This window comes from Gymnoscopelus microlampas, assembly GCF_963454915.1.
Source record: "Gymnoscopelus microlampas genome assembly, chromosome: 15".
In the NCBI taxonomy this organism is placed as follows: domain Eukaryota; kingdom Metazoa; phylum Chordata; class Actinopteri; order Myctophiformes; family Myctophidae; genus Gymnoscopelus; species Gymnoscopelus microlampas.
The window spans coordinates 47,464,244-47,525,191 of NC_139952.1; the positions used below are offsets into that span (position 1 = coordinate 47,464,244).

Here is a 60,948-nt window from a genome sequence, read left to right on the forward strand (position 1 = left end):
AAAAATCATCGCAATTAGATATTTTCTCCCCAATGGTTCATCAGCCCCAAACCCAATGTATTCCTGGGACAAAAGGGCGACAGGGTAATTGTAGGATATCTGCCCCCCTGCCTCCTGTAGAAAAGAACCTCAGAGAAGAAACAGGCTGGGGGGCCGTTTAGTCCCCAGTGTGTGGCTTTTAACCTTTCAAGACCCGGAAACGCATCTGTGTCATTTAAAGAAAAAGCATTACACTCTTGCCATTAAAAAAAATAGCAGATCTACAAGCTCGTAGATCTGCTATTTTCGGGAAGAAAAAAAAAAGTGCAAATCTTTGAATATAATGTATTCTTTTAAAGCGAAAATTTTTAACTCCAATCTTTGCTTCTTGAGATGGGGGGGGGGTCCGCGGCCAAATACATATCATTTTGGGGGTCCTTGACAATTATGAAAACGTTTAAGAACCACTGATATAGTGACATATATATATATTTTTGAAAACTGTTGGGATTTAGAAGACATTATTGTGGAATCAAACCTTTTTATGAAAAACATACAGTATGTATGTTACTATGAATATCAGTGGTTCTCAAACTTTATCATGTCAAGGACCACCCAAAATTATATGTATGTGGCCACGGACCCCCATCTCAAAAAATATGGTGTTCCAGGGACCCCCCCAGAAGCAAAGCTTTGAGTTTAAAATGTTCGCTTTAAAGAAACGTATATAATATGTTCAAAGATTTTCACACATTTTCAAGATAAAAAAAAAAAAGAGATCTACAATCTCATTGAGCTTGTAGATCTGCTCTTTTACACAGATGTTTCCCCGTATTGAATGAGTTAAGGTCTTCATTGAGATGTGTTCTCTCCTGTTGGGTTTCAGATGAACGGCTTCACACTGACAGCGTGACAACATGATTACAGACACACAGCACCGTGTGGGCGGCTGGCTGCTTAGCATTCTGCTTTCTGCACTGTCCCTCGTGACATGCAAAATGTACCCCCACCACCTACCCACCCAACCCCCCCCCTGTCCACATAACACACACACACACACACACACACACACACACACACACACACACACACACACACACACACACACACACACACACACACACACACACACACACACACACACACACACACACACACCCTATCCATACACCGCACGCGCGCGCACACACACACACACACACACACACACACACACACACACACACACACACACACACACACACACACACACACACACACACACACACACACACACACACACACACACACACACACACACACACACACACCCTATCCATACACCGCACGCGCGCGCGCACACACACACACACACACACACACACACACACACACACACACACACACACACACACACACACACACACCCTCAAAAGTGACATGCTGCATCTCATTGTAAAGCTCATGTATACATAATGTTAGGATAGATATGCTATGTGTAAATATGTACCTTATTGTCTCTTTTTATATTCGTTATTTTGACCTTTTTTAGGGGGACGGTTTTAATAACCGTAATGTGTCGGTTTGGTTGTAATATGAGGAATGACTCTGGGTGATGATTGTGTTATATTTTATACAGTAGGTAAAAATAGTAATCTTGATATCAGATCCGGTGCTCCTATAAAGGGATATTTCACTTTCAAACATGTTGGGGGTCATTTTAACGTCTACTCAGGCTTCTGTGTTTCACTCCAGACACTTTTTAAGTTGTTTGATTCAGTATTTAGACATGTGATATTCATTTTATCAGACACGCCCCCTTCCTATATAAACCCATTGTAACTTCACACTCTATCTGGTTCTGGTTGACTCATCTTCTAATATGTGAGGGGGCCGTGTTTTTTCTAGGGATGTCTATTATCGGCCTTCCGATATTATCGGCTGATATTGGCATAAAAAAAAGGATGTCGGAAAATATCGGTATTGGTTTTTGAAAATGTATAGTGTGACAGATATGAAATGTGAGCTTACCATAATCACAGTAATCCTTAATCATATTCCATCATACTCAAGGGCTTTTGGAGAGAAATCAGTTTCAGTTTAGAGCACTGCAGAGGGCAGGTGTGTCTGTGTCCAGCTTCATTGAAAACCTAACAACATCACTGTATTTCATTAGATATTATATTGATATTATAGCTATTTAAATTTATTAGATATGTGATGTTGTTACCTGACAATTAGTTGACTTTTGGTGAAAAAGCCTGCATATATCGGTATCGGAAATTAGTAGTTGGACAATATCGGAATATCGGATATCGGTAAAAAAGTCAATATGGAACATCCTTAGTTTTTCTATTGTATTTTAGTTAATTAATTAATGAATAAAGTAATTGAAAAAAGCACGGCCCCCTCACGTTTCCTACCTAACAACGATGTCATGCTAACATGAACTACGCTGCCTCTTTCATGAGGCAGCGTAGGGGCGGCAGTGGCTCAGGGGTAGAGTGAACCGGAAACCCAGTTCGATCCCGGGTTCCCCCAGAGCAGTGGTGGAAAGTAACTAAGTACATTTACTTAAGTACTGTACTTAAGTACAATTTTGAGGTATTTGTACTTTATTTGAGTATTTCCAATTTCCAATACTTTTACTTCTACTCCACTACATCTCAGAGGCACATATTGTACTTTTACTCCACTACATTTACTTGAAAACTTTAGTTACTAGTTACTTTTCAGATATAAATTATGATATAATGAAACATACACTTTACACTTTACAACATACACTTTTACCACTTTAGCCCTATTTTATGCCTAGGCTATTTGAAAATAGCAGATCTACAAGCTCAAAACGCGTCGCATCGCGACGCGTTGTGAGCTTGTAGATCTGCTATTTTCAAATGTTTAGTACTTTTACTTTTGGCACTTCAAGTACATATTGTGATGCCAATACTTTTGTACTTTTACTCAAGTACATGTTTAATTCCGGACTTTTACTTGTAACAGAGTATTTTTATATTGCAGTATTGGTACTTTTACTTAAGTAAAGAATTTGAGTACTTTTTCCACCACTGCCCCAGTGTTGAAGTGTCCTTGACCAAGACACTGAACCCCTAATTGCTCCCGATGAGCAGGTTGGTGCCTTGCACGGTTTCCTCCGCCATCAATGTGTGTGTGAATGGGTGAATGTAATGCACAATCGTTTGGATAAAAGCTCTGTATAAATGCACCATTTACCATTTTACACACCAGACTCCTTCTGCATCCTGAATGTCAGTTCCGTCATCTGAAAGGTTGAAAGTGGCATGAATGAAGTGAAAAGGACCATCGGTCCCACGCTGTCAATTCTCGGGGCGCATATTGTGTTCCTGAAAAGGCCTCCAATAAAGAGGGAGAACATGGTGTTTCTTTCGGGGGGGGGAGTTTCTTTCTTTGCGAGACACTTTGAGCGTCAGATTGACGTATAGCGTACGGCGCTGTAACCCGCTGTGCCTTCTGCAAATAATTTTTTTTGCAGTGTTAACCGATTAAGACCGGGAACGCATCTGTGTCATTTTTTAGATGTCTTTGGCTATTCAAAAATAGCAGATCTACAAGCTCATAGCGCGGCACCCGGTGCCGCGCTATGAGCTTGTAGATCTGCTATTTTGGAAAAATAGTGAAAATATGTGCAAATATTTGAATACATGTATTTTTAAAGCAAATATTTGTAACTCAAATCTTTGCTTCTGGGGGGGGTCCCTGGAACAAAACATTTTGAGATGGGGGGGGGGGGGGGTCCGCGGGCCAAATACATATCTAAAAATGTTTGCTAAATCCTAACAGTATGTTTCTATATCAGTGGTGCTCCAACTTTTCCACGTCAAGGACCCCCAAAATGATATGTATTAGGCCGCGGACCCCATCTCAAAATATGATGTTCCAGGGACCCCAAGTTTAAAAAAAAATCACTTTAAAACACAATTAATTAATGTTCACAATTTTTGTAATTGCCAAAGAAATGTAAAATGACACAGGCGCTTTCCCGGTCTGAATGGGTTAACCTCTGTTGTGTTTTTTTTTTACAGGCAAAGTGAATGCATTGAAGACCCAAAGTCAGTCATTTCTAGTTTCTGTGCAAAGAATGCTAAACCACTTGTGAGGCCTGAGGTTCAGATTCTGCAAAATGTCTTCTAAATCCTAACGGTTTTCTGAAAAACGTATGTTTCTATATCAATTGTTCTCAAACTTTTTAATGTCAAGGACCCCCATAATGATATGTATTTGGCCGCCGACCCCCATCTCAAAATAATTTGTTCCAGAGACCCCCCAGCAGCAAAGATTTGAGTTACAAATGTTCGCTTTAAAACAATATATATTCAAAGATTTGCACACATTTTCACAATTTTTCAAAAATAGCAGATATACAAGCTCATAGCGCGGCACTCGGTGCCGCGCTATGAGCTTGTAGATCTGCTATTTTTGAATAGCCCAAAGTGTAAAATAATGCTTTTTAGCTCAAATGAAAAAGTGACACAGATGCATTCCAGGTCTTAATGGGTTAAAGTGCTTATCTCGTCTGCTATCGGCCGGGAACAGGTTAACCGCTTAAAGAAGCCCATTTATTTTCAACCTTTATCATCATCATGTAATTGGTGCTCAGCATAATGCTCATAATAACATTCCACTCTGACTCACTTTGTGTCTCACTGCAGAACTATGGACTGTTCAGTAAACCCGCCTACCAATGACATCATCGGTGCAATTGTCCTCCATTTTCCCATCCTAATGGTGGAGGTGTTGATTTAACCCTAACGGGTATATGTTTTACAGCACACTCTCAGAGTTAACCAGTTAAAACCTTTAGACTTTGTTGACCCCGGATTCCCCCAGGGGTCTATACTAGGCCCCCTCCTTTTTTTTTTACACTAAATCTCTTTGCTGAAGATCTACAATCTTGATACTTATTGTGAGCTTTGTGTAGAGTATAGTGACGCTAAGGGTCCACGTGTTATCTCCATGAATTCAATGCTTCATGGGTACAAACCCTGTACTGGCCAGTTCTACATCCACTGAGTAGTAGGCTACTACCTAACGCGTGTGTGTGTGTGTGTGTGTGTGTGTGTGTGTCAGACAGTTACGCAATGAGTAGTCGACCCCATAGATTTATAAATTCTCCTCTGCTGTGTGTGTGTGCGTGCGCACGCCTCGACTTACTTAATGTCAAGGAATACCAAAACGCTCGCCCCAAAACACAGTCACCCATGATATATGCCCATAAAACAGACAAGGAATGACAGATAGAGATCTCCATATATGGCCGTATCAGTTGGATCACTGGTGCAACATAGCTGTGTGGTGGATGTGAGGTGGATGTGAGGTGGATGTGAGGTGGATGTGAGGTGGATGCGGCCCGAACGTCTAGTCTTTACTACCAGAGAGCCTAATAATACACGTTCCTGTGCCAATACACGGGGAAAAAAGGCAAAGATTAGAAAATGATTTTCTTTTTTTTTGCCTGTAAGGATTTCCGATGCCTTGTGGGCCAGAGGGTCAGCTCTGACCTTTAGACAGAAGCATCTCATCAGGCCTTCAAATGCTAATGCATTGAGTTAGAAGAACCTGTGGGAGATGAATAATTATCATAGTGACGGTGGGTGAGGGTCTCTGTTCCCTTTGAAACAATATACTTTAAGACTTAATATTAACCCTTTAAGACAATGGTTCTCAAACCTTTTCATGTCAAAGACCCCCAAAATGATATGTATTTGGCTGAGGATCCCCCCCATCTCAACACAAATATATATATATATAAATATATATAAAATCACGAGTTCTCACACAAGATTTTTCAAAAATGTTCAAAAATAGCAGATCTATAAGCTCACAGAGATGCACTCGGTGCCTATATGTGGTATATGCCTTAACCACAAGGCCTTTAGCGCCCCCGAAAATCACTATTTCTGAAATGATGCGTCTGTCTGAGAACATGGACCCCCACACAGCAGATGGAAAGACAGACAGACAGACAGACTGTCTGTTTGGGGGAAGCAGTGGCTCAGGAGGTCCCTGGTTCCAATCCACCCCCATGGGCCATGGAGGGGGCGGGGCTCTGAGGTGTTGAACCACATCTGCCACTTTAGATAGAATTGATACATTATGTATATAAATTGATACATTCTGCAGAGCGTCACTTTCTGTTGGGGGGGGGGGGGGTAGGGGGGGCGGCAGGAAGTGCTGAATAAGATAACTGCCGTGACATTTGTCAAACTACACAGGGATCAGAACCATGTCTGGTTGCCGGGTAGATAATTAGTCTCAGTGGGATTTGGGGCTGGGGGTGGGGCTGGTCCAGATCAGACCAGGATGTCTCTTTGATGTCTTCCATGTCCCACAGAGAGCTGACCTTTTATTAGTCTGCACAATGTCTCACTGCATGCTGGTCAGTGTAAAGTAACTAAGTACATTTACTCAAGTACTGTACTTATGTACAATTTTGAGGTATCTTTTTTTTACTTTACCGGAGTATTTCAAATTTTCAGTACTTTTACTTCTACTCCACTACATCTCAGAGGCAAAGATTGTATTTTTACTCCCACTACATTTATTTGAAAGCTTGAGTTACTAGTTACTTTGTAGATTTAGATTATTATTACAAAACATAGGCTACATTAACCACTTCAGCCCTACAGTATATACATTTCGGCCCACAGCTCACACAGCGTCTGTTCGCACCACGTAGTGAGCTTGTAGATCTGCCGTTTTCGGCAACGATAGACTGAGAAGACGGCGCACATTGAATATGTCACGCTAGGCGACACTAGTCGCCTAGCGTTTTGAGGGGCAGGTGCTCAAGTAAATTATACTTTTTTTTGTTTACTTGGTCTGCTCTTTTTTCCCTCTACACCTATACCTCTTTGCCAAAAATAGCCGATCTACAAGCCCACAACGCCTCGCAGCGCGAGGCGTTGTGAGCTTGTAGATCTGCTATTTTTGGCTAAAGTTCTCCTCAGAAAAGGGATGCTAGGTTTCGAGTGGTTATGGTAAAAAGAAAAATCATATCACATAAAGAATTGGCGGACCCCCTGTAGTAACTCTGAGGACCCCCTAGGGGTCCCGGACCCCCTGTTGAAGACCCCTGCTGTAAACTGGAAAAAAAAGTACTCTTGTACTTTTGGACAAAAAAAACTGCCCTTGTTTTCAGGCCAAGGACCCCCTAGCCGAGAGAGAGATGAAGCAGGGACCCCCTCTATATTGTATAAAATTGTGTTTCAGACTTTTGCTGCTCTTTTTTCCCTCTACACCTCTATAACTCTTTGCCAAAAATAGCAGATCTACAAGCTCACAACGCCTCGCAGCGCGAGGCGTTGTGAGCTTGTAGATCTGCTATTTCCGGCTAAAGTGTTCCTCAGAAAAGGAATGCTAGGGTTCAAGTGGTTAATGTAAAAAAATATATATATCACACAAAGATTTGGCGGACCCCCTGTAGTAACTCTGAGGACCCCCTGTCTGTCTGTCTCTGTCGGTCCCGGACCCCCTGTTGAAGACCCCTGCTGTAAACTGGGAAAAAAAAGTACTCTTGTACTTTTGGACCAAAAAAAAACTTCTGGTCAAGAGGGCAAAGGGCAGGTGCTCTAGCACCACCTAGAGTCTATCTGTGCACGTCCCTGGAGCCAATAAAATTCCTCGTCCTTGTTTCCCTGGGCAGCGCTGGTTAGCAGGGATCAATACACTTTTAGACTGACATGTTTGTGCCAGCGTGGGTGATTAGATGTATTTCTTGTCTTGATTGTTTAGACATGACTTGGCCATTGTTCTCACAGAACAAGTTTGGCCACTATTACACCTCCGCAGTCAGAGGCAAGGGGGGGGGGGGGGTTGGGGGGGTTAACTGCCTGCCGGCGCCGCCGTTTTTTTTGGCCGCCGTCGTTTTTCTCCATTAGAGCTAGTATGAAAAGGTGTTTTTTCTAATCACTTCGCGGGGCCGCCATGGACCTTTCCAAGGGCCGCCAAACGCCCGCGGGCCGCCACTTTGACACCCGTGTTATAGATGCTTAAAGTGTTTTTAAAATAACAATAAAAATGTAAGGTTTTAAGACCTACAGTACAGGTTTTCCAGGCGACTGTGATGACATACAGTGGTATAAAGCTCCCGTCTTTAGAGTGATCCTAAGCTAAGGTCAACCTTTTGTTGAGATGTCAGAGCTGGAGGATTCCTTTCATTGGAAACAACATAATGCTATAAAATCAACAACCTTGGCTTTAACCCATTGAGATCTGGAACTGTGTCATTTTTAGATTTGAGCTAAAAAGCATTATTTTACACTTTTGGGCTATTCAAAAATAGCAGATCTACAAGCTCATAGCGCGGCACCGAGTGCCGCGCTATGAGCTTGCTATTTTTTTAAATAGCCGTGCTATTTTTGAAAATTCGTGAAAATGTGTGCAAATCTTTGAATATATATATTTTTAAAGCGAACATTTTTAACTCAATTTTTTTTTTCTGGGGGGTCCCTGGAACAACATATTTTGATGGGGGTCCGCGGCCAAATACATATAATTTTGGGGGTCCTTGACATGAAAAAGATTGAGCACCACTGATATAGAAACATACGTTTTTCAGAAAACTGTTGGGATTTAGGAGACATGTAGAATCGGCTTCAGGTCTCAATGGGCTAACACTGTGGTGGGTTGTTGTTTAGCAGAGAACCCTGGATGTTTTCCTGGTAGAAAAGAAAGTTCCGACACACACACGAACACGGCTTATATTCTTCACTTTCACCCAAACCTGACCTCAACGCTATGTGGTGGGTTTGTTTAGCTGTAGACCCTGGATGTTTCCTGTCAGAAAATAAAGTTCCAAACATTTTGTTTGCTTTCACCAAACCTGAGGTCAACAGGAACTTGGACAGACAAAGGCTGTACATAGAAACGCTCATCATTACAAAGTGTAAGAAGTAGAATAAACTTTGTGTCAGCTTGGGTTGCTGAGGTTTGTGGGTGAAAACTAGAAGAAAACATACATTTAGCCCATTCAATACGCATCTCTGTCATTTTATAGATTTCTTAGGCTATTAAAAGATAGCAGATATACAAGCTCATGGCGCGGCACTCGGTGCTGCGCTATGAGCTTGTAGATCTGCTATTTTAAAAAAAAGATTGTGCAAAATTAGATTTTTTTTTAAAGCAAGCATTTGTAAAATGTTTTGTTCCAGAGACCCTCAGAGGAAAAGATTTGAGTTACAAAATGTTCGCTTTAAAAATATATATATTCAAACAGATTTGCTCAAATGTTCACGATTTTTCAAAAATAGCAGATCTACAAGCTCATTTTTGAATATATATATATTTTCAAAGCGAATATTTAGAACTCAAATCTTTGCTTCTGGGGGTCCCTGGAACAAAACATTTTACAAATGTTAGCTTTAGAATAATAATGATATTCAAAGATGTGCACACATTTTCAAAAATAGCAGATCTACAAGCTCATAGCGCGGCACTCGGTGCCGCGCTATGAGCTTGTAGATCTGCTATTTTTGAATAGCCTAAGACATCTAAAATTGGGTTTGAATGGTTTAAGCCCTGATAAACTGAAACCAGCTCTGTGTTAGTGCTGGGTGTATGTGGGGGCAGACAGACCATATCGACCCACTGAATGGATTGAATACTAAACAGATGTAAATGTAGGGCATGGCTATACAGCTATCTATCATCTTCCTAATGATTATTACGATCGATTACTTTTCCACTTAATTGAATTATGTAGAAGTGTGTTTTTTGGGATATTTTTTAATTTTGTATAGCATTGGCAGAATCCGCCCTCATAGGAACTTCGGTGTGACCGCGCCCTGTCCACACACAAACATGATTTTGGTGTGGTTCAGTGGGTCTTTAACCACTATATAAACATTAATCTTCTGCAGGGGCGGATTTAAGGATCTGGAGGCCCTAGGCGAACCATAGAATGAGGCCCCCCGGGGGGGGAACTTCTGCGAAATGTTTGGTTTCTTTTTCCTTCGTTTTCCTCTAAATATTAAGACGGGAGATGGCTGTGACTTTGCCAGCATGGATACAAAGTACATTTTCCATTCACTTGTCCGGGCACACTTTTTAATTTATTTTTCATGAGGCCCCCTAACTCTTGAGGCCCCCGGTGGTCGCCTATAACCTTGCCTACAGTTAAGCCACTGATCTTCTGTCCCCATGGATGCAATGTTTAAAGGGATAGTTCACCCCCAAATTTTTTTTTTTTTCTCTATATATATATTTATATATTTTTTGTCCTCAATCTACTTCACTATCAAATGCTCTGTCTGTCTGTCTGTCTGTCTGTCTGTCTGTCTGTCTGTCTGTCTGTCTGAGCCATTGTCAGATGTCATTGTTATTAGAACAGCTGTGTGAAAAACCCAATCAAGTAGGAATGATGTGTAAAGTGTGTGTCAGGTCCCTGGGGACGGGGGACAGTGTTGATTGATTGTATGTGTGCTGTCTGTCACTGGTGGAAAGTACACTGGGGACCCCCCCCCCCCCCCCCTCCAAGGACCCCTGGGGGTCCCCGGTCCCCGGGGTTCCTTGACACGAAAACGTTGGAGAACCACTGATATAGAAAAGTGATCCTACAAAAGAAGACATTTGTAGGTCTTAACCCACTGATTTCTTTGGCTATTCAAAAATAGCAGATCTACAAGCTCATAGCGCGGCACTCGGTGCCGCGCTATGAGCTTGTAGATCTGCTATTTTTGCAAATCTTTGAATATATGTTTTTGGAAGCGAACAATTGTAAAATATTTTGTTCCAGGGACCCCCAGAAGCAAAGATTTAAGTAAAAAATGTTCGCTTTTAAAGATGTATACTCAAAGATTTGCCAAACTATTCACGATTTTTCAAAAATAGCAGATCTACAAGCTCGCTATGAGCTTGTAGATCTGCTATTTTAGAATAGCTAAAGAAATCTAAAATGACAGAGATGTGTTCCTGGACTGAATGGGTTAATGGGTCACTAAAGGTTGTCCTATACTGCAGTAAAAAGCTGACATGCTGCTGTCAGACAGAGGAACAATGTGTATAATTGTTCCAAAGACAGACAGTGTCACACAGTGTTTGACATCCTATAATAATAAGTGTGTGTGTGTGTGTGTGTGTGTGTGTGTGTGTGTGTGTGTGTGTGTGTGTGTGTGTGTGCGTGTGCGTGTGCGTGTGTGCACCCCGGACACTTTTTAACCTATTGAGACCGGGAAAGCATCTTTTAGATTTCTTTGGCTATTCAAAAATAGCAGATCTACAAGCTCATAGCGCGGCACCGAGTGCCGCGCTATGAGCTTGTAGATCTGCTATTTATTTTTTTTAAACTGTGAACATTTGTGTTTTGAGGCGAATATTTTTGACTCCGATCTGTGCTTCTGGGGGGTCCCTGGAACAACATATTTTGAGGTGGGGGTCCGCAACCAAATACATATGATTTTGGGGGTCCTTGACATGAAAAAGTTGGCGCACCACTGATATAGCAACATACTGTTAGGATTTAGAAAACCTTTATAGATATGTATTTGGCCCGCGGACCCCCATCTCAAAATGTTTTGTTCCAGGGACCCCCCCCCTCATGAAGCAAAGATTTGAGTTACAAATGTTTGCTTTAAAAAAAAATATATATATATATTCAAAGATTTGCACACATTTTCACGATTTTTCAAAAACAGCAGATCTACAAGCTCAAGCTCATGCACTCGGTGCAGCGCTATGAGCTTGTAGATCTGCTGTTTTTTGAATAGCCCAAAAAAATGTAAAAATGACACACAGATGCGTTCCCGGTCTTAATCTGTTAAGTGGCTCCAATAGCAGAGACACATCAGTCACTCAGAAGCAGAGACGTCTGTTACAAAGGGATGATCACAATGAATAGCAAAACGTCTAATTATTGAAATCAAGCGACTTTAACCCATTAAGACCAGGAACGCATCTGTGTCAAAAATAGCAGATCTACAAGCTCATAGCGCGGCACTGAGTGCCACGCTATGAGCTTGTAGATCTGCTTTTTTTTTTTGTTGAAAAATAGTGAAGATTTGTGCACATCTTTGAATATATATATTTTTAAAGCGAACATTTTTAACTCTGTTACAACTTCTGGGGGTCCCTGGAACAACATATTTTGAGATGGGGGGTCCACGGCCAAATACAAAAAAAAAAAAACTGTTAGGATTTTGAAGACATTTGTAGAATCCCCCAGAAGCAAAGATTTGAGTTAAAAATGTTATAAATATATATTCAAAGATTTGCACACATTTTCGCTATTTTTGAATAGCCAAAGACTATCTAAAATGGCACAGATACTTTCCTGGTCTAAATGGCTTAAAAACCGTCTGGTGGTGCTCACACAAAAAGCCAGATTAGAAAGTCAAGATGACCCCAGAAAGTGTTTGAAAGTGAAATATAGCACTTTAACCGTCCTCATTATTCAACTGACATCCTATAATAATACGTGTCTCATTCTGTCTAAATACAAACGTGTCCTCATTCTTGGTATATCTTCATTTAACCACTCTAACCCAACATGAACCCTGCACATGCCTATTCTGGTAGGAACAAATTGACCCAAAAAATTGTCTAGAAGCTTGAATTCATGGATATTTGATGACCAGCAGCGGTTCCGGTATAGGAGACACAAAGAGTCTCCTTTGTGTCTCCTACTGTATACCAGAATCGCTACCTACCTTGTCATCAAATTATTGGCTTAGGAATCAGGGGCGTAGCCACGGGTGGGCATAGGTAGGCCTGGGCCCACCCATTTGTTTTTTCTGCCCACCCAAAACAAAACAAAAAAAAGATAACTTTAAAAAAAAAAAAAGTTAATGTCATATTCAGCCATTTTGATAACAGTGTATATATAGGTACGTGAAATCCGTCACAAACCCGCAAAAAAAAGCATAAAAAAACGCTAATAACCGCAAATGTGCCACGGTCCGGGTACGAATGCACGCGCGCTGCGCGCATGTGTACCCACCCACGACTCCCTAGGCCCAGCCTCGGCTAGCGTTCTGGCTATGCCACTGTTAGGAATGTCACAAAAACTATAAAATATCCATGAATTCAAGTCCTATTTTTTTGGGTGAACTATCCCGGTCATTATTCAACTGTCTACTGGTGGCAATGAGGCAGATCTGAGAGACTTTATGTCTAGTCAGATGAGACAAGGTTAAAAAACATGAACAGATGTTGTGTCTCTGATGGAGTGTGTCTCTGTTCTCTGAACATCTAACAGGAGATGGAGAGCTTCTCCTCACAAACACCACCCTGCATCTGACTATACTGACAGAGATTAAGACATGAGGTACTGAGGAGTGAACTATACTTACATGTAATGACAGTTTATGTGACAAACCATACGTCACAGTGAACAGCATAAACACCTCACATAAATGATGATCACATCGTGTAGAAGACATGTTGAATAATTGATGCTCCTCCTCTAGCTATATTCATTTTCCTGAAAGCTAAAGGTGCATTCTCTCTAGTGTGTGTGTGTGTGTGTGTGTGTGTGTGTGTGTGTGTGTGTGTGTGTGTGTGTGTGTGTGTGTGTGTGTGTGTGTGTGTGTGTGTGTGTGTGTGTGTGTGTGTGTGTGTGTGTGTGTGTGTGTGTGTGTGCGCGCGCGCGCCACTGCAAATAATGCTCTTTTTGATTATTATTTAGATTAATAATTAGATTAGTTATATTTTGGCGAGGTTAGGAAGCACTCTGTCTAGAAGAGAACTCTATATGTGTTCTGTGTCTCCTTTAAATGTAATATTATGCATTCGGCTGGCAACACACACACACACACACACACACACACACCTGTGTGAGCACGCACGCACACACACACAAGTGCGCGCGCACACACACACACACACACACACACACACACACACACACACACACACACACACACACACACACACACACACACACACACACACACACACACACACACACACACAGTAGAATGATGTGTGTGTGTAGATGAAGGGAGGTACAGTAGACAGGCCATTCTCTATAAGATAGATGTATTTTTATTAGTTAGATGATATAAAGCTCTGAATACACAAACACACAGAATGTGTGTGTTCTGCTTCAGGGACACATTATATTACATATAGGGCTGGGACTCGATTAAAAAAATTAATCTAATTAATTAGAGGCTTTGTAATTAATTAATCAAAATTAATCGCATGTTTAATCGCATATCAATATTTGACCTGAGAAGCAATTTCTTTTCAGTTAATACAGATTTTGGTATATGAGTGAATCAATGAGTGAATACATAAGTTTAAGCAACAAAAAATAGTTCTGCACACAAGCGTGTTTTTATCCACGCTTCCATCAGAGAGTTTTTTAAATCTAAATGTCCCATCCACTGGGCCAAGCAAAGCAGTCTGATCGGCTTCTTGTCCCATTGCGTGCACTGGGGTGTGTTGGCTGTTGGTTGGTGCACTGGTATGATCAGTACGCCTGAAACTCGTCCAGTGAGAAGTTCTGTGGTGCATAAACTAAGTGCGATTAAAATGCGATTAATTTTTTTAATCGCGTTAATTTTCTGTAATTAATTAATCTAAATTAATCAGTTAAAGTCCCAGCCCTAATTACATAATATATATTATATGATACATTCCTCGTAAACTCAATATATTAAATATTAAAAGGATAGTTCACCCCCATAGGATAGTTCCTTTGTGTCTCCTACCGGAACCGCTGCCTACCGTTCCGCTGGTCATCAAATTGTTGTCTTAGGAATGAGAGAAACACTAAAAAACTATAAAAAGTGCTCCTCGGAGCACAGGTCTCCGCCAGGTCAGGTAGGTTATATTGGCCTCCTGGTGGCTCTATAATAGACCAAAGTGAAAAGGGTGCCAATTATTCATAGGCCGCGCACGGCAATCAGACGCTGCGTTCATGATTTGCAGTGGTGGAAAGTAACCAAGTACATTTACTTAAGTACATTTTTGAGGTATTTGTACTTTACTTGAGTATTTCCAATTTCCAATACTTTTACTTCTACTCCACTACATTTCAGAGGCAAATATTGTACTTTTACTCCACTACAATTATTTGAAAACTTTAGTTACTAGTTACTTTTCAGATATAATTGATTACATTATAAAACATACATTAACCCCTTTAGCCCTATTCTATACCTAGGCTATTTGAAAATAGCCTATCTACAAGCTCACAACGCGTCGCATTGCGACGCGTTGTGAGCTGCTATTTTCAAATATTTTAGTACTTTTAATTTTTGTACTTTAAGTATATTTTGATGCCAATACTTTTGTACTTTTACTCAAGTCCATTTTGAATTCTGGTATTTTACTTGTAACTGAATATTTTTATATTGCAGTATTGGTACTTTTACTTAAGTAAAACGTTTGAGTACTTTTTCCACCACTGATGATTTGCGGCATTTTGTTCAAAACGGGCTACTCTTGCAAACTTTAGATGTCAATGTTAGCCAATCAGGATGGAATATGGAAAATCAGACAGATCCGTGTTGATCACAAGACTATAGAGATACTGTGTACCGATTTGTGTGATATTTGGATAAAATCTGTAGGAGTACTGTCAAAAAATATGTTTTTGCACAAATCGGCCTCCTGGTGGCGCTATAACAGGCCCATGGGAAAACATTGGGGCAGAGGTTCTGAATTGGCATCCAGGGAGTGTGTGTGCACAGTTTCGGAGCGAGCGGGCCAACGGTGTCGGAGATTAGCTGTTCACAGACGGACGGACACACACGGACACACACACGGACGGACGGAGGGTAAAACATACTCTCTCGCCATGCCTTCGGCCTGGCGGAGACAAATATCCATGAATTCTAGTCTCTATGGGGTGACTAATCCATAGAAAAAAAAGTCATTTTGGGGGGTGAACTATCCTTTTAACAAGAGCTTGTGGCTAAATAATAACTACATTGTACAGTAATAACCACATAATGACTACATTGGATCCATTATGGAACACAAGGTTATTTTTTTCTCCATTCACTGAACAGTCAGGACATATAAAGCATTCTGCTGTACAGTGACCCGTACCGTTAATATTACATTCCTCATAACTCCCAGAGAAGAAAAGCAAACCCTTTGTTCTATTGTATTCTGTGACCTCATCATGTTTGTGTTCAGAAGGGAAGATTTCTCTCCTCTCTTTAAAGGACATGATGAGTCAAGGTGTAAACACGCTGCTGTGTGGGTTTATAACAGCTTTAAACCATTCAGTACGGGGACGTATTTGTGTCATTTTTTTAGATTACTTTGGGCTATTCAAAAATAGCAGATCTACAAGCTCATAGCGCGGCACCGAGTGCCGCGCTATGAGCTTGTAGATCTGCTATTTTTAGAAAGAAAACCTTGAAAATGTGTGAACATCTTTGAATCTATCTATCTATCTATCTATCTATCTATCTATCTATCTATCTATCTATCTATCTATCTATCTATCTATCTATCTATCTAATCTTTGCTTCTGGGTCCCTGGAATAAAATATTTTGAGATGGGGGTCCGCGGACAAATACATATCATTTTGGGAGGTCCTTGACATGAAAAACGTTTGAGAACCACTGATTATATAGTATTAAAAAAAAACTAAACTGTTAGGATTTAGAAGACATTTGTAGAATCCCCCAGAAGCAAAGATTTGAGTTACACATTTTCGCTTTAAAAATATAAACTCTATATATTATCCAGCGATTTGCACAAATGTTCATGATTTTTCAAAACAATAGCAGATCTACAAGCTCATGGCGCTATGAGCTTGTAGATCTGCTATTTTTGAAAAGCCCAAAGTATAAAATAATGGTTATATCTGAATAAATGTAAAATGACACAGAGTGGTTCCCGTGTTGAATGGATTAATAAGGATGACAAAGCTGGTGAATAGTGTGGTGTGTAACAGGTCTTCACCCCCAGGGCAAGTGGTTCTCAAACTTTTTAGAGTCAAGGACCCCCACATTTATATGTATTTGGCCACGTACCCTACCCCCCCCCCCCCCCCCCCCCCCATCTCTTTGGGGCAGGGACCCCTGGAAGAGAACATTTGCGTTAAAACATTCTTAAACCCATTAAGACCTGAGGCGATTCTTAAAAATGTTTTCTAAATCCTAACAGTTTTTTGAAAAAAAATAAAATATATATACATCAAGATTCTTTGCTATGAGCTTGTAGATCTGCTATTTTTGAATAGCCAAAGAAATCTAAAGTGACACAGATGCGTTCCAGGTCTTAATGGGTTAATACTTTCAAGATTAAAACTAAATAAAAGTTGTGGGTCTGCTATTTTTGATTAGCCAACATATAAATGGATACAGTGGTTAAAATGATTGTGATGCTATATTAACCATCTGGAAAATCTTCATTAAACTTTATAGTCCATATATACATCGCTATTTTGACCCATTAAGATCTGAGGCTGATCCTACGAATGCCTTCTAAATCAGTAGTTCGAAACACTTTTGAGACGTTTCTAAAAATGTTCAAAAATAGCAGATGTACCAGCACGCTGCGAGCTTGTACATCTGCTATTTCTGAACAGCCAACGCTAAAATCCGATGCTCTCCCGGTTTTAAAAGGTGACTTGGATGCTTGTCATCCTCATCTCACACATAATGCTTTGCGGAGGTATTTCTGTATTTTCTTTTAAAATATTGATGCGTTCATTTAGTCTCTAACAGTGGTAAACACTTCCATGTTTTCATTGCTCTGTATTCCACTGTGAGCTTCAGGAAATTACTGTTTGCCTTGGGGAGTGAAAAGCAGCCTTCTGTCTGTCTGTCTGTCTGTCTGCCTGTCTGTCTGTCTGTCTGTCTGTCTGTCTGTCTGTCTGCTGCCATATTTTGTCGATGTCTACTCTGGGCTTTTGTGTGTAGTGCACCTCCAGACCCCCAACCCTACCCTAACCCCCAGACAGGTTTTAACAAACATGACGATCTACTCTCTTCACGCATTAGAAGGACAATATCAGTCACTAGAAGCAGAGACGTGCGTTTTAATGAGTCTAACATTCATTAGAAGGACAATATCAGTCACCAGAAGCAGAGACGTGTGTTTTAATGAGTCTAACATTCATTAGAAGGACAATATCAGTCACTAGAAGCAGAGACGTGTGTTTTAATGAGTCTAACATTCAATAGAAGGACAATATCAGTCACTAGAAGCAGAGACGTGTGTTTTAATGAGTCTAACATTCATTAGAAGGACAATATCAGTCACCAGAAGCAGAGACGTGTGTTTTAATGAGTCTAACATTCAATAGAAGGACAATATCAGTCACTAGAAGCAGAGACGTGTGTTTTAATGAGTCTAACATTCATTAGAAGGACAATATCAGTCACTAGAAGCAGAGACGTGTGTTTTAATGAGTCTAACATTCATTAGAAGGACAATATCAGTCACCAGAAGCAGAGACGTGTGTTTTAATGAGTCTAACATTCATTAGAAGGACAATATCAGTCACTAGAAGCAGAGACGTGTGTTTTAATGAGTCTAACATTCATTAGAAGGACAATATCAGTCACTAGAAGCAGAGACGTGTGTTTTAATGAGTCTAACGTTCATTAGAAGGACAATATCAGTCACTAGAAGCAGAGACGTGTGTTTTAATGAGTCTAACGTTCATTAGAAGGACAATATCAGTCACTAGAAGCAGAGACGTGTGTTTTAATGAGTCTAACGTTCATTAGAAGGACAATATCAGTCACTAGAAGCAGAGACGTGTGTTTTAATGAGTCTAACGTTCATTAGAAGGACAATATCAGTCACTAGAAGCAGAGACGTGTGTTTTAATGAGTCTAACGTTCATTAGAAGGACAATATCAGTCACTAGAAGCAGAGACGTGTTTTAATGAGTCTAACATTCAATAGAAGGACAATATCAGTCACTAGAAGCAGAGACGTGTGTTTTCAATGAGCCACAGTTAACATAAAGTAGAAGTTGAATGGGTAATGAACATCAAATATCTAAATGTTGAATCAAGCAATTTAAAAACTGTCTTAAAAAGACCAAAGGAAGTGTTTTAAAGTGGAATGACCCTTTAACCCTACAATATAGTCATTACTGAATTGTACGACAGCAGAGAGCCACTGGCCATGAGACAGGACGGTCTGGAGAGAACAGCAGATCTACAAGCTCACAACGGGCGTTGTGAGCTTGTAGATCTGCTGTTGAGAATAAATTAGGCATACATTAGGTGTTATCACATTACATTGTGTATAGACTATAGATGTACAAAGGAAAAACGGCAGCAGTGAATGACACCTCCTTTCGATGTGAATTTAATTTCTCCTCCCGTTGTGGTCTCCTGATTTTTTTCAGGCCAGTTATGAAAGAAACCAATGATACACATTAGAGCAGTGGTTCTCAAACCTTTTTGGCTCAGGTCACCCCTGTAAATAACTTTTTCATCCACGGCACCCCTGAATTACATTGTTACTTACTTACTTATAGGACCCTCCATTTATGTCATATTACGGTACTTAAAAATGTAAATATTTCCGCCTAAGACACAGTTTGTCATGAGGAAAACTTGAGAGAATATCAATTTCCATTAGGACAGGTTGAAAATAATTCTATACTTGACTTTTAACCACTCTGGGTGGAACATTCGTCGAGAATAGCAGATCTACAAGCTCACAACGCATCGCGTTGCGATGCGTTGTGAGCTTGTAGATCGGCTATTTTTGACAAAGAGACTTGGTGAAGGTCCAAAAGTGATATGGATCAATTCCAAATATCATCAAAACATTCTGAGGCACCCCTGGACTGGTGTCACGGCACCCACTTTAAGAAACCCTGCATTAGAGCATAATGATCTGTTGCGATAACCACCTGACCCATATCTAGGCACACTGTAAAGAATGGCAGAATTTAAACCATTTTTTTAAAGATGTTTGACCTCGATTTTCAACTAAATTATATTGACATGGCCAAAAAGATGGAGGCCGGGTGGAAGCGGTAAATATTTTGTTGTGTAAAAAAGCACTTAGAATTGCTTTATTGTTGACATAATGTGTTGTACAAAGAAACGTGCCCCTGTCCTGTCTAGACTCCCCGTGGCTTATATGTCTTTAATTTCCCTCCACACTTTAAGGTGGCAAATTCATTCATTCATTCAAACTCTGTGGTTCCCGCTGTGTTATTTTAACACATTCAATCCGGGAACGCATCTGTGCCATTTTAAGATTTCTTTGTGCTATTCAAAAATAGCAGATCTACAAGCTCATAGCGCGGCACCGAGTGCCGCGCTACGAGCTTGTAGATCTGCTATTTTTTTGAAAAATCCTGAACATTTGGTGCAAATCTTTGAATATATACTGCTCAAAGAAATGTAGGGAACAAATTTGATCCCTTAATTATTTAGAGTTTTCATGAACTGTGTACATACATACTGCTAACAAAAACTGCTCAAAAAAATGAAGGGATCAAAGTGTTCCCGTAATTATTGTGAGCAGTGTATATTCTGTTAAAGCAAACATTTTTAACTCAAATCTTTGCTTCTGGGGGGTCCCTGGAACTAAATATTTTGAGATATTTTTTGGTCTGCGGCCAAATACATATAATTGTTGTTGTTGTTTGGTCGCTATATCAGTGGTGCTCCAACTTTTTCCATGTGAAGGATCCCCAAAATTATATGTATTTGGCTGCGGACCCCCATCTCAAAATATGTTGTTCCAGGGACCCCCATGAAGCAAATATTGGAGTTAAAAATGTTCACTTTAGATATTGCACAAATTGTCAAGATTTCTTTTTAAATAGCAGATCTACAAGCTCATAGCGCGGCACTCGGTGCCGCGCTATGAGCTTGTAGATCTGCTATTTTTTAATAGCCAATTAAAGAAATCTGAAATGACACAGATCCCGGTCTTAAAGGGTTAAAGAATGTGGGTTGAGCTGTAGTGTTACGTGTAGAGAGGGGGAGGGCACACACACACACACACACACACACACACACACACACACACACACACACACACACACACACACACACACACTCTCTGAACAGTGTTGCAGAATGACTCATAAAGCGACCACGTTGTCGTCTGATCCTCTATAAAGTCAACAATCTCTTGAACGTTCCCGTCCGTTACGTTGTGTCCTGAACTATAAACAATGGTCTATGTCCGTGATGATGACACACAATCCTTCACCAATTAACTGGAGATGTTCTTTATACAATTCACTGAGTGTCTCTTTACACAACATGTGAACAACCTGCACTCAACCAGGCTGTGAGAGCAGGTGGCCCTCATCATCAAACTGGACCGTATTGCAGTGGTTCTCAAACGTTTCCATGGTGAAGGACCCCCCTTCTCAAAATATGTTGTTCCAGGGACCCCCCAGAAGCAAAGATTTGAGTTACAAATGTTTGCTTTAAAAATATATATATATTCAAAGATTAAAATGATTAAAAAAAAATAGCAGTTCTACAAGCTCATAGTGCGGCACTCAGTGCCGCACTATGAGCTTGTAGATCTACACATGTCAGGACAGCAGAGTCACTGCCCATCTTTCGCCACAGACTGAAAACCCACCTCTTCAGGAAACACTACCCTTCCTCTCCGCCTGGCTTACTTGTTGTTAACTAGTTGTACGAACTCTTGTTTTATTGTTGTATTGTTTTATTGGATCTTGTTTAGTCGATACACTTATTTGTTGTAGCTCGTGCTCATTTGATTTTGCCATTTGTCTCATCTGTTTAATAAAGTAGGTAGCTGATATATAGCACTTTTACCTTAGCGCTAGGTATACTCTTGGTTGCTTGTTTTAGCAGAAAATGCACTTCTGGTGATTAGTAGTTTCGTTCCCTACCTATGTTGAATGCACTTATTGTAAGTCGCTTTGGATAAAAGCGTCTGCTAAATGACTGTAATGTAATGACTGCAGCCCCTCCATGCGGAGGCCAACCACAGAGCTGGCCTTCTTTATGATTTTGTTAAGCTTGTTCAGCTCCCCGGCCTTGATGCCCCCACCCCACCCAGCATACCACTGCATAGAACAGAATGCTGGCTACAACAGACTGGTAGAACATTGATAATAGCCGTACTGAACACATTGAAGGACTTGAGCCTCCTCATGGAGGTACAGTCTATTCTGTCCTTTTTTTGTAGACAGCCTCTGTGTTCCTCCAGTTCAGATCTACAGTATAAGCTCACAAAGCGCACAAAGTTGCCCAAAGACGAAGGTAAATCGATGCAGATATGAACGTAGCCAGTGAGCAAAAATAGCAGATCTACAAGCTCATAAACGCGCTGCTTCGCACCGCGTTTCGAGCTTAACCCATTAAGACCTGAGGCGATTCTTAAAAAAAAGTTTTTTGGAAAAAAAATCTAAACATTCTTTTTTCAAGATTTTTCAAAAATAGCAGATCTATTGAGCTATGAGCTTGTAGATCTGCTATTTTTAAATAGCCAAAGAAATCTAAAGTGACACAGATGCGTTCCAGGTCTTAATGGGATTGAGATATACATAGATATACAGTCAATTGTATTAATTTGCACATGATCGTGGGACTCCCATGCAGCTTTCATGCACTGAGCGTGAGGCCCTGGGTTACACATACTCACTATCCCTGGAATAATGAACCACTTGAACCCTAGCAGTGTGAGCTTATATAGGTCGGCTATTTATGGTGAAGAGATTTGGTGTAGTGTCCAAGAGCCACCTCTGTCCTGTTGTCACCATCTCCATATTCAAACGTTTTGTGTTTTTTACACAAAGTACAACAAGTGTAGATCTGCTGCTTTTGCTGCTTTTGAATTTGTATCCTGAAAAGTAGCAGTGTTATAACATGTATAATATGATATAACATTCTAACCACTAACACAGTGGTTCTCAAGCAGTGGTCCTTGAGAGGGTTCCAGGTGGTCCCCAGCTAAATGATGGAGAGTTGGTAACCAACCTTATAGATCTGTAACTCTTGAGAGCGTAAAATGAATGGCCCTTACGTCCATTTGGTTTCATTTTACACTCTCAAGAGTTAAATTATTGTTAAACATCTGCAGTACTTGATTAAAGAATTGTTATTTTGATCAACGTTTGCCTGTTATCTCTCCTATTGGAACCAACATCAACACAGCATGAAATTGTGGACAGAATCTTATACAACGACAACAAAACATTCTTAACTTTTGGGGTCTGAGACTGAGGCTAAATCTCATTAAACGGTGGCTCCGTCCGTGGCTCAAATTCCAAATAAATAATGGACCTTGATATGAAACAGATTGATATAGTAGCTCTCTGTTTGTTGTCATCTCTTTGGTCCTGCTTTTCAGTATTTAATTCATCTGTAGCTCCCGCCATAGTGTTTTCTCTCTCTGCTGGCTGTTAGTTCACTAAGACTCCAATTTCATAAATAACACACCGTGGCCACACATAATAATTGATTCATCAACAATAAGTTCACGGCTGTGTATCTGCTTCTTTTTAGATAATATGAGCCTCATTGTTCTTTATAACACTCTGCTTTCAACTGGTGGATGATTCTCTTTGAAATGAAAGCCCTATTATGTAACTAACTTGTGTTTGTGTGAATGAAATGTTTGTTTTGTCCAATCTGTATGGTTAGAGTATGTTAACACAACATAACTTATACAACTGGAGTGGTTGTTGTACTTGATCTCAGGGGCGGCAGTGGCTCAGGGGTAGAGTGGCCGGGTAGAGTGAACTGGAAACCGCAAGGTTCCCAGTTCGATCCCGGGCTGGGGGTTCTCCCCCAGAGTTAGTGTTGAAGTGTCCTTGAGCAAGACACTGAACCCCTAATTGCCTTGCATGGTTTCCTCCGCCATCGGTGGTGTATGAATGTGTGTGTGAATGGGTGAATGTAATGCACAATCTATGTAAAGCACTTTGGATAAAAGCGCTATAAAAATGCACCATTTAATTCAACATAACTTATACAATTGGAGTGGTTTTATTTGATCTCCTTGCTCTTCTATTGAGACATTTAGATTCTGTGTCTAGTTTGGACACACTTCTGTTTCTGGTTTGTCACGAATTTTGACCTGAAGGTCAAAATTCTATTTCTCCCCAGAGCAAGCAGGCAGGCTCTATTACGTCAGTGGCAAAAAACAAACAAATTATCTCCAGCTCTTTAGCAAACAGAAAATGCATTTTCAGGTCAGGATACCAATTATATCCACTACCTAATAGTGTCCTTAACTCCCACAGTGGTGGAATGAACTTCCTACTGAAGTCAGGACAGCAGAGTCACTGCCCATCTTTCGCCGCAGGCTGAAAACCCACCTCTTCAGGAAACACTACCCTTCCTCTTTGTCTGGCTTACTTGTTGTTAACTAGTTGTACGAACTCTTGTTTTATTGTTGTACTGTTTTATTGGATCTTGTTTAGTTGATACACTTTTTATATTAGCTCCTGCTCATTTGATTTTGCTATTTTGTCTCATCTGTTTAAGAAAGTAGGTAGCTGATATATTGCACTTTTACCTTGGCGCTAGGTATACTCTTGGTTGCTTGTTTTTGCAGGAAATGCACTTAAGACTTCTAGTGATTAGTAGTTCCGTTCCCTACCTATGTTGAATACACTTATTGTAAGTCGCTTTGGATAAAAGCGTCTGCTAAATGACTGTAATGTAATGTAATAATGTAACTCATCATGAGATATTCAACAAAATACAAAGCCTAAAGAACCCGCAGTTCTATATTTCCCTTCCCCAGAGCTCTGTATGTTATGCTGACATTTAGAACATGATTCACTTTTGCTGTTACTCCTCTGACAATATGGAGTGCAGATGTAAAGCACTTTATACTGTCCACAGATTACTATTGATCAGTGAGTGGTTTGTGGGCATAGTCTTTAAAGTTCACTTCAAAGATACCTCACACTTCAGCTCAAAGCTGTTACGGAACCATTGATTTCTTCCTGGGTTCGACCTCCCTGTGGCTCTGGTACAGCTCAAGGGACTAGCATTCGGCTCTGTATTGATGGTGTCTCCAATCTGCATGGAAACCCATTTGGTTAGATCGGTGTCTTCCAAACCTCATCATAACCCGGCCACTTGTTTCTGGCCACTTGTTTCTCTCACAACACCTGGCAACCCCTGACACGCACTTATGGAACATACTGTAGGACAGTGGTTCTCAAACTTGTTCAGGTCAAGTACTGTACCCCTAAATGAGTGTGTATTTGGCCAGACGGACCCCCATCTGAAAAGATTTTGTGCCAAGGACCCCCATCCAAGATTAAAGTTAAAAATGTAAAAAATATTCAAACATTTTCGAAGAACGTCAAGATTTTTTTTTTAAATAGCTGATGTATGTAGGGCCCTGGTGGTCCCCGGACCCCACTTTGAGAACCCCTGCATTAGACCACGGACCACGATAACTCTGAGAGCGCACAAATGGAACCAAATGGACCCGTAAGGGTCCATTTGGTTCCATTTGTGCGCTCTCAGAGTTACAGTCAGCAACATAAGGTTCCATTTGGTTCCTAACTATCCAGCATTTATCTGGGTACCCCCTGGAAACCGCTCAAGGACCCCTGGGGGTCCCCGTACCCCCCACTTTGAGAACCATGGCTGTAGGACATGCAGATAGGGGCAGCTATCCGTTCTAATACTTCTTATGCATCCCTCTGTGGCAGTCAGAGGAATTAGTAAGGAGTGACCGTCTAAAAAGGTCATAATTAGTAGCATGTCATAGAATAGCATCTAAAAAGGTCATATTATAGCATGGTTGGAAAAGCACCTGAAAAGGTCATCCTACTAAATGAACAGGTATCAATATAGATCATATAGATTGTAGTCAGCTGTGTGGATATTCTATCCCCTGTGGTATAGATAATTATGTGCAGTCCATCCACAGTGGATGATTAAAAACTACACTAGAATGGAAAAACATCCCAATTCTGTCCATCATCATTGATCAGAGAGAGAGAGAGCTACCTCTGTGACACAGAGACGTTTATCCGGGACCCAAGCTGTTGAAAATAGCAGATCTAGAAGCTCACAACGGGTTGCAAGCTTGCAGATCTGCTATTTTCACTGCTTCTTAAAATTTTGTTTTCTAATTTAGAATTTCTTTGATTTTTTTTTTTTTTTTCATTCATGAAATTCTTTTAGAAAAATGTTTTTGTGGAAATCTTTGGAAAATCCCACAAACGGGTCCCGACCCACTGTTTGGGAAACAGTGCTTTAAAAGGTTGTTACACCCTGTGTTTATTTTTGCGAGTAATTAATGTAAACTGCTGTTTGTGTCATGATTAAAAATGAGGTTGATTTGTTTTTATCCACTGCAAATAAAAGCAACCTGCATGAACGAGGCAGACATCACCACATGAATAGTCTGAGGTGAAATATTTCCCTGACAGAAATGACAGAGAGAGATGCGTTCCCGGTCTTCATGCGTTAAGAACCCGCTTTACCCGACTTAAAGAGGAAAACCACAGCTATGAATGATCAATAGCCCACCTTTTGAAGAATATATCATTACAAATGAGACATTGACTGAAAGACTTGCACTTAGTGCGTGCCTCCTCTTCAGATTTATTTTTAACAGTGGCCATAATAACATTTCAGTAAGTCCAGTTTTGATGTCAATATGTTCAAAAATAAAACCGCATAACAGTAAATAAGGATTGCTTTCTATTCAACGATAGTTGTGCCGGTCAAGTTTTTTTTATTTAACTTCTTTACAGAACAGCCGGTTCACACAAGCTATGTCAATGTTTTATCATTACACACAACGGTAAAATAAATATTTCCATTTCCCACTACCGTCACGTACCCCCTGTCATGTACCCCCTGTTGTACAAAGACATGACACCCCCATATCTCCACAGCCTGATCCAACCCTACAACAAACCCCCTCCCACTCACTCAGATCAGCTAACACAGGGAAGCTGGCAGAACCTTCGCTAAAACATCCGGGACAACGCTCCACACGTCCCAGACTCTTCTCCCTTCTGGCTCTCAAACTGTGGAACGAACTCCCCCATTGCAGTTTGAACTGCAGACTCACTCCCAATCTTCTGCCGTAATCTGAAGACTCACCTCTTCAGACTCCATCTCAGCCCGTAGCACTTTCCCCTAGCCTGGACTACCTTGCAGGATTATGCAACGGCTAAACTGTAACTTAGATAGCATGTTATGTAGATAGCTGATAGCATGTTTATGTGTATTTTCACTTCAGAGAGTTAACTTTTTAAACCCTCAATAGTTAGTCAACTTGACCGTTGGCTCTGTATTTGGTCAGCTCTTTTTACCCTCTACACCGACTTGACAAAAATAGCAGATCTACAAGCTCACAACGCCTCGCAGCGAGAGGCGTTGTGAGCTTGTAGATCTTCTATTTTCGACTTATGTTCCCCACCACACAAAGATTTGCCGGACCCCTGTTGAAGACCCCTGCTATAGTGTATATATAGTTTCAATGTACAGATCATTGATTGTTTTTTGGGATATTCTACTGTTAGACTGATGATAGGTTAGGTTTACCTATAATCCTTGTGTTGTCCTTGCTTACTGTAAATCGCTCTGGATTAAGAGCATCTGCTAAATAAATTGTACATCTGCAAACCCCTAGGGGTACACTTTTACCCCCCTTTGAGAAACACTGTCCTGTCTCCTCTGACACAGAGGACACCTATAGCCTAGCACTGGGTCGTCCTGATCATGTGAGTCCTCAAAACGTCGTCCCCACGAGATCTCTGATTCACGGTGGGAGAACGTTTGTGAACCCACGTTGATCAGGACGGCCAATGGCAGGCTCGGGGGGGAATCCTCTTAAATCGTCACTAAAAACCCAGCGGGCAAAGAGAGACAAAGAAAAGGAACACTGAGGTATTATTAGGCACCGCTTTTAATCTAATGATCAAATATCCTTGAAAGCCGCCTCTTTTCTGGCATGAGGTATTATTAGGTATAAGTGTTTTATATCACCGCTGTCGGTTGGAAACCTTGTGAGAACTGTTCCTTTTGATGAATGTTATTGTCACTACTTTTGTGCAACACCCTTGCATGATGAAGTATAGGGCATTAATCTACGGAAATAACATGAAAAGCTGCAAATATGGAGATACAAGGTTTCTGCCCGACAACAGCGATGATGCAGGCACCCATTTCGGATGATGCTGTCGATGCTCTGAATGGACATTATCACGTTTAATCAGACTATTCATTGGTCTAAGTACTGTAGGTGAGATACTGACCTACCAACGGAGGGGTTTTATATAAAGTATAGTTTTGGACCGCGTCTGAGGCCGCGCCGTCTCAAGCGAACTGGAGCCACTAGAGGTACCACTGAGCGAGATAAAGCAAGCGAGTCACCGTGCCGAACGTTGCGACGTTCCCTTTGAGCCGACTCAGCGCCGTCCGAGTTATGTACCGATCGCAGTGGTGTAAAGTACTGTACTTAGGTACAATTTTGAGTTCTTTTTACTTTACTAAAGTGTTTCCAATTGTCAATACTTTTCCTTCTACTCCACTACATCTCAGAGACAAATATTGTACTTTTTACTCCACTGAAATTATTTGAAACCTTTAGTTACTAGTTACTTTGCAGATATAAATTATTACATTTTAAAACATACATTAACCACTTTAGCCCTATTTTATACCTAGGCTATTTTCAAACATTTTTAGTACTTTGACTTTTGGTATTTTAAGTACAGTTTGATACCAATACTTTTGTACTTTCACTCAAGTGAATTTTGAATTCCGGACTTTTACTCGTAACGGAGTATTTCTACATTGCATTATTGATGCTTTTTTACTTAAGTAAAACATTTGAGTACTTTTTCCCACCACTGCAGAATGAATAAATCATGTTTTGGGGTGAGCTCTGCCCCCGGGTACTGTAGGTCAGTATCTCACCAATCAAATAGTCTGATTAAACGTGATAATAATGTCCCATTCAGAGCATTGATGGCATCCTGAGCCTCTCTCTCTCTCTCTCTCTCTCTCTCCTTCACTTGTCCTGGATGTCAAACTGTCTGTTAGGTTTGGTGGACTCCAGCATGAGCTCGTACAGCTGACCCATCTGTTCCTCCTGGAACTCTTTCAGCTTGTGCTCCGGCAGGTCGGCCCCGAAGCCTTCCCTCTGGCCCCTCTGGGCCCCCGCCGACTCCAACACCTGGGTCTGCAGAGTGTCCTTGTAGTTCTGGAGAAAAAAATAAACCAGACCAAACACAACAATACATTTAAACCAACTTAAAAGTCATACGGTGTAACGTCCATGTTATGTTAGTAAGTCTTTTTTGCCGACACCGCTCCGGTAGCTCCGTTTGTCTGTTAGAACTGTGGTTCTCAACCAGTGGGTTGGGACCCCCACATGATTTTTTTGGGGGGTCCCCAGATGATAGTGAAGTGACAGTTTAAGGACTTTTAGGAGCGTGTGAGCTTGTAGATCGGCTATTTTCAAATGGCTGAAATGTATATACTGTAGACAGTACAGGACTAGGGCTGAAGTGGTTAATGTATGTTTTGTAATAATAATCAAAATCTGCAAAGTAACTTGTAACTAAAGTTTTCAAATAATCGTAGTGGAGTAAGAAGTAAAAGTATTGGAAATGGGAAATATTCCAGTAAAGTAAAAATTCCTCAAAAGTTTATTTGGCCGCCGACCCCCATCTCAAAATATATTGCTCCAGGGACCCCCCAGAAGCAAAGATTTTTTGTTAGAAATGTTCGCTTTAAAACAATATATATTCAAAGATTTGCACACATTTTCATAGTTTTTCAAAAATAGCAGATCTACAAGCTCATAGCGCGGCACTCGGTGCCGCGCTATGAGCTTGTAGATCTGCTATTTTTGAATAGCCAAAGTATAAAACAATGCTTTTTTAGCTCAAATCAAAAAGTGACACAGATGCGTTCCAGGTCCTAATGGGTTTAAGTACAGTACTTGAGTAAATGTACTTAGTTACTTTTACACCACTGTTCATAACAATATGAGTAAGCAAATCTGTAGCTGCAGAATGTCCCAGAGAGAGTGTAAATGTATGGTGATGGCAGCAGCAGGTGGTAAATGACAACAATCAATATGAGAAGAAGTGTAAATCACCAGCTGGAAGGATCAATACATTTAAGACGCCACTTAGCCAGCAATTATGCACCAAACGCTTTCATTAAAAGTACGATCAATAAACCAAAGGCCTGCAGGGGGCCGTGCCATTAGTTGTTCAGACATCACGCCTTATAACTAACTATAAGCCCCATAACCTCACACTGAGTGTTGGGACGTCTGGATAATGGGTGGTGGGACTAATAGCCAGCCCCGCCACATGCCCGGTCAGAGGGTTGTCTTCAACCCAGTGACTATTTTGCCCGCCCCCCCCCCTCTTCTTCTTCCCCTTCTTCTCTTTTTTTTATGGAAATAACAGTACGATGGGAACCATGCACAAAAATGAATTTCACACACTGTTTTACTTAACCTGTAAACCTGTAATCTCTCAAGAACAGATTCTGCTCTGCGTTTGAGTCTGTCGGTAGCCGTGTTGACAACCCGTGCACATTGGCTTGGCATGGGCGTGCCTTCAGATCAGGAAGCAGCCCGCGCTTTACCCAATCAAATGCAGTGGGCGGGATTTACGTTTGTGCCGTTCGTTCCCCACTGGAAACAAACCCAAACTCATTTAACACATTGGCTGCCATTGACGCAGATCTGCGTTCATTTGCGCAAAAGCCCGTTGGCTGCCATTGACGCAGATCTGCGTTCTTTCAAAAAAAAATTTTTTTCAAAATAAAAGTTTTTTTTTTTTTTTTTTTTTTTTTTTTTTAATTTTTCAAAAAAAACCAATGACCAAGGAGATATGATTTTCCGAAGAGTTTTGCTCCCAGACACTTCCTTATAACTGAAAACTTAAAAATTATGTATCTCGGCTCCTAAGTGCTTTTTTTTTCTCATTGAAAAAGTCTGGCAGCCAGCTGTAGGTAAAAATTCAAAAAGCTGGCAGCCAATGAGTTAACAATAGCGTCCTCGAAGCCGACGAAACCACGGAAACTTAGTAACATTTTAACTTGCTCTTTCATCATAGAAACAAGTGGGCTTATAACCAAAACCATCCATGTTCTTTGGGAGAAGTGGTGTTAGTGTTCCGTGGAGAAATATTGTTAGTGGGAATGAAAACATAGTCGCACCACCGGAAGTGAAAGGCTGAAGGCACTCAAGGCAGACCTAAACCCTGGTTTCCCTGAGCACGGGTCGTCCGTTCAGCTCCACCCAGAGCCAAATGAATAAACAAAAAACAGCAGAGGGCGCTGTTTTTCCTTTTTATTTGGCGATGGGTTCCCAGATTGGTAAACCTGTGATGTAACAATAAAGCTGATTCTGATTCTAGTGATCCCCGGGGGCAGACGGGACTCCCTCTTTCCCAGGTGTTTCGCCCAGGTGGGCGTGGTTTTGAGGTTAGGTTAAGGCAGTGATTCCCAAGCAGTGGGTCGGGACCCATTTGTGGGTTTTTTTAATAAAAGAAGTGATGCATGGTGGTAACATCTGTACCTTTAATACAAGAAGTGATGCATGATGGGTAACGTCTGTACCTTTTAACCTCTGAGTGCTAGAGCATAACTCTGCTTCCTCGGGGGAAATAGAATAATGACATTATGCACGTCGGCAGAGCCAGCAGCCTCTCAGACAAATGGCAGTTTGTCATTTATACTGAGTCTGAAACGCTTCCAAAAGCACAACAAGAGGCTTATTTTCTGAATGGACAGAGACACAACAAAGCCATTAAGAGATTCTGTTCTCTGTTCGACCCACTGGTTGTTTTTAATGAATGAATATGAATATGAATATGTCACGATATACGATCTTATGCCATATTATATAGATCATTCTATAAGTGACCGTGACAGGCTCCACCTTCAGCCTGTAGCTCTTGACCTAGTTCTGACCACCATACAGTCTCATGCAAAGGTTAAGATGTAATTTAGATAAAACATGTTATTTAGATCCTAGATCCTATAGGTTAATTGTTTACCTGTGATCCTAAAGTTTACTGAGACACTACACGGTTCTGTACTACATTCTATGTGTGTCTCTCTGGATAAAGAGTGTCTGCATCTTATCATGTATGAGTTGGGTGTGTGTGTGTTGAATTATTCAGTGTGTTTAATTGGATGAAATGGTCCGCTGGTGTAATTACCCCTGAACAACGGCCCATTTAGGCCCATGTTTACTCTCAGAGAGCTGCGATAAATGTTGCTCTACTGGTTTCACTATCTATCCTCCTGTTACAACTCCTCTTAGATGCTTAAATGTCTGATGTCCTGTACATCTATATGCCAGATGTTTAAATGTCTGATGTCCTGTACATCTATGCCAGATGTTCTCAAAATCCAGGTGTCTTTGAGGGGGTTCCAGGGGCTCCCCAGCTAAATGACTGATAGTTAGGAACCAAATGGACCAGTCTGTAAGTCCATTACAGGGTCCATGTGGTTCCATTTGTACACTCTCAGGAGTTATGGGGATCCATGGCCTAATCAATGCATACCAAACTGGGGTTCCTTGGAATTAAAAAGTTTGAGCAGCACCCGTTATTCAGACATCCTGAGCGGACATACAGTAGGTTTAACTGGATTGAAGTGGCAGCGTTTCCCGCATAGCAGTTTCATCACCAAGTCATTTCCTTTGACGCAATACAGAGAAAAGTAGACCACTCCCTTGATCTAATACAGGGGTCTTCAACAGCTAGGGGGTCCTCAGAGCTACTATAGGGGGTCCGCCACATCTTTGTGTAATAGGATTTCGTTTTTTTACATTAACCACTTGAACCCTAGAATTCTTTTTCTGAGGGGAACATTAGCCGAAAATAGCAGATCTACAAGCTCTCAACGCCTCGCGCTGCGAGGCATTGAGAGCTTGTAGATCTGCTATTTTTGGCAAAGAGGCTTATAGGTGTAGAGGGAAAAAAGAGCAGACTAAGTAAAAAAAAAAACTTTAATCTGAAACACAATTTTATACAATAGAGTAGGGGGTCCCTGCTTCATCTCTCTCTCAGCTAGGGGGTCCTTGGCCTGAAAACGTTGAAGACCCCTGCGCTAATAAGATCAGAGAGATAAGATAAGGTAGACCACTCCCTTGATCTGATAAGATGATGCTAGGAGTCAGGGGTCAAGACCACCCAAGGATTCCGTTGGTCTACTTTGCTCTCAACACCAGCAGTGTGACGGCGCTCTGTCCATCATCAGACTAATGCACTGAGGTTTCCCACCTTTATTTCCTGGAAATCTGAAAGACCTGTTTAGTTTAATGACTATAGAGATACTGTGTACCGATTTGTGTGATGTTTGGATACAATCTGTAAAAAAAAGCGGCCTCCTGGTGGCGCTATAAAAAGCCCATGTGAAAGATCTGGGGCAGAGGTTCTGAATTGGCATCCAGGTAGTGTGTGTGCACAGTTTCGCTGCGATCAAGCCAACAGTGCGAAAGATTAGCTGTCCACAGACAGAATGACACACGGACAGACGGACGGACAGACAGGGTGCAAAACATACTCTTGCCAGGCCGAAACAAGGGATAAAAACCCATAAAACTGCTTGGGAATTACTGCCTTAACCTAACCTCAAAACCACGCCCACCTGGGCGAAACACCTGGGGAAAAAGGGAGTGCCGATTGCTCACCCTGGCCTATTATAAAAAGGCCAGAGCCTTCGTTCTGTCTCTCCACCTCGTTCGGTTTGGTTGCTTTGTGTTGATTTCTGGTTTGTTTTCTCACACATTCATACACTTACATATACGCTTTATTAAGTTCATGTGAACGACGTTACCTACTTTTTCTCAATCTAAATACATCTACTTCTTATGTCTACAAGTCATGTGTGATTGACTTTGTCCGCCTTTGGGCCAACAAGTCGTACTCGAACTTCAACAGTTTTACAGTCAGACCTCCGTCCGTCCGTCCGTCCATGATGTCTCTCTGTCCTTCATGCAGGAACATCTCATAATGGGCAAATCCTCAACCCCATTGCTCTCTCTCTCTCTCTCTCTCTCTCTCTCTCTCTCTCTCTCTCTCTCTCCTAACCCATTAAGACCTGGAACGCATCTGTGTCTCTTTCGATTTCTTTGGCTATTCAAAAATAGCAGATATACAAGCTCATAGCGCGGCACCGAGTGCCGCGCTATGAGCTTGTAGATCTGCTATTTTTGAAAAATCTTGAAACTTTTTTTTCCAGATTTTTTTTCAAAAAACTGTTAACTCCCTGAGTGCCAGGATTGCCAGAATTATTTCAGAATTGATTCTGAAAAGTGCCAGACTTTTTTTTTCACAGAAAACAAAAAGTGCTTAGGAAGCGAGATACAGCCTTTTTCAGTTCTAAGTTAAACAAGGAGTGGATGGAGCTGCACATCTTCAGATGATGATATCTTGGGTTCTGAACATGTTTTTTTGTTTGTTTTACAATTTTTTCAAAAACACGTGAAACACGTTAATGGCACTCAGTGAGTTAAGATTTAGAAAACATTTTTAAGAATCGTCTCAGGTCTTAATGGGTTCTAAACTCTACCCTGAAACTTCTCCCCTGAAATACTTTGTCGCACGACGACGGATGGGCGATGTGGCTCACTGCAGAGATTCATTAAGGGTCAGAGACCCTCGTCCCCGTGGGACCCCCCTCCCCCTCCCCCCCTCCACCGCTAACTGGATTAGACTGAAACGCTCGCTCACTGCTGCTGCCTTAATCACATTTGGGGGTCTCTCTCTCTCTCGCGCTCTTCGTCTGTTCCTCCAGAGCCCCTCCCTCCTGACCCCCCCTCCCTAGTCGCCCACCCACTGCCCAGCACCCAAGAGACAGAGCAATGATTCACCACCACCCCTTAGAGAGAGAGAGAGAGAGAGGGAGAGAGGGAGAGGGAGATATGGGGAAAGAGTTACAGAGAGAGAGAGTATGGAGAAAGATGAAGAGAGTGAGCGAGTGAGAGAGTCAGAGAGCTGATGGGGACGGGTTCATTTATAGTAAAAGTCACAGTAAAAACACTGTTAATTGAATTGTTTTAATGAATAAAATGTTACTTTAAACTATCCGTGTGGTAGAGTATGTTAATACGATATAACTTCTACAATCTGTATGGTAGAGTACGCCGGACGCCACCCTTGCCCGGCCCACGGGGGTTGGAGCCGACTCTGCGCCGTGCGGCTGCCTGTGGCCCCCGTGTCTCTAGCTGCGTGTCGCGGCCGGCGGACTCCGGGCCGACCACGGGGGGCCTCGCCACGTCCGTGAGCCTCCTGCCCTTCCTGGTGGGAGCTTTACGACCACCAGCAACCCGCTGCTTTACGACCTCAGATCAGACGAGACGACCCGCTGAATTTAAGCATAATTATTACTAAGTGGAGGAAAAGAAACTTAACAAGGTTTCCTCAGTAGCGGCGAGCGAAGAGGGAAGAGCCCAGCGCCGAATCCCCGCCCGCTGGTGGGCGCGGGAAATGTGGCGTACATCGGGCTGTCGCCCGGGTGTCGATCGGGGGCCCCAATTCTACGAGACTCGGATACGTCTTTTAACCCATTAAGACCTGAAGCCGATTCGACAACCCTCTAAATCCCAAAAGTATATCAGTGGTGCTCAACTTTTTCATGTCAAGGACCCCCAAAATGTATTTGGCAAATAGCCAAAGTGTAAAATAATGCTTTTTTAGCTCAAATCAAAAAATGACTGGTGTCAAAAAATTATGCGTTCCAGGTCTTAAAGGGTCAAAGCGCTTGGCGGGTGGATCGTTGTGAAGAATAATATTCTATGATTTTTCAAAGATTAGTGAAAACGCTCGCTGGCAAGGTCGGCTATAGACGATGTTTTACTCTGGCATTTAGTTAATTAATACAATATAACTAGTACATGTGCAGTGGTTAGAGGCGTAGGTGTCCCTACTCTTTTCTTTGAGACATTTGAACGTATAAAGTTATTTTACCTAACTAACTCATTTTGCCTGAACTTAGAAGATCCACTGAGTCACTGTCAGTGAGGAGCTGCTGTTTGGATGTGGGAGGGGCACGCTGCTTCCTTTCTATTGGATTCTGGATGCCACTGAGGGAGGGGACATAAAAGACCCCCTCCCCACACACACACACACACACAAAAAGGGTTCCAAGCTGTAATCACCATCCACTTCATTAGAGAAATGACCTGCAGCTGGGTGATTTACTGCCCCTTCCCTCTGTGATTTATAATTGCATGCAGAGTAAACATTGGCCGTGACTACGATCCCCTATTGTCACATAAAATGGCTCTGGCTGTGGCTACTATCCCCTATTGTCACATAAAATGGGTCTGGCTGGCAGGCGGTTCTGGTGGCGTTTTATTTTTGGGACACAATTAATTAGTGGTTCTATGGAACGTGTGGTGTCACATTGTGTCCAAGCATGGCCTGTCTGTCGGCTGCTAACCTCGCATCGCCAGCTCTTTCCACCTCGGAGAAAAGCTTTATCCCCTATTGTCACATAAAATGGGTCTGGCTGGCAGGCGGTTCTGGTGGCGTTTTATTTTTGGGACACAATTAATTAGTGGTTCTATGGAACGTGTGGTGTCACATTGTGTCCAAGCATGGCCTGTCTGTCGGCTGCTAACCTCGCATCGCCAGCTCTTTCCACCTCGGAGAAAAGCTTAGTATTCGTTATTAAATTGCCTGTGTGATCCGGTCTCGACTCAAAAAGAAATTGAAAAAAACACTTTCTGGTTTCCGGGTGTTGCGTCCGGTTTTGCGTCCGGTTTTGCGGAGCCACTTTGTTTTGGTTCCCCCCTGTTTGTTTCCCCCAATCCCTATTTAAATGGAATAGAACAGCGGTCTTCAACAGGGGGTCCGGGACCCCTAGGGGGTCCTCAGAGTTAATACAGGGGGTCCGCCAAATTTTCGTGTGATGTTTTTTTTTTTTTTACCTTAATCACTTGAACCCTAGCATCCCTTTTCTGAGGAGAACTTTTCCCCCAAAAAAAGCAGATCTACAAGCTCACAACGCCTCGCGCTGCGAGGCGTTGTGAGCTTGTAGATCGGCTATTTTTGGCAAAGAGTTATAGGTGTAGAGGGAAAAAAATGAGCAGCAAATGTTTATCTGAAACACAATTTTATACAATATAGAGGGGGGTCCCTGCTTCATCTCTCTCTCAGCTAGGGGGTCCTTGGGCTGAAAACGTTGAAGACCCCTGGAATAGCATTTCAAAAGTAGACAGACGCTAAATAGTCACCGGAAAGTACACTCACATTTATACTTATTTTGTATTTTAAAAATCACACCTGTGTGAAGGTAGCGGCGCCTTTGATACATTTTGTCATAGATATGTGTTTCAATATTAATATCTAATATATAATATCAATATTAGTTTATACCCCAGTTAATATGGGAAGTTTTAACTGAACCTTGACGGGCCTGACCAATCAGAACCTTGACGGGCCTGACCAATCAGAACCTTGACGGGCCTGACCAATCAGAACGTTGACGGACCTGACTAATCAGAACCTCGACAGGCCTGACCAATCAGAACGTTGACAGACCTGACCAATCAGAACCTCGACGGGCCTGACCAATCAGAACGTTGACGGACCTGACCAATCAGAACCTTGGCGGGCCTGACCAATCAGAACGATGACAGACCTGACCAATCAGAACGTTGACGGAAAAGCCAGGTATAGAGCAGGACCGCTCTATACTATGTATAGAGCGGCGCCAGCGCCGCTAAAAATAAGCTAAACCACACGGCATCAAGGATTTTATCAGGTAGGCCCTATTACAATGCCCTTGATCGCGGCCGGAGTGACCGGAGAGTGAGGCTTGTGGGTTCCGGCCGCCTGACGCGCCTGGTGACGTAGGGGTTTCTTCCGCTCCCGACCGGATCATAAACCCGAAAAAATTGACCCCCAGGCTAGTCAGCTGCAAAGTGGGGGAGGGACACAGCTGGCGTCATGATCAGGAGCCTCGACCGATGCCCGATTTATGGGTCTGATGGCGAGTCCTTGACTAGTAAGCCAATCTCTGAATGCCATGTAAATATATGGTACAATTGTAAATGGTGCATTTATAAAGCGCTTTTATCCAAAGCGCTTTACATAGATTGTGCATTACATTCACCCATTCACACACACATTCATACACACATTCACACACACATTCACACACACACAGGGACGTGCACAGATAGACTCTAGGACTAGGTGGTGCTAGAGCACCTGCCCTTTGCCCTCTTGACCAGAAGTGCCCTTTTGAAAAAAAGGGAAAAAAAAGTTGTTGTTTTTTCAGTTTTCAGCAGGGGTCTTCAACAGGGGGTCCGGGACCCCTAGGGGGTCCTCAGAGTTACTACAGGGGGTCCGCCAAATCTTTATGTGATTACCATAACCACTCGAAACCTAGCATCCCTTTTCTGAGGAAGGGCTTGTAGATCGGCTATTTTTGGCAAAGAGGTATAGGTGTAGAGGGAAAAAAGATCAGACCAAGTAAACAAAAAAAAGTATAATTTACTTGAGCACCTGCCCCTCAAAATGTCTGTGCACGCCACTGCACACACACATTCACACACACATTCACACACCGATGGAGGAGGAAACCATGCAAGGCACCAACCTGCTCATCGGGAGCAATTAGGGGTTCAGTGTCTTGCTCAAGGACACTTCCACACTAACTCTGGGGCAGCCCGGGATCGAACTCCGGCCACTCTACCGCTCTACCCCTGAGCCACTGCCGCCACAATTAAATTGTTAATCGCAATTATTTCACTGACAATTAATTGTCAACTTAAATTTGTAATCGTGACAACCTGGAACATCTGGGACTACACCTCTCCAAAGTATAATATTCAGCAGCAAGCTATATCCACCTGTTTCCTAGGCTTTTCACTGTGTTCCACTTCCTGTCTTTTGATCCAATGAAACCGGTCAGATGACTAATGATATCCAATGAAATCCGACAGGAAGTGGAAAACACACAGCCAAGAAACAGGCGAATAGGGCATCGCAGTTGCAGCCACTTCCGGGTTCCACGGCAAAATAGTCAATGCATTTTTCCCATTGACATTTCCAAAAATATTTATATCAATTAATTTAAGCCTAGAATCAAGCCATCCAGGGTCCTGGTGAATCATGACCATTAAACATTTTTTCCTGTGATTTATTTTATTTCATATTTAATTATATGATTATATGATATACTATATTTAATAAATACCCTTTGTTTTGCCGTTTTCAAAAAAGTTTTTTCACAGAATCAAACGTTTTATGGTCATGATTCACCAGGACCCTGGATAGCTTGATTCTAGGCTTAAAATAATTGATTTATTAATAATTGAAAATAAATATTTTTGGAAATGTCAATGGGAAAAATGCATTGAGTATTTTGCAGTGGAACCAGGAAGTGGGCGGGAACTGCGATGCCCTATAGGCTTCGATTAGTTAGATTTATATTGGGGACAAATTTGCGCGACTGTCAAGACAAAACGGAATCTGGGAGAAGTCACGTCCGCTTTATCAATGGATGGTTTTCAGAGCTTCCGTTGCTCCAGACTGGATGATGGAAGCATTTGAACATTGTGGGAGGAAACTATCTGGCTGCACCTGATTACCCATGTCTTCACCAGTGGTGGAAAAAGTACTAATTATTTTTACTTAAGTAAAAGTATCAATACTGCAATGTAGACGTACTCTTTTGCAAGTAAAAGTCCAGAATTCAAAATGTACTTGAGTAATAGTACAAAAGTATTGACATCAAAATGTACTTTAAGTACCAGAAGTAAAACTACTCATTATGCAGAATGTCCCATTTCAAGTTTTCAAATATCTTTTGAAAATAGCAGATGTACAGTACATGCACTTGTAGATCGGCTATTTTCAAATGGCCCAAATGGTAGATGTATGTTTTGTAAAAATAATCAAAATCTACAAAATAACTTGTTCGTTTTTCAAATAATTGTAGTGGAGTAAAAGCACAATATTTGGATCCGAGATGTAGTGGAGTAGAAGTAAAAGTATTGGAAATTGGAAATACTCAAGTAAAGTACAAACACCTCAAAATGGTAAGTACTGTACAGGGAGTAGTTCCCCCAAAAGGTTACTTATTTTCTATCAATTACACAATCCATAAATCCTTGAATTCATGGATTTGTATTTTTTTTTGTTACACTCCTACGCCAATAATTTGATTACTGGCGGAAAGATGCTAATGTATGCGGTAGGAGACACAAAGTAGACTCTTTGTGTCTCCTACCGGAAATACACCCGGCCATCAAATTATTGGCTTAGGAATGCGACAAAAATGTAAAGAAATCCATGAATGCAAGGCTTCATGCAGTGTGTAATTGAGCTGGGTGAACTACTCCTTTAAGTAAATGTCACTTTGAAAAGGTTAGAATTGATAGAAGTTACCATTAGAGAACATTTAACTTTAACATTTAACTTTAAGCTAAAATAATGAATAAAAACAAACACAAATAACTTTTTTTGGGTGGATACAAACTTCAATATGAAAAATAACATTTAACTTTAATCATACAATGAACAAGCAAACAAGTTAATATGAAATAAAGTAGCCTCACGTCCATCATCTGCAGAGAAATTCAGATCGTTCCACCACTAATGCATTTTTAAGTGGATTTAATTAGCTTGTTGTTTTTGTCATTAGGAATTTAACCCATTGAGACCTGAAGACGATTCTACATGTCTCCTAAATCTCAACAGTTTTCTGAAAAACGTATGTTTCCATATCAGTGGTGCTCAATCTTTTTCATGTCAAGGACTCCCAAAATGTATATGTATTTGGCCGCGGACCCCCATCAAAACATTTTGTTCCAGGGACCCCCCAGAAGCAAAGATTTGAGTTTAAAATGTTCGCTTTAAAACAATATATATTCAAAGATTTGCACACATTTTCACGATTTTTCAAAAATAGCAGATCTACAAGCTTGTAGCGCGGCACTCGGTGCCGCGCTATGAGCTTGTATATCTGCTATTTTTGAATAGCCCAAAGTGTAAAATAATGCCTTTTAGCTCAAATCTAAAAATGGCACAGTTCCAGGTCTTAATTGGTTAAAAGCACAACAAAAAAAGATTGTGTCATGGTGACGTTCCTTCACAGGGGAAAGCACTTAAAATCATTACCGAAAATACTTCTTTCCAAAGTGGGTCCTCGGCAGATAGAAAAAAATAATACATGGAAATAAACTAATCTTTGTAAACAAAACTACCGGTAATTACATGTTAACCCATTCAGTCCAGGAACGCATACTGTGTCATTTTAGATGTTTAGCTATAACTATCATTTCATACTTTGGGCTATTCCAAAAAATTGCAGATCTACAGATGTGCCACTTCAAAACTTCACACGTTACTGTTCTTTCCCTGAAACTGCCCTGAAAATGCATTTTTTTCCTCCCTTTTCTGCCCTTGAAATGCACTGTTTTGCCCCTGAAAAGAAGTTGTCACTACACACCCCCGTTTTTCCCTTCAACAGACATCCATATACATGAGAACAAAAGAATGTTTGTTGAAGTAGGTGTCAGACTCATTATTAGGCGAAAGGTGATTTGACCAGTTGCTCAAATTAATTAGCATCATAAAAGCAGTGATCATCAAAATAATTCAGCATTTTAAATGCCCTTCTTTGTCCCTCTTATTGCCCTGGGAATCCCCTGAAAATTTACTGTCTTGGCGATGGCAGGACATGTGAAGTTTTGAAGTGGCACATCTGTACAAGCTCATAGCGCTATGAGCTTGTAGATCTGCTATTTTTGAAAAATCTTGCACATTTTTGCAAATCTTTGAATATATATATATATATATTTTTTCAAGTGAATATCTTTAACTCAAATCTTTGCTTTTGGTGGGGGGTCCCTGGAACAATATATTTTCAGGTCAGGGGGTTCCGCGGCCATATACATATAATGTTGGGGGTCCTTGACATGGAAAAAGGTTTTGAGCACCACTTTTTTTTTTCAGAAAACAGTTAGGATTTAGAAGACATTTGTAGAATCCCCCAGAAGCAAAGAGTTAAAAAAAAAATCGCTTTAAAAATATATATATATTCAAAGATTTGCAAAAAAAAAATTCTTCAAAAATAGCAGATCTACAAGCTCATAGCGCGGCACTCAATGAGATTTACGGAGGGAGGGTTTACCAGGCTATTTAACCCCCACTTAAACCCTATAATATGAGTGACCGGACAGTCCCTGTTGTCTGTTATTGTGGGGAAAGCTTTCGCTGAAAGCCAAAGAAATCTAAATAATAAACTAGAAAATGTGCTCCTCGGAGCACAGGTCTCCGCCAGTACTGTTCCTGATTAATCCTGTCTTAAGTGTTACTTGATTAATCCTGTCTTAAAGGCATTGTAGGGAGTTCAGACATAATCAAAGAAAAAAACTGTTGTCAAACACCGCCCCTCCAGCAGTTCTTTTCCCCGACCACCAGGGGGTGACGCAGGGGGGACTTTTTAAATGAGTCATGCCCAAAATAGGTTGCCTTATGCGGATACAATTCGCGGAAATGCCCGACCCTACGGTTCTCTGAATTTATATTTTTAAATAGGCTCTTTCATGATAAATTGACCACATATATGAAGCTAAACAACTAAATTCTATCCAAACGATTTTATAAAAGTAAATTATGTGCCTCAAAAAAGAAGTTTGAGAGCGTTTTAAAACCGAAAGTAAAAAGTTGATACGGGCACGGACGCGCGCGGACACGCACATGCGTGCGTTAATTTACGACCCGGACATAAACAACATGAACATAAACATTAGGGAAAATACGGATTTCAGACAGAGGACTGTTTCAATGAAGGAAAACACCCCAGCATCATTATATAGTGGCTGATAGAGGGGAGAAAATGCAAAAAATATATATATACATATTTTTTAAATTTAGGCTTAATGTTCCCTACAATCCCTTTAAGTGTTACTCCGCCATTTCTCAGCCATTTCGTGATTACTCCTGTCTTACCTCACTTTGAAAGAGACACAGACTCTTTCAAAGTGACACATCTACAGTATTTATCGGCCGCTAATACATCATGCGTCTCACTAGCCAATCAGAGCACACTCTTTCAACGTATTGTCACGTGTCACGTGAGGCTTGACCAATGTTAGCTTGGCCGAGGGGGGGGGGGGCGGAAAGTGAAAACATAAAGAACACAGCTGCTTTCCCGGTTCTAATGGATTGAGTGGTTAAAGTGTTTCATCTGGCCGGCCTAATAGGCAGGAGCATCATCATTGGGGGGTCTATGGGGGACGCCAATCGCCACCCCCTAGTGTTCACATTTTACCTCAAATTCAGTATTTTTTTTAACCCATGAAGACCTGAGGCCGATTCTACAAAATGTCTTCTAAATCCCAACAGTATTATGAAAAACATCTATATCAGTGGTGCTCTAGTCTGGGAGGCATTGCGTCGGAGCTTGGACAGCAGGGGCGCGGCCACTGCGTTGTGATTCAAATCAACAGCCAATGAAGAAAAAGGGGGCGGGATCCACATGCAGTGGGTGTTGCATGTAAATAGGAGCGACAGGAAGCAATTTCCCCTTGAGAAATTGCGGCCGCCATTGTTGTGTACTGCTGTTTGCCTCTCGGCGGACTGTTTAGACGAGTTGCACAGCTCTCAGACCGGTAAGAGGCGTGTCCGCTCAGATTCTGAGCGTTAGTTACATCCCGCCCACAAATACCAGGGTTCTGGCCCAGAAGTTCCTCGCCAGAGCTGGCGAAAACTTCTGGGAACTCAGATTAGTGGTGCTCAAACGTTTTCATATCAAGGACCCCCAAAACGATATGTATTTGGCCCGCGGACCTCCATCTGAAAATAAGTTGTTCCAGGGACCCCCCAGAAGCAAAGATTTGAGTTAAAAAAATGTTCGCTTTAAAACAATATATAATCAAAGATTTGCACACATTTTCACGATTTTTCAAAAAATAGCAGATCTACAAGCTCATAGCGCGGCACTCGGTGCCGCGTTATGAGCTTGTAGATCTGCTATTTTTGAATAGCCAAAGTGTAAAATAATGCTTTTTTAGCTCAAATGAAAATGTGACACAGATGCTTCTTCAGTTTTAAGCAGAACCATTGTAATTGGGGGGGTATATGTAGGGCGTATAGCGGCATAGCTGCATGGTTAGAGAGCCGGCCTGGGGGAGCAGGAGTCCCCCAGTTGCAAAGTGTCGGATATGAGCGGTCACAGTGTCCATTTTTTACGGGGTAAATTCAATGGTCAATGGCAGTTACAGCTTCCCTTTTCTGATTTTTTTGTTGATTTTTCACTTGCTTTTGCCATCGTTTATATCTTATCTGCATCTTCTAACCCCAGGGATCTTCAACAGGGGGTCCTCAGAGCTACTATAGGGGGTCTGCCAAATCTTTTTTTGATAGGATTTCGTTTTTACATGTTTTACATTAACCACTTGAACCCTAGAATTGCTTTTCTGAGGGGAACATTAGCCGAAAATAGCAGATCTACAAGCTCTCAACGCCTCGCGCTGCGAGGCGTTGAGAGCTTGTAGATCTGCTATTTTTGGCAAAGAGGCTATAGGTGTAGAGGGGGAAAAAGAGCTGACTAAGTAAAAAAAAAAACTTTTTTTGAAAAAAACTTGATTGATAATCTGAAACACAATTTTATACAATATAGAGTAGGGGGTCCCTGCTTCATCTCTCTCTCAGCTAGGGGGTCCTTCGCCTGAAAACGTTGAAGACCCCTGTTCTAACCTGTCAGAATAGTGACACGCCCAGTTTAGGGCAAAAAAAAAAAAAAAAGTATTTTTTTGTTCCAGTTCCGAACCGACTTTTAGGGTTCTGAACCATTTCATTTTCAGAAACGCTCTGAACCAGTCTGAACTGGTTCAAAATGTAATTATGTAGCCTTACGGGTCCATTTGGTTTGATTTGTACACTCTCAGAATTAAGTTAACACACAAGATGTACAAAGTAGATCGGGGTCTCAGAGATAATAAAAATCACACCCAGTGTGAAGTGAGCGGTGATATTTATGAGTTATTAATTTCATCATGCATCTCGGTAGCCAATCACAACACGTCCTGCGAAGTTTGAAGTTAATTTCATCATGTGTCTCGCTAGCCAATCACAGCACATCACACTGGGTGTGATTTTATTTTTTGCCTATGGGCGTGTTTTTCACAGCATGGCATCACAGCGAAAGACAAATTTTCACAACGGAAAGAAAAACTTTCACCACGGATGGGTCCTAAACCCTCTTATAGGAGCGGTTGCACCGCTCAAAAATAAGAAAATGGCATCAAATCAAATGGGGGGGGGGGGGGTGGGCTCCTTCACTGAGAGGCCTAAAGCAGCAGCTCGCACAGTGGGGTCCAGGGAACCCTATTGGTTCCTTGAGGGGGTTCCAAATGGCCCCGTACATACAGGTCTGTAACTCATGGAATCAAATGGACCCGTAAGGTAAGGTTCCATGAGTACAATGTCAGAGTTATGGGGGTCCTTTAAAACATTGGTTGTCAAAGTGGGGTCTGGGGACCCCCAGGGGTCCTTGAGGGAGTTCCAGGGGGTCCCCAGCTAAATGATAGTTAGAAACCAAATGGACCCTTATGGGTCTGTAACTCTGAGAGTGTACAAATGGAACCAAATGGACCCTAATGGGTCCATTTGGTTCCATTTGTACACTCTCAGAGTTAAATTAACATTGATTTTACAATATAAATTGGGGTCCCAGAGATATAAATGCCATTAAATGGGGGTCCGTTGCCCTAATGCATGTCAAACTGGGGGTCCTTGAAATTAAAATGGTTTAAAATCACTGCTAGAGCCGTAAAATCTTCTCGTATGGGGGTCCTTGGCATATCTTTTCAAATGGGGGTCCGCAGGCTAATAAGTGTCAATTTGGGGGTCCTTGACGTGAAAAGTATTTGAGAACCACTGGCCTGTAAAGTACATCAAAACTTGAAATTAAAAAAGAAAATGTGCGGTTAAGTAAACCCACACTGCCACCGTGTGGCGAGAAAGGACATGTGCAGCTTTCAAATTATGGCAACAACTCACTCACTCTTGGCTTGATGGCAGCTGAACTGTGCACACACACTCCCTGGATGCCAGAGCAGCCCCAAATGTTTCACGTGGGCCCGTTATAGCGCCACCAGGAGGCTGATTTGTGCAAAACACATTTTTGGACAACTCCTACAGATTTTGTCCAAACATCACCCAAATCGGTACTCAGTATCTCTATAGTCATTAAACCAAACGGGTCTTTCAGATTTTTCATATTCCATCCTGATTGGCTATGATTGGCTTCCAAAGTTTGCAGGAGTGCTCCGTTTTGAACAAAATGCCTCAAATCATGAACACGGCGTGTGATTTCCATGACATTTTGCACACACATTCCCACTAGGCAGAGGAACAAATGCCACTTCAAATTTTTCAAATCAGCTGATTCGTGGTTTTACCAACAACTGCACCGATCTGTGTAAAACGTTGTATGCACACTCCCTAGAGGCCAAGGAAAAACCTTTGCCCTGCATGTTTCACATCTGCCTTTTATACCTCCCACCTCTTCATAAATCCATCCATCCATTCACTCATTCATTCATTCATTCACTCATACATATATTTATCCATTCATCCATTTATAAATTCATCCATTCATATATAACATGGTCATCACCTCCCATTCCTTCACAAAGCCCACATCACCATACATTCACACACACACACACACACACACACACACACACACACACACACACACACACACACACACACACGAATATATATATGAATAGATCATGTTCCTCACCTCCCATTCCTTCATAAAGCCCACCACCTCAGTATAGATAGATAGATAGATAGATAGGCAGACAGACATATAGATATATAGATAGATAGATAGATAGATAGATAGATAGATAGATAGATAGATAGATAGGCAGACAGACATATAGATAGATAGATAGATAGATAGATAGATAGATAGATAGATAGATAGATAGATGGTCATTACCTCCCACTCCTTCATAAAGCTCACCACCTCAGTAGCAGCAGCTGTCTTGTTTCTCCTGAACTCATCCTTCACATACTGATCACCTAGAGCTTGTAGATCTAGTGGCATGAACCTGTGGAGCAGCAGGATCCTCTTATTAATATATAATATATATAATACAAATAATATATATATAATATAGATCTAACCTGTGGAGCAGTAGGATCCTCTTATACATATATAATAATATATAATAGATCTATAGTAACCTGTGCAGCAGTAGGATCCTCTTATACATATATAATAGAATAGATCTATAGTAACCTGTGAAGCAGTAGGATCCTCTTATAAAGGGCTCGAACCCTGGACACATGAGCTGCAGCAGGAGCCGCCATACCGTCCGTCCATGCACTGTAAGGGGAATGCCAAAACACTCGCCCCAAAACACAGTCACCCCCTCAAGTTCATACTAGTCACTTTCCACTTTAACCCTAACCTTCATTCCCTAACGTAACCTCATACATACAATGGGGGGCGTGCGTGTTTTGGGGCGAGACTTCCGGTTCACCCTTTTAAAGGACGTTTAGATAAACATTCATAATAAATCACTACAGATGTTAATAATAACTAGATGTTTGACAGGCCTAATGCATGTGTTTACACAGCTGTGTGTGTTAGAAGTGTTTTAAACGAAACAACACAGGAATACAGTTAAGTAATAATACATAATATTGTGTGTAATAATAATGTCCTTGTTTATCCAGGAAGTGATACTTTGCCCCGCTGGGCTTACATATGAGTCCGTTTGTTTGCCTATGCTGACCTCTAGTGGCGAGATGGACTATCTGTCTATAGTATTAGACCAGTGGTTCTCAAACTTTTTCATGTCAAGGACCCCCAAATTGACACTTATTACCCACCACGGACCCCCATTTGAAAAGATATGCCAGGGACCCCCATAAGAGAAGGTTTTTTACAGCTCTCTAGCAGTGATTCTCAACCATTTTAATTTCAAGAACCCCCAGTTTAACATGCATTTAGGCTACGGACCCCCATTTAATGGCATTTATACCTCTGGGACCCCAATTTGTATTGTATAATCAATGTTAATTTAACTCTGAGAGTGTACAAATGGAACCAAATTCCATTTGTACACTCTCAGAGTTACAGACCCATAAGGTTCCATTTGGTGCCTAATCTATGGGACCCCCTGGAACTCTTTCAAGTACCCCTGGGGGTTCCCGGACCCCACTTTGAGAACCAATGGTATAGACAGATACTAATATTCCTAGATTAGTATGATAGCTTGACTGCAAGTGGTGGAAAGTAACATTAACATGTTACAACAAGTACATTTACTCAAGTGCTGTACAATTTCTATGTCTTTTTTTTTACTTTTAGTGGAGTATTTCCAATTTTCTATACTTTTACTTCTACTCTGTTACATCTCTGAGGCAAATATTGTACTGCAATTATTTGAAAACTTAAGTTACCTGTAATTACTTTGTAGATGTTGATTATTATTATACAATACATATACATTAACCACTTCAGCCCTACCTATACTTTGGCTACTTGTGAGCTTGTAGATCTGCTATTTTCAAAAGTTGTACACAAAATGTGGAGGGGAAAAAAATCACAGAAAAAAAGAATATCACATAATGTGAGAAATATTCACATTAATTATTATTTGTATTATTATTTTCCAGAAAATGTGGCGTTAACAACATTATCCACAGACACACAGTTAGAGATTAAAAAAAAATAAGGCAGGGTCTGATTAGGGCGTGGCTTCATGGTGATTTTCAACTTTTTTTTAATATTCCAAGGACCCTCAGTTTGACATGCATTAGGCCACGCCCACGGACCCCCATTCGATACACATGTTTATCTCTGGGACCCCAAATCTACACTGTAAAAATTCCCAGTGTTCATTTAACTCTGAGAGTGTACAAATGGAACCAAATGGACCCGTAAGGGTCCATTTGGTTCTATTTGTACACACTCAGAGTTACAGACCTGTAAGGGTCCATTTGGTTCCATTTGTACACTCTCAGAGTTACAGACCTGTAAGGGTCCATTTGGTTCCATTTGTACACTCTCAGAGTTAGAGACCCATAAGGGTCCATTTGGTTCCATTTGTACACTCTCAGAGTTACAGACCTGTATAAAAACTAAGCTATGATGACTAAAACTAAGACAATTTAGTCAACAAATACAAACTAGACTTATAACTAAATGTTAGTGAGGGACTAGTGGAGAAGAGATCCAGTGGAACTAAAAGACAAGTCATTTTATGTTTGGTTGTGCTCGGGGGTGTTGCACTCTGAAAATAGCAGATCTACAAGCTCACAACGTGAGCTTGTAGATCGGCTATTTTCAGCATGCAACCAAGTGTAAAATCAGCCAATACGACGCCATCAAGGCACCGCCAAAATACATTTTAGTCGACTAAATCAACTGTAGATTTAGTCGACTAAAATCTTATGATATTTAGTATGAATAAAGAAATATGACTAAAATTAAATGGAATTTTATTCAAAAGACTATGACTAAAACTAAATCAAAATGTGCTGTCAAAATCAACGCTGGAACAGTGTGAGGTTATAGGGCTTTTTAGGCATAGTTCGTGTGAGGTTAAGGTTAGGGTGAGGGCGAGGCTTATAGGCGTGGCTATAATGCGTGCCGTGCGACGACCAATGGGAACAATGGAGCGTTGGACTGATGCCACTGACTGATGGCACCTTGTATCAGTAGAGAGATAGTCATGGGGACTAGATCCAGACGGTGATTGTTCTTCCTCCTGCTGTCTAATAAATGGACTTAATGCAACGAACGGCACACCATGCAACAAGTGTCGTCCTGTCCTGGACTGGCCATCCTGTTCAACGACTTCTGAAGCCCTATCCCTCCCCGGCGGACAGAGTGAGTGTTTTAGAGATACTGTACTGTAACTGTAACAGCCTTCACAGTATGTAAACTATATGTCCTGTTATCAACAGTTATTTTAACAGTATGTGAACTACCTGTTATTAACGCTGTGTCAACGATGTCCTGTTTTTAACGCTGTGTAAACGATGTCCTGTTTTTAACGCTGTGTAAACGATGTCCTGTTGTTAACGCTGTGCCATTGGGGGATAATGGTTGCAAGTAAACTGCCCACAAAAAAAGTTTGGAAACTTAACTTTGGTCGATTATTTCGGCCCTTTAATAATACCAATTGGTTCAGTATTTTGTATCATTTTTATCGTTGATTACGATTACTCACCTTTACAACGAGGTACAGCTTGTAAGGATTGTCACAATCCTTACAAGGTGTCACTATTGCAATGTTTGCACGACAAACGTGGCATCTTTCCATGGGGGCGGTGTTGCTGCTCGGAGTGTACACAAACAAAGTGTCAGGAGGACGCGTGCTCAGGTGCCAGTCACACACCTGTGACTGGCACCTGAGTCACTGCAGGTCACTCAAAACAAGAGCGATTATCAACAGAAGCATATTGGGGGATTTTTGCCACATTTATTGGGGGGCGTAGGGCGCTACCGACACGTTTAGCTGTGTCTAATTAGATAGATAGATACTGTAGATAGATAGATAGATAGATAGATAGATAGATAGATAGATAGATATCGATTACATCTGTATTGATCTGACAAGATGGGATCTGCAAAAGTATTTGAAATATTTGGGGTGGAGGTTCTTCCTTGGCCTATACTGGGAGTGTGCGTGTAAAAAAGGGGATATTTACTTTTGACCCATAAAAATTGGTTGGACGTGCTCAGTCCCGGACTCAGCCCCGGACATAAAAGGTTTTTATGTCCTATAATCAAACAACAAGGTTCAAAGTTCAATGCCAATGATGCCAAGACAAACTTTCTAGCAACCAAAAGAAGCAGACTTAAATATTCCCCCTTGGGATCAGCTCTGAAGATTGCTGAATAACTTCATAATAATTTGCTGAATAACCGCTCTGATTCACACATGTTTCTTTCTTGTTAAGTTCCAGGTCCGAGTGTGAACCACATCTCAGGGAGATGCAGAGGCCAGCATCGTATGTGTTCTTCTCTGTTGGAGTGGTGGTAGGGTTCCTCTGGATGCAGTTGTTTCTGTTGGCGACGGGACGCGTGTTCTTTAACACGGCTCCACGTCAACAACAGGTTATCAAATATGTTCACCACCACAGTCTGCTCCACTCAGGTAAACGTAACATGTACTTACTTTATTTACGTGGCTCTCTCCATAAAGCTGTCACCAGTGGTGTAAAGTAACTAAGTACATGTACTCAAGTACTGTTCTTAAGTGGACTTTTGAGGTATTTTTTGTTTTGTTTACTGGAGTATTTCCAATATGCAGTTAAATGGTAAAGTTAAATGGTAAATGGTAAACAAAACATTTTTTGTTTTGTTTACTGGAGTATTTACAATATGCAGTTCTACTCCACTACATCTCAGAGGCAAATATTATACTTTTACTCCACTATAATTATTTGAAAACTTTAGTTTACTTTGTAGGTTTTGATTATTTATACAAAACATACATTAATCACTTCAGCCATACATTTGAAAACTTGTGAAATGGGACATTCTGCATAATGAGTACTTACTCATTACACTACACTACACTAACACTACACTTACTTTTGGTACTTTAAGTATATTTTGATGCCGATACTTTTCATTACATTTTCATTACCAGACTTTTACTTGTAACAGAGTGTTTCTACATTGCAGTATTGATACTTTTACTTAAGTAAAAAATGGGAGTACTTTTTCCACCACTGGCTGTCACTCAACTTGTACGTTGTACCATGATTACCTGCTGTCATAGGCAACACTTCTAAAAGACACACACACACACACACACACACACACACACACACACACACACACACACACACACACACACACACACACACACACACACACACACACACACACACACACACACACACTTTGACCACAGTTTTTTTTAAATGGCCAAAGTATAAAATGGGGCTTAAAGGAGTAGTTCACACAAAAAAAATGACTTTATCTTTTATCAATTATACACCCAAGCCTTGAATTCATGGAGATGTTTTTGTTTTTGTTGCATTCCTGAGACAATAATTGTCATCAAAGGTATTGGCTTAGGAATGCCACAAAAACTAAAAAGAAATGCTGCTCTTATAGCCTAATTATACCTGGAAAGCATACAGTATGTGTCATTTTAGATTGTAGCTATACATACAGTAGTAACATAGGTTTTTTTCAGAAAACTGTATTTAGAAGGTATTTCATTTCTATCGGGCAGAAACCTCTTCTCTCCATTTCCTAACTTTTTGTGTTTTTTTGGAAATTAGTTTCCTACTTGATCATACTACATACTACATACTAAAAGCATCAAAAGTCGTTTTGAGCTTGTACTAGATCTGCTACTCTTGATGCTATTGAATTAGAATCCTGAATCCTTGGACATATGAGGTTTTCCACCCGACAGAGATGACGTGTAGACTCTACCTCTGGGTCTAAATGGGTTAAATAAAGCCTAATAATTAAAGAGAGGTTTATAATATTTCATGTCTAGATGTGGACAGCAGTGTGGCAGCCAGTCTGTCCCAGACCACACGCATCTTATGTTGGATCATGACTGGACCCAAGAACCTGGAGACCAGAACCAGACACCTGAAAGCCACGTGGGCCGCACGCTGCAACAAGGTAGAGCTGCACTTATCCTTTATCTTCTTTAGACATTATTCTATACAATACCTTTTTAAACGATTAATTTAACCCATTAAGACTGGGAAAGCATCTGTCATTAACCATTATCTTGTACTTTGGCTATTCAAAAATAGCAGATATACAAGCTCATAGCGCAGCACCGAGTGCCACACTATGAGCTTGTAGATCTGCTATTTTTAGAAAAATCATGAAAATGTGTGCAAATCTTTGAATATATATTTGTTTTAAGATTTCTTTTTAACTCAACTCTTTGCTCTGGTGATTCTACAAATGTCTTCTAAATCCTAACAGTTTTTTGAAAACTATTATCAGTGGTTCTCAAACTTGTTCATGTCGAGGTTCCCCAAAATGATATGTATTTGGCCACGGACCCCCCATCTCAAAATATGTTGTTCCATGGACCCCCAGGACCTCCGCGGACAAATACATGACTTGTAAAGTATTGGGATGACATGCTAACAATATGTTGCAGGAGATGTGTGGTATTGTACATGAGTGCATCAGGTGAGGACAAGACAGCTAGAAGTAAGGTTTGATAATAGCCTTAATTCCCTGAAAATAGCAAAATATGTGTTTAATCCATTGTTGGAGAAACCTTTTATTTTTTAAGACAATGGATTCATATGTGGTGCATGTGGTCAGACAGTTAGACTGAAGGAAAAGATTAAAAACAGATCTGTTCAGAAGGATCCATTTGCTACAAAAGCAAAGGAGAGCAGAACTGGACAAAAAAAAGATTTTCACCGTTGACAGAAAGTGTTTGAAAGTGTCCAAAAAAACCCCAATATGTAACTATAATAACGCACACTCCACAATCATAATCAGTGGAAACCCTTGATCCACAGCCTGGGGTCCACAATCACCATCAGACCTCCAGCTTATACATTTGCTCACCTCTGATCAAAGTTAGGAGCCCATGAAAGTAGTTGTGACACTGCATTCCTTTAAATCCTGTCATAGGGTTATTATTTATCAATATCTAATCACTCATCATGTGCGTACAGGTACATGATGGTTTTGACTCTGACCTTTCCTTTTCCATTGTTACACATTATCTTACATCACAACTATGCAAGTTCTAAGACTTCCTCATCATGATAGAAGATTTCTCATCAAGATATCTAGACTATCTAATTATCAAAGCTACCATACCAAAATAGTTTTGGTTTGGTAAGGTAGAACTGGTAGAACTTGATCTTCTCCTGACCTCAAGTAACACTGTCCTCTAAAAAGCCAGCAATCTCTATAACAGGGGTCTTCAACGTTTTCAGGCCAAGGACCCCCTAGCTGAGAGAGAGATGAAGCAGGGACCCCCTACTCTATATTGTATAAATTGTTTCAGATTAAAGTTTTTTTTTAACTTAGTCTGCTCTTTTTCCCCCTCTACACCTATAGCCTCTTTGCCAAAAATAGCAGATCTACAAGCTCTCAACGCCTCGCAGCGCGAGGCGTTGAGAGCTTGTAGATCTGCTATTTTCGGCTAATGTTCCCCTCAGAAAAGGAATTTTAGGGTTCAAGTGGTTAATGTAAAAAAAACGAAATCCTATCACACAAAGATTTGGCGGACCCCCTATAGTAGCTCTGAGGACCCCCTAGGGGTCCCGGACCCCCTGTTGAAGACCCCTGCTCTATAATAACCATATGACACGCACACACCCTCCTCTGCTCCTAAATGGCCCTTTGCTCATGTAATGTGCGATGGAAGCAAGTACTGATTCGACCCAATTATTGAAATCCCAAATACAGAATAGACTTCCATCATGCCACATGTAATGCCTGTCTTAGCCTCCTGGCAGTCTTAAGGTTTTCTCCAGAATCGGTATACTATTTAACACCTGTAGGACAAGTAAATAATTAGAAACATTTCTGAAATGTTTCGAAATCTATAATCTCTCAACATGTCATGATATAATGTGTTGTGAGCTTATAGATTGGCTTTTAAAACAATGTCTTACTGTATATTTATTTGTGGCTCAGTGGTTAATGCAGATATTCATTGTAAAATGTGTAGCGCATTGGCATAGACAATATGGCACATTAGGAGTTCATCATGTATTTCTGTAAATTGATCACTTATTTTGTATGTCTGTGGCAAAAAATATCGATGAAAATGTCCATCACAAGCTGGCATGGTGATGACCCCTGTGCATCTCTGACTTGATAACTGCAACTGCAAATTTTGCTTTGATAAGGGACAATGACAAATACACACAAATACACAATGACAGATTTGAACAGAAACGGATGGATGAGTGAATGGGTCAATGGACTGTTTTACTTTGAAGTACATAGAGCTGACAGACAATGCAAGTGCTAAACTTAACAAACACAGGGAGAAGGAACTACCTAAATAAAGTAAAGAGCTAACCTGATCAAAGACAAACAGAAACCTCCCTACTCTAACAACAAACAGAAATGACAATGGGTGGCACGCCTCTATTCTGTTGTGTTGTGAATGAACAGAAACGTACCTACGTACATGCAGTAATGAACAGGGTAGGTTCCCCGGAACTAAAGCTACCCTTCCCTGTACCAACAGAAGGCTTAAATGACACAATTTAAAAGGATTAACTTGAACCAAGGTCTGTCTCAGCAGGTCATGTTTAGATGACAACGGTCTCTAGAAAAAACAGCAGAGTGCTGTTGCGTTCTCACTTTTTATTCCACGTTTAGACGGAGACACAACAGTGATTGAAAACGCTGCGGTGTGCATGCCAGGTGGTTAGGTGGCCATACTTCCTATCACAGCTGTTTGTTTGGTTGCCACGTTTGCTTATTATTAAGCAACTTTGGGCGTGTTTCTAAAGTGTAGTTGCTTGGGCTTGTTTCCTAATGTCGTTTAAACCAGTCGTGCTTAAACATCTTCACCTGAAATTAATGTATATTTGTCCACAGAAAATATTTTGTACCCAGGGACCCCCATACAAGATTTGTGTTGTTAAAATGTTTCAAAAATGTTCAAAAATTACCTCTTTTAATTTTCTCAAGATTATTTTTTGTCTTTTTTTTAAAAATAGCAGATCTAGAAGCACGCAACGCGTCACATCTTTTTCTGATGTGTCCTATTGGACATTTCAGCCCCTGCCCCTCTAATTGTCTTCGCACGTCCCTGGTCCTTGACATGAAAAAGAACCACTGATATTATTGCAACATAGGTTTCAAAAATATATATATACTGTTAGGATTTAGAAGACATTTGTAGAATCCCCCAGAAGCAAAGATTTGAGTTACAAATGTTACCTTTAAAAAATATATATTCAAACATTTGCACAAATTTTCAAGATTTTTCAAAAATAGCAGATCTACAAGCTCATAGCGTGGCACTCGGTGCCACGCTATGAGCTTGTAGATCTGCTATTTTTGAATAGCCAAAAGAAATCTAAAAATAAATGACACAGATGCGTTCCCGGTCTTAATGGATTTTTAACTCTTTGACTGTTCGTCACCCAGACTATAGATTGTAGAAGTTGACCTCTCCGTTCGTTTGTTATACCGTGTGAAAAACCGTGTGTTTCCCTATTCTGGCCGAAAATGACCGGGGAAAAACAATGAGAAACGGAATCTGCGTCATAAAACCGGATGCAGGTGTGGATGAAGTAAGTGGAACTCGAAACCAAGATTGAATAATAAGCAGCATAGCGTGATCAGAGATTAAAGAATGAACGCGCGTCCAACGCGTCCAACGCGTCTAACGCGTCGGCGGCCAACTGGACAAACTAGCAATTGACGCGTTATCGAGTCAACGGCATTCAACTTAACATGAAATACTTTTGTGTCACATCATCAGGTTCTGTACATGAGCTCCGAGGAGACGGACTTCCCCACCGTGGGATTGAACGTGAGCGAGGGCCGAGAGCAGCTCTACTGGAAGACCATCCGAGCCTTCCAGCACGTCCACCGTCACCACGGGGACCAGGCCGACTGGTTCCTGAAGGCCGACGACGACACCTTCGTGGTCCCGGAGAACCTGCGTCTCACCCTGGCCCGCCTGGACCCCCGGAGGCCCCTGTACCTGGGCAGGAGGTTCACTCCCATGGTCCAGCAGGGCTACATGAGCGGGGGCGCGGGCTACGTCCTCAGCAAGGAGGCGCTGAGGAGGTTCGTAGGTAGGGGGCGCTGTGGTCACGTACCGTCATGATGACTTTGTTTTTGTTGACGATTTAGATGTTGATTTGATTGATTGAATACTTAACGGTACACCAGTGGTGTAAAGTAACTAAGTACATGTACTCAAGTACTGTACTTGAGTACAATTTTTAGGTATTTTTACTTCACTGGAGTATATTTCCAAATTACAGTAGGCCTACTTTTACTTCTACTCCACTACATCTCAGAGGCAAATATTGTACTTTTACTCCACTACCATTATTTGAAAACTTTAGTTACTTTGCAGATATGAATCATTATATTATAAAACAGACATTAACCACTACAGGCCTATTTTATACATAAGCTATTTGAAAATAGCCGATCTACAAGCTCACAACACGTGTGAGCTTGTAGATCTGCTATTTTCAAACATTTTAGTACTTTTAAGTATATTTTGATGCCAATACTTTTGTACTTTTACTCAAGTAACATTTTGAACACCAAGCCATTTACTTGCAACAGAGTATTTTTATACTGTGGTATTGCTACTTTTACTTAAGTCAGGGGTCTTCAACAGGGGGTCCGGGACCCCTAGGGGGTCCTCAGAGTTACTACAGGGGGTCCGCCAAATCTTTGTGTGATATGATTTTCTTTTTACATTAACCACTTGAACCCTAGCATCCCTTTTCTGAGGAGAACTTAAGCCAAAAAATAGCAGATCTACAAGCTCACAACGCCTCGTGCTGCGAGGCGTTGTGAGCTTGTAGATCGGCTATTTTTGGCAGAGAGACATAGTTGTAGAGGGGAAAAAGAGCAGAAGTAGCCTAAGTAAACTAAACAAAAAATGTTGAATCTGAAACACAATTTCATACGATGTAGAGGGGGTCCCTGCTTCATCTCTCTCTCAGCTAGGGGGTCCTTGGCCTGAAAACATTGAAGACCCCTGGGTTTAGTAAATTATCTACTTTTTCCACCACTGCTTATTTGCAGAGGGATTCGAGAGCGGGAAATGCGTCCACGACACGGACATAGAGGACGTGGGTCTGGGCAGATGCATGGAGACCATGGGGGTGGAGCTGGCCGACTCCAGGGACGTTAGAGGAAGACACACGTTCCACCCGTATCCCCCCGAATGGTATGTGGTCAGACGGCCAGCCAGACCCCCCCCCTGGTACCTGCTGTACGAACACTATCCCGTAACAGAGGTAAGTCATTACAAGTATGGGTGCAACACTTAATCCAATGAATCTATTTAAAGGTAGGCTAAGTGGTTTTTGTTTGTTAAAATAAGGGTTAAATAGCTCTATATTGAGTCCCGGACCACTGGCGTAGCGCTCCGGGCACCTAGGCTCAATGTAGCCTGACAGCGTGTCGCGGGTTCGAGTCCCGATCCCGGCAGCCTTTGCTGCGTGTCACTCGCTATGGTCACTCCCCATCTCTCTCTCTCCATTTCCTGTCAACCTTCTTTACTATCAATAAAGACATAAAAAGCCCAAAAATAAATCAGTACAAAAAAAATAGCTCTATATTCTGATAGTACTTATTGCTATAGAGCAGTGGTTCTCAAACCTTTTCATTTCATTTACCCCCATAACTCTAAGAGTGTACAAACGAAACAAAAGGGTCCATTTGGTTCCATTTGTACACTTTGTTACAGACCTGTATAAGGGTCCATTTGGAAACCGTCCTCAAGGAGCAACCCTCACGGTCCCTGGACCACACTTTGAGAACCATTGCTACAGAGTGTTTATTCAGTAGGAGTCTCCATATCTCCAGGATAAACACATTGGATGTGATGATACAGAGAAATGAACAGAATGAACAAAATTTGAACTAGAACACTATAAAATGTAGGCTACTGTAAGCTGAAAAATGGGTACTCTCTCCTGATTGGCTTTTTGTGTTTACTAAAAAAACGGAGAGACAGGGAGACCCGTTATTGGCTGTTACTGAACAAACACTCTATAGCGATGATTACCATCTGAATATAGAGCTTTAACCTTTTAACAAAACATTGTTTTCTTACCTTTAATTGATTATTTAAAAAATGATGGATTAAGTAAAATACTCGAGAATTTGCAATAGTTGTAAAAGTAGCTAAATTAGCTGATCTCCAAGCTTGCATCATGACGCATTGTGAGCTTGTAGATCGACTATTTTCAAATGTATATAGGGCTGAAGTGGTTAATGTATGTTTTGTATTAGAATAATCTAAATCTACAAAGTAACTAGTAACTAAAGTTTTCAAATAATTGTAGTGGAGTTAAAGTACAATATTTGCCTCTGAGATGTAATGGAGTAGAAGTAAGAGTACAGACATTTAGAAAAACTCCAGTAAAGTAAAAAAAATACCTCTAAATTGTACTTAAGTACAATACTTGAGTTAATGTTCTTTATACCACTGCCCGACAGTGCTGATATCGTTGTTTATCTGTGTCCTCTCAGGGCCCAGGATGATATCTTGTGTTTATCTCTGTGTCCTCTCAGGGCCCAGGATGATATCTTGTGTTTATCTCTGTGTCCTCTCAGGGCCTGGGATGATATCTTGTGTTTATCTCTGTGTCCTCTCAGGGCCCAGGATGATATCTTGTGTTTATCTCTGTGTCCTCTCAGGGGCCGGGATGCTGCTCAGACTTTGCCGTCTCCTTCCACTACATCCATGCAGTAGAGATGTACACCCTGGAATACCTGACCTATCACCTGAGACCCTACGGATACAAGTACAGATATGACCCCCATGAACTCACCTGGAACTCCACCGCACCTGGGGTGGGGGGGGGCAGGTGACATGACACTTGGCCTGGGGGGGGTAACGTGGCAGTGTTGAAGGGATACAGTCATAGCAATAACAGTGTTGATTTCGTCGACTAAAACTATGACGAAAAATGTTCGTCGACTACCTTTTTCTCACTGACGAAGACTAAATAAAAACTAAGCTATGATGACTAAAACTAAGACTAAATATATTGACAATTTCGTCAACAAATAAAAACTAGACTAAAATGTTAGTGAGAGACGAGTGGAGAAGAGATCCGGTAGAACTAAAAGACAAGTCATTTTTATCAAAAAAAGGAATTTAAAAAAATCCAAAAAGGTAGCACATCCAAAAATGTCAATTAAATGGAGGACAAATTACTCACATTTCCACTTTTTTATTGGCACACCAATAAAGTGAACGCTTACGCGTTTCGGCTATGAGCCTTCCTCAGAGCACTTATTATTGGTGTGCCAATAAAAAAAGTGGAAATGTGAGTAATTTGTCCTCCATTTAATTGTCATTTTTGGATGTGCTACCTTTTTGGATTTTTTTAAATTCCTTTTTTTGATATATATACTGACTTTGGGTCTAGCACTCCACTGAGAAAACCCATTGTTGATGCGCAACCTCTTTTTCTTATTTAACAAGTCATTTTATGTTTGGTTGAGCTCGAAAATATATTTTCGTGAACATATTACGGCTTCCTTTCTCGGCTTTCGGGAGGCGTAGTTCCAGACTCTATCTATATAATGCATTCTGAGATTGTGGAATAGTTGTCTGGCTACGCTAGACTATGTTGATTTGTAATACGCAAAAAGAAAAAAACATTATTCACACGTCTTTGATGAATGTATCAATGGCAGACAATTGTACTTTCAAAATCAAGTTTATTCTAATTTCTCTAAAGTTGTCACTTATATACAGTCCTTTGAAATGTTAAATACAATGCATAATATATATGTGTTTGTTATTTATTGAAATATGTTGCTTTGGTGTGATAACCAAGTAGGCCTATATATATATATATATATATATATGTCTGAGTTTACAGTTCCTTCTAATGCTTTTAAAGTGTTAAACAATTAAACAACATATTTTACAGTCAAGTCTTCAAGGGTCGTCCTTTTTAAAACATAATAATATCACATCATGAAGATTAATAGTTTTTGTTAAAAAAAAAAAGAGAGAGAGATAAGAAGTAGGAATTATTTACATTCAGTAAAAGCAACTAAGGCAGTTAGACAATATAAGACAATAAGTACTTTTTTTCAGTTTTAGAATGAGTGTGTGTGTGTGTGTGTGTGTGTGTGTGTGGGGGTCGCAAGTAAAATATCCCCTTTTTTATCGTTTCCTACATTAGACAAAAAATAAAAGTCACAACTTTTCCTCAATTAAAAACAATTCCAAGTATTTCATGAATACAATAAAAAAAATCAAATAATTTCCATAAATACATTTACAAAAAAAAAAGGGGGGGGGGGGTGGAGGGTCCATGGACTACATAGAACAAGGATAATAGGTCCTCTGTTGGTTTAGCAATAAACCCCAGGGAGTTAAAGGATCACCCATTTTCAACCTATCTT

At 41.0% G+C, this 60,948-nt stretch overlaps 2 protein-coding genes across 6 annotated transcripts; one reads left to right on the plus strand and one right to left on the minus strand.

The window, feature by feature from the left end:
- Positions 1-27,280: 27,280 nt before the first annotated feature.
- Positions 27,281-47,334, minus strand: sdhaf3 (succinate dehydrogenase complex assembly factor 3). 2 transcript variants are annotated; one of them, XM_084080089.1, is made up of 4 exons: positions 47,125-47,334; positions 46,849-46,933; positions 46,618-46,644; positions 27,281-29,068 (listed from the first exon to the last, which is right to left on the minus strand). In XM_084080089.1, the coding sequence occupies exons 1-4, from the start codon at positions 47,193-47,195 to the stop codon at positions 28,877-28,879; spliced, it is 375 nt and encodes a 124-aa protein (XP_083936215.1). In that variant the 5' UTR covers positions 47,196-47,334; the 3' UTR covers positions 27,281-28,876. The 2 variants fall into 2 exon arrangements, with proteins under 2 accessions (XP_083936215.1, XP_083936214.1); XM_084080088.1 differs by lacking the exon at positions 46,618-46,644 and having other exon boundaries at positions 46,822-46,933; positions 47,125-47,302.
- Positions 47,335-49,564: 2,230 nt separating this feature from the next.
- Positions 49,565-60,466, plus strand: c1galt1a (core 1 synthase, glycoprotein-N-acetylgalactosamine 3-beta-galactosyltransferase 1a). Of its 4 annotated transcripts, none has more exons than XM_084079925.1 (6): positions 49,565-49,725; positions 50,802-50,998; positions 52,364-52,494; positions 56,306-56,624; positions 57,598-57,812; positions 59,221-60,466. In XM_084079925.1, the coding sequence occupies exons 2-6, from the start codon at positions 50,836-50,838 to the stop codon at positions 59,392-59,394; spliced, it is 1,002 nt and encodes a 333-aa protein (XP_083936051.1). In that variant the 5' UTR covers positions 49,565-49,725; positions 50,802-50,835; the 3' UTR covers positions 59,395-60,466. The 4 variants fall into 4 exon arrangements, with proteins under 4 accessions (XP_083936051.1, XP_083936053.1, XP_083936052.1 ...); XM_084079927.1 differs by having other exon boundaries at positions 50,808-50,998; XM_084079926.1 differs by lacking the exon at positions 49,565-49,725 and adding an exon at positions 50,265-50,610.
- Positions 60,467-60,948: the final 482 nt, after the last annotated feature.

What these genes read in the sequence shown, in the direction of transcription:
- sdhaf3 (XM_084080089.1), bottom strand. Translation starts at nt 47,195, where the DNA reads ATGGCGGCTCCTGCTGCAGCTCATGTGTCCAGGGTTCGAGCCCTTTAT. An exon ending in AGGATCCTACTGCTTCACAG is followed by an intron (nt 46,934 to 47,124) that starts GTTACTATAGAT and finishes GCTGCTCCACAG; the next exon opens with GTTCATGCCACTAGATCTAC. An exon ending in GCTTTATGAAGGAATGGGAG is followed by an intron (nt 29,069 to 46,617) that starts GTGAGGAACATG and finishes TTTTTTCTCCAG; the next exon opens with AACTACAAGGACACTCTGCA.
- c1galt1a (XM_084079925.1), top strand. Translation starts at nt 50,836, where the DNA reads ATGCAGAGGCCAGCATCGTATGTGTTCTTCTCTGTTGGAGTGGTGGTA. An exon ending in GGGCCGCACGCTGCAACAAG is followed by an intron (nt 52,495 to 56,305) that starts GTAGAGCTGCAC and finishes TCACATCATCAG; the next exon opens with GTTCTGTACATGAGCTCCGA. An exon ending in AACACTATCCCGTAACAGAG is followed by an intron (nt 57,813 to 59,220) that starts GTAAGTCATTAC and finishes GTGTCCTCTCAG; the next exon opens with GGGCCGGGATGCTGCTCAGA.